This window comes from Euphorbia lathyris, chromosome 7, assembly GCF_963576675.1.
Source record: "Euphorbia lathyris chromosome 7, ddEupLath1.1, whole genome shotgun sequence".
Taxonomy (NCBI): domain Eukaryota; kingdom Viridiplantae; phylum Streptophyta; class Magnoliopsida; order Malpighiales; family Euphorbiaceae; genus Euphorbia; species Euphorbia lathyris.
Genome location: NC_088916.1, coordinates 200477 through 272565, shown reverse-complemented (window position 1 = coordinate 272565; position 72089 = coordinate 200477). Strand labels below are relative to the sequence as shown.

Below are 72089 nucleotides of genomic sequence, written 5' to 3'. Positions count from 1 at the left end.
CTCTAACTCTTTCAAAGTGACCTCAAACATGGTGTTAAAGCTATACTGAGCGATGAATGACTTCGCTAATTCCTTCCAATCCCTCTTTGTTACCATCGGCAATGCATGAAACCATGTGAGGGCAGCCCCCTCTAGATAAGTGTTAAACAGCCCCAGGACTTGATCCTCAGTCAGGATCGTGTGCTTCATCATTACAACATACTGATTCATGTGAGCGGTGGGATCTCCAGTTCCATCGAACTTTTTCATGTCAGGGAGCCGAAATTTCAAAGGCAAAGCTGTTGCCGATAAACAATTCTTCAAGTTATAAAAGTCCTGACTTCCGGAACTTCCTCCGCGCAAGTCCTGCACCTCCTGCGTGATGTGTTGCTTCCACTCCTCTTCCTTAGCTTTCTCCTTTTCCAGCTGTTTTCGGATATAATCCTGATAATCCTCCTCATTCCCAAAGCGAGGGCCATCGTTCACCTCATTCTCAGCACGCTTACTACCACTCTTGTTGTCCTTCAGCGCTAGCTCAGCCAGCTGGGCCAAGATTGCGGCCAGCTGATCATTGATATTGTTCACAGAGTTTTCCAATTCAGCCACTTTTTCGTCGGTCGCAGACATACTGACGGAGGACTGAGTATACCCAGACGAAGATGATTCAGAAGCCACAACTACTGATTCGGAACTGTCTACTCGTAGCTGATCAAACTGTCTGACAAGCCGGTTACTCTCGCGAAACCACAACCGCTTAATGATGACGTCTGCACGAACGGTATCCATTAGTATGTATGCATGATTTTATATGCATGATTCATGGTGTGTGCGTTTATTTTATTTACGGTTATATAAGATAAGAAGAACAAACGTTAGTCTAATTGCACGTATCACAACATCTCTCTTCCATCCTTATTCCTCCACACACTCGTTGGTCCAGGTCTCTTTCCTAGGATTTTGGTTTTGGCCTCACATTGCGGTCCAGGGGACGCGTGATGCCGTCGATTATTACGGAAAAGTAAATCATCCATCATACAATACGGTTCGTTTTGACATATCAACATTCAGTGACTAAGAAATCGACCAAGTTGGATTGTCCTTTCGGAATAACTCGTCTTTTGTCGAGACGCGTTAATTCGGGTTTTGACTCCCTTTGAACGCATCTCAGTTTTTAGACGGGGTACGAATTATTCTTCTAGTCCAATCATTCGTTATCGTCCATGACTCGTTCCCTTTTATTCGCGTGGATTCGTGTCTCGATTTTTGGATTACAACGGGATCTTTTGGATCTATCGAGAGACGTAACCATGCGTTTATTTAGTGATGACATCACTTTTGGATTTTATTTTAGGGAACAGACTCATCGCGTAACGCATTTGTTCTTAGCGTCGAGGATCTGTTTGCTCATTTTAGCTACGTGAAAAGACGGCGAGTCTTATTTTGAGCGCACGGTAATCTTTCAGCTAGCAACAATTCGTTGTTCTTCCTAATCCATGGGATATATCATCTTAGCGTGGTTATAGAAAATCAACGTTTCGTTGAATCGCGTGTTTGTTCGAAGCAAGGATTTCACCGTTCTTTTTCATTTGGGCGCGACTTAAGCAAACACGTACATCGGGCCATATTTCTTGCAGTTTTGGTAACGGTCGAAATGATCGAGTCATTAGTCAAAACCCGCAGTCTCGTCCATATGGCGCGATTACGCGGTTTGGTTTGATTCGGCTTCACGATTTTCAACAGTGCATATACTTGTTCGAGACACGTATTCAATGACATTGGTTTATTTTCTTTAACTACTATTGAGATTGATATATATCGTGGATAAAGAACGATTTCGGTCGTTTGTTTATTTTTTCTTTTATTTTCTTAGTCACCTTAATGGGCACGTCCATTTCTCTTAAGAACGACACAAGGCATAACGTAAGAGCTCGTCTTTTATTCGGAAGGGACGGTCACGTTTGCGAAACTCTTTACGTTACAACGAGGTCATTCGAAACAGAAATGTTCTTTGTTTTCGTTTCGTCATAATTTCGCTTTATCCCAACCTATTTAAAAAATGTGAATAACGGCTACTGTTAATATAGTCTTTTGAATCGAAGTATAACTATCCTTAATATCAAACCGATCCGTACTAATACATGCTTACGTCATAACGTATTTCCTGAACATGTGCCTTTTTCGGGACACGGAAAGGGACCAAGCGAGTCGCACAAGTTCATTCATACGAGATGACTAAGTCGTCTTTAGTTCGAATCGTTTCGATGCTTTGGGGTAGTTTATATATCGGTTTAAGAGTACATATTAACGTATCATTTCATTTTCTTTACATATGTTAGGATTTAGACACGTATCATGGCGATTTGAAAACACGAACTGATTCATTTATCACATCAAAAATAGTAACGGGTAACCCTGTGGAAACTTCTAAGGCTACTATATGCTGACACGGCTGATCGCGGGACCTCACAGGACCACACAAATTCGCCCCTAACGAATGGATGGGGACCCTTTGGCGCCTTACTGTAAGGGGGAACTTACACTAGCCTCTTTCGAGCGACGAATGGACTCTCGCTAGAGGTTTCGCGGAAATTACCCAAAAGGTTTGCAATAATGCACATGAATGCATACGGAAAGAAATAATACGATCCGTCCCTGTTAAAGGCTTAATACACACCTTCCGGAATCAAATTTCTCGCTTCCCCAGTGGAGTCGCCACTTGTTAGACGAGGTACCGCGGCCTAATCTCCCGGGCGGACCGAGGGGTGGACAACCTCATGGCGACGTAAGCGGTGATTGGCGCCGAAAGCAACCAATCGTGGAATCAAGCTGCTCGGCAGGACCGGAGCTCGGAGATATGGAAGAGTCGCCACCCACGAATGGGAAAATGAACACCGATCCCTTGCAGGAGACCGGTGTGGGTTCGGGAAACTTAGGTACGAGTCGAGAAGGCTAGATCCTTTCCGGAGAAAGGCTACTAGGCACCCCGACATCGCCCGGTTATGAACCACCGGCCTCCTACTCAGCATGTTAGGCGATAACGGACTAATCGTATACTTCTTTAAGTTTAAAATTCATTTGAAACCTTTTCTTTCTCTTTTTAGAAACCGTTTTGAGCATATATTATTGAAAAGCCACATTAGTAAAGAATCACCCATTTACATCAGTTCAATATACATACAAAGAGAGGGGGGAAGAAAGAAGTGATTTAGTTACAACGTGATTTACATGTCGTGTTGCGTGTTAATTCTATGCTAACTTATTTCCCCAAAACGAATTTATTTTCATGGTTCGCACCTTAATCGCCGTTGGAACGATTTAGGTGCGCTTTTAAAACCACGTCTGATGAAGTTCACCCGAATCACCGTTGGAACGACTCGAGTGTTTGAAAACGTTGAGATAAAAACCTTTAATAAGAAAACGTGGTTAAACATACAAGTCAATTTTATTTTGTACAAATCTTGAAGAAAACGATTCAAAACTCTATTATTTACAAAGAAAACGATTTTAATTACAATGTCCGCTTAATCCGTCGTTGGAACGGACTAAGATTTTAAAACGTGGTGTTTTGAGAAACGATTTAAAATGTCAAGAAAACTCTATTTATTTACATTAGGAACCTCTAAAAATTCATTAGTTTAAATAATTAAATTGAAAACTCTTTTGTGATTTATTTTCCCCTTTTCCTTAATGGATTCTCTACTAGTCACAATTACAATAATAAACATATTTAAACCAAAATTCACTCCCAAATAAAACCCATTTGAAACATGGACCCATAAGTGGTCCAAAAGGATAAAAAAAATAATATAAGCATATATATACGCATTTAAATAAAAAAGGGAACATGAAAATAAAAGTTAATGAAAAGAGACTATATAATACATATATGAAAATACTAAATATAATACATTTGTACTTTTAAACATGTGAAATGGTAAATAAAATTCATAAATAAGAAAATAACATTTATTACTCAAAATAGCTTTATTTAATAATAACTAACATAGCCCAAATATCCTCAAAACTATATATATACATAACTAATATAATTTTAAATGTCAAAAATACTATATATTTATCCACTAATATCTACTAATTATCTCTCAAAATGCCCAAGTAAATAACATTTAAAATAAAATCTAATATAACTCAAATGAATGAAAAAGAAAATATATATATACATATACTTATGTTTAAAAATAAAATAAAAAAGTGATATACAAACATCTTAAATAAGTATATATACCAAATGGCTAAAAAAATAATTTGAAAATATATATTACATAACTATACATATATGTATAAAGGATTAAAAACTTAAAAGCTAAGAAAGATGGACTAAAATGGTATTTTTTACATTCTGGCAGATTTACCGACGGAAAATCCGTCGGTAAACAGCAATTAGTGACAGAAATGGCAAATTACAGAAGCACTCCAATTATTTCCAGATTTATTCAAAAGCTTTAAATTAAATCTAATTCAATCGTTTTGGATTTCCGAACTACCAAAAATGGATCATAGTCAATAACGGAAATTCCTAAAACGACGTTTTTTATTTTAGAACATTATTTGGAAATCCCTTTTAAATTAAAAACTTATAATTACAACGTTTTTAATACTCGAACTACCTTTTTATCGGATCACGGTTCGTATTGGGATATCAAAACGAGGTTTTTTATTTTAAAACAAAACCAAATTTTATTCAACACGAGACAAAAATTAAATAAATACGCTAATTAAATAAAACTCGATAAAATAAATGAATAACTAAATAAATAAAAACTATAACATAAAAATAAATAGAAGAAGAAAATAAATTAAATAAAATAAAAGAGTCTAGTCCTCGGATAATACCTTAAATTCGGTATCTGACAGTTGAAGCCGATTGATTCCACGAGTCGTGATTTTCCGTTTTTTGTATTTTTTTAGTAAAAATTTAACTTTGGGAAATTCGAAATTTTTGAGAAAAAAAATATTTTTCTAAAAAAAAATCACTTTCTCTCTCTAAAAATGTCTAGAGTGAGAAAGGCTCCAAAAATCCCTCTCTCCAAATGCATGGGGATCCGTGCCTTTTATAGTCAAATGGATCCCTAGAGAAATGGACGACGCCCGAGTAAAATCGGGCATCGCCCAAGAGGGTTGGGCGGCCGCCCAACATTTGGTGGGCGATCGCCCAACAATTGTTGGGCGATCGCCCAACAGCGTTGGGCGCTCGCCCAACGGCCACCGGGACGCGTCTTGGGCCGTCGGACGTGCACGTCCCGTGGCCGTCGAGCGCGCGCCCCCACGCCGTGGCTGCCGGATGTGCATTCCGTGCTGCCGGGCGTACACGCCCAGTGGTCGACGAGAGCGCGCCCCGCGCCTCCGGGCTCGTGCGTTGTTCGGGCGCCGAGCGCGTGCCGTTCGCGGTTGGACTCATGCATTCGACGAACGCCGAGCGCGCACCTCGTGCTGTCGAGCGGGCGTCCGACTGTCGTCGGACGCGCGTTGGCTGCCGCTAGGCGCTTGCACCATGTCGCTGAGCACTCGCAAGCCATCCGATCGACAACAGCGACCCATCGTAACTCTTCCTTCCTTATTATGTATTTATTATTTTTTGTTTTTCAAAATTCCGGAATCAATCGCTTCAACCGTCTTGTTTCCAGGTTTTCGTCACAGGTCCTCCGACTCGGTGTCTACACCCGGCAACGGCGCCAAAAACTTGTTGAGCGATTTCCGCAAGTGCACGGTATATGCTTGTAGTAATAATAGATATCGAACCCACAGGGAACGCTTTTTAACTAAAACTTTATTTAATTCGGTTTAATCACGTGTTTAGGTTTAATAAAAGAAATCGTTTAGTTGATGGAATAGGTTTTGGTAAATTAGGATTAGATAGAAAGATTATATCGAGTTTAGAGAACAATTCCGTTTTGGAATTTTGATTACAAAACAGATACTTCCGTAATCGGAATAAAATAGATTTTATTTTCATAAAGCAAAGTAAACAACTTTAACTTTGTGAGATTATGGACATGTAACAATATAGCGATTTACTCAATTAAATGGCTTCGAACTATAGAAATCCCTCTAGCTTAGAGACGATTCCTACCTTAATCAAACTAGTGTTTTACTTCTGATAAGCCGCGATCAGAGATCATGTCATCCATAAAAACTAAATTTGTTAAGTGTTCAACAAAGTTCTTATATGAATAAGATGGAATATAACGTTTTAATAAAAACACCAATTTATCATTTTGAAAATCATTTTGTCAGAACAACATCAAAATAACAACAGTAAGAATGTATTGAATAAATAAGTATATCATTAATTGAAATGTGAATTTTCACAAGTTAACAGAGAAGTAGAAACTTGGATAGCATGGTAACGAAGACTTTGAGATCCGGATCGTCAATCTTTCTCTCAAACTTCGTAGGCTCGTCAAACCTTAGGCACTTCAGCCGTCAATTCTTCTCGCTGGATCTTTGGAATAGAGACTGGTCTCGTCCACTATCAGAATGAAAACTAAACTAATATTGTGTTTATAACTAATCTAATAACAATTCATGTACAACACGATTGTTTACACAGAAATGAAATCTAACTTTCTGACTCATTTCTGAGTCAGAAACTCAACATAATAACTTTCTTCTCTAATTTCTCTAACTTTTCCAACATAACCAACTCTCATAACCCTTAATCCACACATAGATTTCTTGAAATGGATCACTTATTTATAGTTGGTGAAGGGTTGTAATTGATGGGTCGTGTCCGTTGGTGAATGGTCGCTTTTATCCAAACGAACAGACGCGTTTCTTGGATTTAAACATGTGAAAATTGTGCAGAATTCTTCGCTGTCTCATATGAGATTCTGAAAATCTCAATCGCGACAGAGAGAATTCTCCCTGTCTCTCGAATGCTTTTCGTCCTCCTTGAGCGTCCTTCTGACTGATATGCATTCTTGGTACGTTTTTTTTAGGTTTTTCCTCCATTTTAGCTCTGTTTTCGCTCCTAATTGGATTTTACCAAATATTTAGGTATCTTGCATCAAAAAAGTAAATAAAGACGTAAAAATATTCCAAATGAATATAATTAGCATGATTTCAATGTAAATTTAACGTGTTTATATATGATATTTTAGGTATATTTTGGGTTTAACATCCGGTTACGCCCTGCGTGGTGTCGCTTATGAACCTGTGCGTTTTGTTGATGATATTTACGCATGACGTTCTTGATGTTAGGTCCCGCGCAGAGAAGGATGCCCTGCGTATGAGAATGGACGCCCTGCGTGTTGGAGCTTCTGATCTCGAAACGCCTTGTTGCCAAGTTTTACGCGTGGCGTCTCTGAGGTTACGTCCCGCGTATTGGAGCTTCTGAAGCAGACCTTCTATGGTTGCTTGATATACGCCCCGCGTATTGGAAGACACGCCCTGCGTAGTGCTGGACTTTCTCATCAGTTGGCGGTTAGTTTACAAGTGTATTTTTCATTATTTTCTAGACAAAAATAGAAACTATACCCTAAATTAAACATAAGTTTTCTATATACATAAAAATAAAATTTATTTTATTTTGGGCCAACAGTATCATATGGTAAGTGTTTTTAAAATTATACTGTTTTGCACGCACATGCTAAATACACTATCGTCAACAACCATATGGTTAAATTTGTAACTTATGTATATTATTGTTGAGATAGAAATTGGGAAATGAATTTTGAAGCGCCATGCGTGCGGTGCTATTATTTTTGAGAGATGGTGATTAAAAAATAGACAACGTATGCGATTGCTATTAACTTTCGATTCCATTTAGTAGAGTGTATTCTTGTTTTCTATATATGATTAATATTAAATTCAGATACAATATATTAATTTAGTTATGAGAATAATTTTTAATAATTGAAATCTCAATAATTAATTGAAATAATTTTTGATTTTATATAAAAAATTTGGATTGGAAGCCCCCTTAAATAGATCTGACAATTATATATCGTGTTCGAGTTGTGTTATTTTTGTGTTCATGTTAAAGAGAGTAAACCCAAACCCAACTTAAAAAATTTCGTGTCACAACCGTGTTAACCTGTTCGGATTAGTATCGATTTTGTATCATGTTTTCGGAGTACATGTAATTTCATTATGCATATATATTAATGATAACTTTTAAAAGTAAAGAAAGATATGATAATATTTTTAAATACTTTATGTCATTTTTAGATTAATATGTTAAACGGGTTAAATGCACATTCATCACTGAACTTACATGGTTGTCTCGTACTGATATGATAGCTAGGTGGCGTATACGTGGATATCATTTGTGTTTCAATCAGAGATATGAGTTGACTCATGCTATATGTTACCTATGTCATCATTCCAATGCTTTTTAATCATTGAAATTGTCAGAATAATCTAATTGAGACAAAACTCAAAGTTGAGTGATTTTATAGAGACAAATTGAAATTCAATGACCATTTTGAGACAACCACATAAGTTCAATGACTAATGGTGCATTTAACCCATGTTAATAGTAATTATCGAAAAGTCCGATTATATTGTTGGGGTCATATAATGTGTTTATAACAATTTAGAAGGTTCGAATCATACAACAGTGTTTACCTATACCCTGAATGACCAAATGATCTAGGCTTATTAGAATCCTAGAGTGAAGATTGAAAGCATCCCAATGTCAAAATTTAATAAGCCTAGATCTAACGGTGAATGATCAAATTCATTTGATCATTTATGATCCAGGTGAACGCTACTCTCGAATCATAATGGTAAATGATAATTATATTTTATTATTTTTATTAATAAAGTGATACATAAAAACACACAAAAATATAACAATAATTTTAAATATTCATGTCATTTATATCGTTTTCGGGTTAATATATTAACCATAACCCAACTTAAAAATTTACGTGTCAATCCAAAATGATACATAAGCTAAACACAAACATTAAAATTGTGTGGCGTGTAATCGGATCGTGTGTACTTTTGCACCTCTACCCTAAACAGAAGGTCGTCTCCTCTTCGAACCGTCCTGATTGTTATGTTTTGTTATATAAATATTAGAGATAAGGTACAAAAATAGATCTATTGTTTTTGGAGAAGTACCAGTTTAAGTTTTACGTACAAAATAACACCGTTATTTACTTAATATGTAAAAAAAGTATCAATTTAGACATTAATAACAGAACGTGACATATCATTTACATTACTTCATTAAGTTATGACATGTCAAGTTCCGTTATCAATACCTAAATTAATACCAACCTTAAATCTATATTAGTACTATATTTTGTACGTGGAGCCTAGCATTACATTATCCCTAAATATTAGGGTTAAATCACGGTAATTAATACATTCGTTTCTTTCAAAAAAAATTAAAAAAAACGTCCGAAAGCATTACATCTCTCTCATCATCTCTCACTTCTCTGTACTGCTGCTTCCATAAGAGCGGGCGATCGCCGATCGGTGAAAATGCCGGTGAAGAAAGAACTCTGCAGAAACTTTCAGCGCGGAAGGTATTATCTTCTTCTTCGTCGTCTTCTACTACTTGTGTGGGACTTAATTGAACTGCTGTTTGCTTTTATTGTCATATTTAAACCAATACGAATACTACTCTGTAATGTCGTAAACATGTTTCTTACTCCACCAGCTTATTTCTAGGAATAAACACTTTTCTAGGTCTTACATGGCCCTGTTGCTTACGATACTATAGTTAACAGCTTTGCGCTATGAATTTTTTAGGGTTTTAGTTTTTCTGATTGTATTACCATAACTTGTTCTGCTTATCTGTTACTGGTTTGATTTTTCTGGCTGTAGCTGTCAATATGGTGCGAGGTGCAAATTTCTTCATGTGAATTCACAACAGCAGCCAAGAGCAAATAATAATGCCTTTGGTTTTGGCGTACCGCAGAAGCAGCAGAACCAGTCTTCTAATCCTTTTGGATTTGGTGTTCAATCAAAACCCTCCAATGATTTTTCAAATAATCAGCAGCAATTCAAGGTAACGTTTCTTCCTATTTCACTTCAAACATGTTTTCTTTTACTCTCTGTGTGTTGGTGCAGACTGTAATTTGTGGTTTGAATTCCTTTTTTGGAGCTAATTTTGTAATATTTGGCAGGTACTTCACCACTTACCACTAGGCTATTGGCCCATTGGGCATTTTATTATGTCTGTAGATGACATATAACATTTCTGTTACTTTAGTAATCATAACTTACTTGTGGACTAGCCTTTTGAAAATAAATGGAACCGTTTCTCCCCCATATCCAATCCTGGAACTCCTTCATCAAAACAATCAGAAAACCAGACTCAGGCACCAAATCATAAGTGAGTACTTATCCATAATCACTAGTTTAAATACTTCTGTGCATTCCTTGTTCACTTGAAATAGTTTATTTATCTTCCTCAAGCGTACCTTGATATTTGTGTTGGTATGTGAAGCTGCACAGATCCTAACTCCTGCAAACGTCAGATTGCTGAAGATTATGAGCGGGAGAAACCACTTTGGAAACTTACATGCTATGGTCACTCAAAAGAGTATGTTTCACTGTCTGTCATTTTGATAGTTTTGAGAGATTCTAAGTTGGATCAGATATTTTTCTAGGGGGAATTTAAATTGTTATATGCTTTTGCCAACTTAAATGTCCTTTTCTACCTGATGTACTTTTTTTCAAACAGAAAATAACAAAAGAATTAGAGGGCCTAGTCAGAAGGTTCAGCTGTCCAGTTTATAATCTCGTTTTTGTCATCTTTTGCAAGCTAATTTAATGTGCATCAAACAACTTTTATACTATTGTACTGACTTGTTATGATTATGACACTTTTGATATGTAGTGATATATCACAACTCATTCAGTTGATTTTATTATCATTTTCCTATGTAATTTATTACGCAGTGGTCCTTGTGACATTGTTGGCGATGTTAGTTATGAAGAACTGCGAGCTGCTGCATATGATGATGCTAAACATGGGTTAAGCTTGCAATCAATTGTAAGAAAATGTGGAAATGAAGTTGAATTTTAGTTTTCCATGTTCATAATGCCACTTTTTGTTGTCTTCATATTGTGCTTGCTTTTACTGGTTTCATTTCAAATTCTTAACTTATTGCTTCTGCGGTTACATGATAGGACATTAGGGAGTCCAATGAATTATCTAAAATTAGGAATGCTTGAAATTTAAACATGTTTGTATCTCTATAAAGTTCAAAACTACATAAAATTATCTGTAAGGAATTTTGAGAATAGTTGTTTAGTTTTGTGGTCTTTAAAGTTGGCTTTTGCCAGAGTTCTTGTCTGCATAGCCTTGGTGATTGCCAGTGATTCTGTTATGAAACATGGGTTAAGCTTGGAATCAATTGTAAGAAGATGTGGAAACATGGGTTAAGCTAATTGTGCTTGGTTTTACTGGTTCCATTTCAAATTCTAAACATGGGTTAAGCTTGCAATCTATTGTAAGAAAATGTGGGAACTAAGTTGAATTGAGTTTTCCATGTTCATAATGCCACTTTAACATGTTTCGTTGTCTTCATGCTTGAAATTTAAACATGTTTACATCTCTATAATTTCAAAATTACATAAAATTATCTGTAAGGAATCTTCAGAATAGTTATTAACTGTTGTGGTCTTTAAAGTTGGCTTTTACCAGAGTTCTTGTCTGCATACCCTTGGTGATTGCCAGTGATTCTGTTATGAATCACCGTGCAAAGAGATAAAATTCAGAGTTAATTTTCCTATTATTTAGGCAGAAACGTTTTATTATATTTGTATAGGCAGTATTATCTTATTTAGCCAGTAATTAGTTAGGCAGTAGTATTTTAGGAAAGGATACACTATTAGTTTTCCTAAGAAATTTTTTTCCTAAGTAAGAACTCTTTCTTATTGTAATAATGTCTTCATGTCTCCTATATGAGGCAACAATTAATAAAAGAATCAATCATTAGTCTTCAGTAAAAGTTAGAATTTTAGGGTGATCTCTTACAAAAAACCATTGAGTCTCAAAGAGAGGTCCTTAGAAGTAAGGAAAAACAAGGGAAATCAAGAGAAGTTTTCTGTGAATAGACCTCTGAGAAATCCTATTTGCTGGCCCATAATAGATACAGTGAAGTAGAATGAATGAATGAATGAATAGCAGATTTAAAAAACAGACTTATGGTTAGTGATACCTACATGACTGAGGTTTTATGTATCATCTAGGTTATTAATCCTGGAAGTTGGTTTAGGAGTAGCATACAAATCTATGCAACACTGAGCTTGCTTGTAATGCAATGTGGTTTGAACTCTTGCTCAATTTTAAGGCAGCAGTTACCTTGTGACGGTAGTTATTTCATTATTTTAAACTTAAGCTAGTGCACTTGTTCTTTTTCTTCTCAGTTTCTTTTTAACAATTTAATGTGGTAGGGTGTCATCTGTTTCTTGCTAGGTAGTTGTTCAGTTTCTGTTCATTTCTATTTATCCTTATCCAAAATACTGCAACTTTTGCTTGTCTTCAAGGTGGCTGCTGATTTATTTCCATATATGCCTGTGAAGTAGTATTTTGGATTATCCCGTGATGTGAGTGAGTGATAGAGATGCAAGATTCATTGGTCAGCTTCGGACCTCTTCAATTTGATGTATACTAATTTGAAGATCTCTACTGCCAATCACTTACAAACGGGTGGTGGCGAATGGAGTTATATATATATGTAAGTTTCTTTTATTGCATCCCAACTTAGAAGAAACTGAAGAAACATAAAAAAAATAACTGCCTTAACTTGAATCAGAAATAATGAAATAACTTCTATCCCATGGTACCTGCTGCCTTGCACTAGTAACAGCTGCCCTTCTATTGGTTGAGAAATTCACATTGGTTTAGATATTTGTAAAATTGCTAGAGGTCTGCAATTTAGAGTATAGATTGTTCCCTCAGACCTATTTTCCTACTTCCTGAATTGATTAACATGTAATACTTGACTAGAAGTATGTAAATATACGAGAATTGTTAAGTTACCTATTAAATAAATAAGTTATTCCATGTTTTACTCTATTTGCTTCTGCTGATGTTCTTGTGCACATACCTAATTGTAACCAAGCACATTGTTGTTGTTCATATTTTGACTTGGAACATCCTTATTCCAGATTGAGAGGGAGAGAAATTTATTGAATTCCAAATTGATTGAGTTCGAGAATTTGCTTCGGAATCCCTATGTAGCACCTCAAAAGTCTGTTCGCAGTCATAGCTCATTCCCTGAAGTCACTCCCATTGGAAGGTTGCCTACTGGTCAAACTAATGCCCCACCTGCCGTGTCTAGCTTCAGCCAGTTGGGTGCATCACTTGATAAGAGGTCTAGAATGCTCTTTCATATGTTCTTTTGATTTTTTTCCTTTGCCCTTGTTAGGTTGTTGACTGTTAACTAAGCTTTTGAATCCTGTTCATATTTCCTGTGTTTTTTCTCAGGCCTTCTGCACCATCAGCAAATGTTTTTGGGCAGCCAAACCTCTTCTCAAATACTAGCCAGGCTTCCAATGACTTCGGAATCAGGCAAGGGTTCTAATTTTGTTAGGTCACACTTGTTAAACAAATGTGAATAGTATGTTGATTTCTTGAAATGTTCTTTTGATGCCTTCAGAATAAGGAAAGGATTATAGAAATCTAATTTTTTTTTGCTCACATGTGTGTAGAGTGTTGACAATGCAAAGGAATAAGGATAATAGGATTTTTTTACTCACTGGTGTGTAGAGTATTGATTTCTTGAAATGCTGTTCTTCCTAAGCTAGACTTCCAATGCCTTAGGAACAATGTAAGGAATAAGGACGATAGGATTCTAAATTTGTTTGTGTTAGAGATAACATAAACATCATTCTTGGGCCTCACCTATCAACTTAAACTTTCCGGTTAAATGATTCCTTGACACATATCAGAGCCTTGCAGACCTAGAGATTGAGGGTTCAAATCATGACAACACCGATTACTTTTTGAAATTTCAATACATGTTTAAGTGGCTTGTGTCATACACACTGTTATCAGAATCGTACTATTCGAGTCGAGTCAGCTCCATTTCGAGCTGACTCTATAGGCTGAATCTATACTTATCAGGAATTGGATGTGAATTGGATGACTCCATGGTGAATCGGCCTAATCATTCGATTCCCCCGATTCAGGAATTATGAGAAAAAAAAATCTGCAGTAATTATGTCTTTTAATTATTTAGGAATCAGTAGAGTTCTATTAAAGGAAGGAGAGGATTTTTTTGTTGCATGCTACATCAAAACAACCAATAAGATTATAAATTAAAAGAATAAAAAAAAAAAAAAAAGGGCGGCCCGGTCGCATTACGCGTCCCCGCTGAGCGAGGGTCCGGGGAGGGGTCCCACCACAAGGGTGTATTGGGGGCAAGCCTTCCCTTGCCAATTTAATTAAAACAGATTGCAATTTACAACAATTGCTGTGCCTTCCCAATTCCACATTTCCATACTTCCCGTTCGACTCTTTTGAGAATCAACAGATATTATAATTCCATCGTGGTGCATATGCATCAAACTTTCTTCTTTCTACCGTGGTGGCTGGTGTGTTGGTACATTAAAATTGCATTTCTAGACTAATATTTGATAATATTTTAAATATTATATAATTTTTATAATATTATAAATTTGAACAGAATGTTATGATTCGATTTGATTCACGAGTCACAATTCACAAAATGAGGATTTCGATTCACGAGTCGAATCTCAAGGTGACATTGCTTCAAGCTCAATGGGCTTTTGCATGCGAGGGTGTGTTACAGATAATTTAAATACTGTTTTGGTACCTTACTTAGGGTAAATTATACCTTTGCTACCCAACCTTTAGCTCGTTTCACACTTTGGTACGCCACCTTCATTTTTGCACATAAAATTACCTGAACTTACTGACATACCTATGACCTGATCGTGGCATGTCACCTCTTTACCCACTATACATCCTAAAACATGGACCTCGCTCAACACAGAGACTTTTTATACTCTATTTTGTTCCCCTTTCCTAACTTTCTCTCTTTGCTGATTCCCTCATTCTCTCTCATAAGATAGATATCTTTGCTTGCCGTCTCATTGCCATATAAGTGTGATAGGTTTCTTTGTTTTCATTTTGTAGGTTTGTCTTGGTATTTTTTTAGCTCTTTGCCGAATTCTACTATCAAAGCTGCTTGGTTTACGAAAAAAACCTCCCACTTAGTGACTTATCAGAGTGGCGGTAATGCGAGCCAAATGGACTTCTTCCTAGTAAGGAGTGCTTGGAGAAAGAGTTGTATTGATTGTAAGGTGATCCCTTGTGAGAGTACGACAACTCAACATAGCATAGTGGTGCTTGATTTTCGAAGTAGGAGATGTATAAGAAAACGAATACCACAAGTGGGACTAAGATTAAGTGGTGGAAAAGATATTTGGTCTTGTAACATGGATTTAGATATAGATTCAGTGTGGACTAAGATGGAGCATAGTATAAAGGAAGTAGCGAAGGAAGTTCTAGGGGAATCTAAAGGTAGCATGCCTCCGGGTAAGAACACATCTTGGTGGATCGAAGAAGTACGACAAGCAATAAAGAGTAAGCGAGAATACTATAAAATATTGGGGAAATGCCGGAGTGATGAGAACTACGAAAAGTATAAAGAGGCTAAAAGGGAAGCAAAGAAGGTCATACAAGACCAGAGCAAAGGTGAATGGGATCTGAATCGGGATCTGTATACAAGATTGGATATTAAGGAAGGGGAAAGAGACATATATAGAATTGCCTGTATGAGAGGTAGGAAAGTAGGGGTTACATCTATTAAAAATAAAATGAGGGAAAACCGACTAAGGTGGTTTAGCCATGTAAGACGAAGAGTGCTTGATACGTTAGTTAGAAGGATTGAAGAGTGGCAAAGAGATGCAATGGTGAGGGGTAGGGGAAAGCCTAAGCAAACTTGGAAGAGGGTGATTGAGAGTGATATGAGTTTGTTGGGGATTGAGGAAAATATGGTAGTGGATAGGACGTAGTGGAGGGAGAGAATTTATGTTGCTGACACGACTTGATTTCACGGTTTCGTATGACAGTTTATGTTAGCCGACCCCGAATCATTTTGGGATTAAGGTTTTGTTGTTGTTGTTTGTTTCCGTAGTTGTAGCTAGCAGCATGCGGGTGTATGAATAAGAGTATGAAGATAATGATAAATTTGCGAAGGAAGGATATGAACAGAATGAAGAAGGCGAGGAGTTGGAATATTAGCAAAGGTCAACTGCAAAAAATATCTTGAATTAAGAGCATGAATTAAATAATGAATTAGGAAGAAATTTGAGAATGAATGTGGTTCTGCTGTTTCCAAATCCCAAGAGATGAAGAAGGAACCTTTCGACAATTATGGATAATTTTGCAAATCCAAGAACCATTACCTGCAAACCAAAGTGCTTAAGCTCGCTTGGTGATTCGTGAATGGTTTTTTACCACATACAGACAAAGATATAGGATAGTACTACTCAAGTTCTCAAGCTCTTCAAGTTAATCACATTTCGTCTACAGTGGTTCTCCGATGCAACATTAATTATTTATGGATTTTTGCTAGATCTATATCTGGGTTTTTTGTTGGATCTATTTCTGAATTTTTGCTAGGTTTTTAATAGATCAATTTTTTGTTTTTGTTTTTTTTTTATTTGATTTTTGCTGGATCAATTTTGTCTTTTTGCTGGATTGAAAGGAAAGCAACAATGTTTCTGATATTAAATTATAGAAGGAAAACAATGAAGAACATCGAAGCAGAGAAAAAAAAAGCTGTGACAAAAATTGAGAGAAATTGAGGAAGGAGAAAGAAAATTGGAAAGAGTAACAAGGGTATTTTCAATATCAATGGGACTCATAAAAAGCTATTATTTAGATCAACTTGTGCCACATCATGTTTTGTAGTACTTTACCTTTGATAGCAGATCATAGGTACCAGAATAATCATTCACTACTAAGTTCATGTACTTTTATGTGCAAAAATGAAGGTGAGGTACCAAAGTGTAAAACGGGCTAAAGGTTGGATACTACAGGTGTAATTTACCCGCCTTAATTGTCAGTTTAAGCTTTTGTTCGATAGTTTGCTCCCACTTGTTGAACAATTGTGTATAGTGTATTGATTTCTTGAAATATTGTTCCGAAGCTCATTCATAGGCTTTAATTGACTTGAGTAACTTTTCTTTCAGGCCCTCTGTACCGTTAAATAATTCCTTCGGACAACAAAATGGATTCTCTAATTCAGGCCAAACTACAAGTGCATTTGCGATAAGCAATTTCAGCCCCTCAAATGCTGGTGAGAATTTTGTATTTTGTTTTTGCACTATTCATGTGCTTGCATTTCTATAGTGTTGATCATCAGTATTATGATCAATCAGCTACCAATTTTCTTAACACGGTTTGCCTCCAATTTAACAGGTTTCGGCAACAGCAATGCTTTTAGCTTTCCAAGTAATTCTTCTTCAGCCATGTCAACACAAATCACCAATTCGTTTGCTGCCCCATCTCTTATCACTGCCAACACGTCTAATTCATCTCCTAATCCAGTTGGGATGGCAAATACACAGGTTCAGTCAGTGTAAGTATAATGGCCTGTTTGGTTCTGCTGTTACTGTTGCTGATTGATTAATTAATATTTGATAAATTATGATTAACGTTTGCTTTTTTAGTATACAAAATAACTAATATAGACATGTTTTAAATCAAATAAGAAATAAAATATATGAAGACAAAAATCAATAAAAACAGATACAATAGAAAAATGTATGCCCAGAATAGAGACTCGGTAAAATTAGTTTGGAGGGATGAGATTTCTTTTCATTAAAAATCAATACACTAAAATAAAGTAGCACTAGTACTATCAACACATTAGTTTGCACTTTGCCGGAGTCGAAAACAAAAGAAAACGATAGAAGGCAGCTGATTCCCTCTAAAAAAGCAATCAGGAGATATTTTCTATTTTTAACCACATACATATATCTCCTGTTAGGTTAGGAAACAAACAGCAAACAGGAGGTAGAAAATGTGGAAACAATCACCCTCTAAAGAAGGCTGCACCATAACCCAATTGGTAGAAGTTCATCTTTTAAGTTGACTAGAAGTTGTGAGATCAAAAGTTGTTATCTGACTAGATTATTCGCTTAGATTTTCAATTTAATACATTTAGACATCGAGTTAAATGCGCAGTTGGTCAGTGAACTTACATGGTTGTCTCAAAATGACCACTCAACTTCAATCTGTCTCAATAAAATGACTCAACTTTGAGTTTTGTCTCAATTAGGTCACTCCAGCGATTCAGTGATTAAAAGAGATCGAAATGATGACATGAGTGACACATCAGCATGAGTCAACTCAGCTATATGATAGAAACGACACATGACATCCATTTATGCGCCACCTGACAGCCACATGTCGGTTATTTTTATGGAAAAAAGCAAAATTTAGTTTTTTTTTCATAAAAATAACTGACATGTGGCTGTCAAGTGTCGTTTCAGCTAGACATCCTGAGTTAACTCATGCTCACGTGTCGTTTCAGCTACACATCCTGAGTTAACTCATGCTCACGTGTCATTCATGACATTATTCCGATGCATTTTAACCATTGAAATCGCCGGAATGACCTAATTGAGACAAAACTCAAAGTTGAGTGATTTTATTGAGAGAAATTGAAGTTGAGTGACCATTTTGAGACAACCATGTAAGTTCACAGTGACTAAAGATGTATTTAACCCTTTAGACATCTAATAGGAATCTGCATTCTCTGGTTTCCATGAGGGAAAAAATTTGATAATCTCCAGTTGCGTATTTCTGTTTACAAAAATGCATCCACTGCCATTCTTCTTGATTAGGGGATTTTATTGAAAACACCGGGTCCCATTAGGATTGCGCCATGTGATGCCCCCATGGCATTTTGCGCTCAATGGCCCAATCCCAAAGGGGGATATGTTTGCAACATCTGGTGCCTGCAAACGCCGAGTGTTCAAAACACTCCCATCGGGATTGCGCCATGTGATGCCCTATGGCATTTTGCCGCAGATGGCCCAATCCCAGGCTTAATACATCATTTGCCCTTTGAACTTGTCCAAAAAGCTTGATTAACCTCCTGAACTTTCAAAGTGTTCCCATAGCTTCCTCAACTTGCATAAAATGTTCAGTTATCCCCGTGAACTTGCGCGAAATGTAATCAATTAATCATTCGGTTGCAAAAAAGTAAGTTATATGCGGAAGATGTATTCCACGCATCTTAGAATGTTATTGCATAATTAAAAAATAGATTAATTTATTACATTTTACGTAAGTTCAGGGGACTAACTGAACATTTTATGCAAGTTGAAGGGGCTATCGGGACACTTTAAAAGTTCAGGGACCAATCAAACTTTTTGGACAAGTTCAGGGGTAAATGATGTATTAAGCCCCCAATCCCAATTGGGATGTTTGCAACATCCGGTGCCTGCAATAAGGTCTTGACTAGTGGATTTTATTGCAAACACCGAGTGTTTACAACACTCCCATTGGGATCGCGCCATGTGGCGTCCTATGGCATTTTGCGGGTGTTTGCAATAAGGTCTCTTTGACTAGACCAATATATGGGGCATTCCACCAGATATTCATTGTAGCCTTATTTGTTCCTTTTCTATTATATCTATAAAATTGTTATGTTCTTGCAGAAATGACATGCAAGAAAGAGCAACCGTTTCCGTGGATCCCGGTATCTGGTTAAAAGAAAACTGGGTTGCTGGAGAGGTAAATATTCTTTCTTGGATGCTTTTCTTTTAACTGGACAGGCTATTAGATCGGGGTTTCAATAGTTTTTTTAAGCACGTCGAATGCACATTAAGGCCCCGTTTGTTTGTCGGAAAATAAGGGTTTTGGAAAATTTTGGGTAAGGGAAATTTTTTTGTTGAAAAAATAAAATATATTCCGTTGTTTGTCTACAACATTGGAAAACGAAAAGAAGTGAGTGGGTGGTTGTTTTTAGAAAGGTAAGAAATGGACTATATGTTTCCAAAAAAGAGAAACACTTCATATATTTTTCCGTTGACTTACCTAAAATTTTCAGCCGACTTATTTTCCTAAACAAACACTGGACAGTCAGGAAAATATTTTCCGGCAAACGAACGGGGCATAAGAAACAGAAATTTGCAATCGGTTGAGATTTTCATAATCAATTGTATTTGCAGATAAATTTTCCATGCAATTTTTTATGGGGTAAATTCCAAAAAAGAAAAAAAAAACCTTGTGGTAACACAAATTGTCAAACGCATACCTGTAGTTTTTTTTTTGTGACCAAGAGACGACTGAGATTTCTTGCTTTGCTAAAAACGAGGATCCTTTAGTTTGACACTCCAAAATTGACCGGTCCTCCCTTTGTCGAGAAAAAAACACATATCTGACAATATTTTGAGGTCGTTATCGGCCAAATTTGTCAAAGTCAATAAAAAATGGAAATTTTGCAAACGAAAGGGTTCGTGTATAACAAAAAAAAAAACCATAACTACCGATCTGCAAAAACCGTGAAACCATAAGGGCTTTACTTGAAATTAACCCTATTTATAAATGTCCCTATAGTTTTTATATTTACACGTTTTCCCATGTGTCCGTTTCTTATGTTTCTCGGTGTCTGTTTCCGTGCAACATAGATGAATAGTAGTTTGATGATTCGAGTTTCTTTGTGAACACCAGATTCCGGAGGAGGCACCTCCAGTTGAATATGTTTGACATCTATTCACATACTGGGATGGCGAATGAACAAGTTGTACTTCTTGCGAGATTGATAAATGCACAAGCACTTCATACTCATAAGTCTTCCTGCATACTTCTGATGAGAAATCTGTAACTGTTTTTCTGGTTTCGAGTTTGGAGCTATCGGCATAAAGGCGAATCAGAGCGAGTTCAACAGCTATTTATGGCGGCATTGATTTATCTCGTTCGTAGTTTCTTTTCCGGAATAGCATTTTTTCATGATTTTCTGTGCATAGTGTGATTAGTCATGTTTGTTTATCGGATAAAATATTATGTAGAAATTCTTTTTATTAATTTTTCGGTGTTTGTTTAGTAAAATAAATAGAACGGAAAATTTTCGCTTAGTCAACAAGAAAACATTTTCGTAAACCTTTTAGAATTATCAACTCCATTTCTTCCTATCCTTTTAAAAATAACCATTCATTAATTTTTTCCGTTTTTTGGTGTTATACTGAAAAATATTTTATTTTCCAACAAAATATTTTTCATTACCCAGTATGGTATAGTATTTTTCGACAATCAAATGGACCTAGGTGTTCTTATGCACCTACACAGTATAGCCGCTAGAATAGAGAGATTGAATGTGAGGTTCTTTTTGGTACTAATTTTAGTTAGGTTTCGTTTGTTTGTCTGAAAATATTGTCTGTAACTGTTTTTCTGGTTTCAAGTTCGGAGCTATCGGCATAAAGGCGAATCTGAGCGAGTTCAACAACTATTTATGGCGGCATTGGGCTTTTATCTCGTTCATAGTTTCTCTTTCGGAATAGCAATTTTTCATGATATTTCTATGCATAGTGTGATTAGTCAACAAGAAAATATATTAATAAATTTACGAAACATTTTCGTGAACCTTTAAGAACTATTTACTCCATTTATTCTTATCCTTTTACAAGCAACCACTCATTACTTTTTTCCGTTTTTCGGTGTTGTAGTTAAATATTAAAAATTATTTTATTTTCCAACAATATTTTTCATTACCCGACATTCTTCAAAGTTATTTTTGGACAATCAAACAAACCTAGGTGTTATTATGTACCTACGTAGTATAACTGCTAGAGTAGAGAGGTTGAATTTGTTTGTCTGTAACTGAACGGAAAATTTTAGGCTAGTCAACAAGAAAATAAAAAAATATATGAATAGATTTAGTGAAACATTTTTGTAAACACTATTTACTCCATTTATTCCTTTCCTTTTAAAAACAACCGCCTATTATTTTTTTCGTTTTTCGGTGTTGTAGTTAAATACTGAAAATTATTATTTTCCAACAATATTTTTCATTACCCGATATTCTTCAAAGCTATTTTTGGACAATCAGACAGACCTAGGTGTTATTATGTACCTACGCAGTATAGCGGCTGGAATAGAGAGATTGAATCTAAGGTTCTTATTGGTACCAATTTGTAGTTAGGCTTTGTTTGTTTGTCTGAAATATTGTTTGTAACTGTTTTTCTGGTTTCGAGTTCGGAGCTATTGGCATAAAGGCAAATCAGAGCGAGTTCAACAACTATTTATGGCGGCATTGAGCTTTTATCTCGTTCATAGTTTCTTTTTCGGAATAGCAATTTTTCATGATATTTTGTGCATAGTATGATTAGTTATGTTTGTATATCGGAAAATATTATGTAGAAATTCTTTTATTAATTTTTCGGTGTTTGTTTGTTTAGTAAAATAAAAACATTACACCTATTTTGGTCCCCAAACTAGACATTCAAAGTCAATTAGGACCCTAAATATCAATATCATCAATTAAGTCCCTAAACTAAACAAAAATCATCAATTGAGTCTCTATCATATCTAAAAAAAAAACTGTGAATATTTGATATAGACTAATAATCTCTGTGTTGGTTCACAATAAGTTTGGGGAAAAGGGTCTAAAATTGTTCAACCAAATGATATTCGATGAGGTCTCAATTGATGATTTTTGTTTAGAATGGAGACTCAATTGATGATTTTTTGTTAGTTCAGTGACCTAATTGATAATTTTTATAGTTTGAGGCCTTAATTGACTTTAAAACCTTAGTTTAGGGAGCCAAATAGGTACTATGCCTAAAATAAATAGAACACGAAAATTTAGGTTAGTAAACAAGAAAATATGTAAAGAAATTGAGTAAACCATTTTCGTAAACCTTTTAGAACCATCCACTCTATTTCTTCCTATCCTTTTAAAAACAACCATTCACGCTTTTTGGTGTTGTAGTTAAATACTGAAAAGTATTTTATTTTCCAACGAAATAATTTTCTTTACCTAATATTTTTCAAAGTATGGTATGGCATAGTATTTTTCGACAAAACGGACATAGGTGTAATAATGTACCTCCTCAGTGTAGCTGCTAGAATATAGAGATTGAATTTGAGGTTCTTATTGGTACCACTTTGTAGTTAGGTTTTCGTTTGTTTGTCTGAAAATAGTTTTTCGTTTGTTTTGAAAAATATTAGGCAAGAAAATTGGGGTAAATTACATCAATCGTATCTGAACTATATTGTAGTTCACACTTTGATACTTGAATTACATTTTGTCTCAAAAATATACTCGAACTGGACATATAATGAAGTGACATTGTTTAACTAGGTCTTTAATTTAAATGGGGACCATATAAGTTGTAAATACAATTTTACCCTCTTTCTATCCTCCATTTCCATTTCCAATTTTATCCTTCTCTCCTCCTGCTTCATTTATCATTCCCAATGGACTACAAAACCCTTCGAGGCCATTTCTGTTTCTGAAATTGAAGCTCTTGGTATTTCCTCGACCTGCCTGGTCACATGGCCGACCCAACTGCCTGATGTATTAAGACATGCCATGTCTATCCAATTTCATGTTTTGGTTACTTTTTTAAGAGCTAAAGTTCAGATTTTGATATGTGGGTTAGGTCTATTCAGTGTTGATATCTTTGAATTGTATGCTTTTTGGTTCCTTGTATCTTGATCCAATATTGAGTTAGAGCTTTTGGTTCCTTGTATCTTGATCCGATATCGAGTTTCTCGGCTCTTTAGGAATTCTCTGTTTTGAATATTGTTCTATCAGTATCGACTTAATGCTAACCCACTCACGTAAGCGGACATGGATTTTGTCCCGAAGAGAGAGAGTGAGAATGAAAGAGATGAAAGAGAGGGTGAGAGAGAGAATGAAAGAAACTAAGAGAGAGAAAGTGAAAATGAAGGAGATGAAAGAGAGGTAAAAAGGTTTATGATTCTGGATTTTGTGTTTTCAGAGGAAGAAAACAAAATCAAGCTTGGTTTCAATAATTCTTGGGTCTAAACCTGTTCATGGAAGAATGTGGTACATTAAATAAATTTTTTTGCTGTTACTGAACATGTAACGACCCGGTCCGGAGTGGGTGGCGCCGGGGTAAGAAGGTCTGAGCAAGGAGCGGCCCTAAGGGATGGCGATGGGGGCAGGAATGAACTGAATCCCACATCGGAAATGGAGAGGGAGTGAATGAGGCTTATTAGTAAGACGTGAATCCAATACATGCAGACGCGTTTTAAAGCCGTGAGGCCCAATGTGTTGGAATTGGGCCAGAGCGGACAATATCTACATGGTATTGGATCAGGGTGTTACAATTGGTATCAGAGCCGACTCTCCACGTACGATGTTGAATCCAATACATGCAGACGCTTTTTAAAGTCGTGAGGCCCAATGTGTTGGAATTGGATCAGGGTGTTACAGAACAAAGGATGAACTGATCCATATTCTTTTTATTCACCAACCCATTTTCCTAATAATTGAAGAAGATGTCACAAATTTGAAGAGAAAAGAGAGAAATAGAAGAGAGTGAAATCGGAGAGAGATAGAAAGAGAGAAATAGGGAATATTTTTTGAAATTGATTAAAGGGTAGGTTATTGGGGTGTATGGTGGGTCTCAAAACATTAATTAAAAGTGGTCAAACTCGGATTGACTGTTCAGTGACCGGTTAAAAGTATTAAATTGTCCAGTTACCATTACTTGAGGTATATTTTTGAGACAAAATGTAATTCAGGTACCAAAGTGTGAATTAGGGTATAGTTCAGGTACCATTAACGTAATTTACTCAAGAAAATTGTGTTGAAAAATAAATTATTTTTTGATATATAGTTGCAACACCGAAAAACGCTAAATGGTGGATGTGTACTATTTTCAAATGAGTAAAAATGAATGTAGTAGGGTTTCAAAAGCGTAGAAAAATGTATTTTTTAAAAAGAGTATAATATTTTCTTCACTTTCTTCATAATTTTTTTTGCCGTTGACTAATCTAAAATTTTTCGTTTATGTATTTAACGCAATTTTACTTTAATTCAAGGCTTAATATATCATTTGTCCCGTGAACTTTCAAAGTGTCTCACTAGCCCATCAATTTGCATAAAATGTTCAATTAGCCCTCTGAACTTGCACAAAACATAATCAATTGATCACTCGGTTGTAAAAAAAAAGTAAGTTAAATGCGGAATATATATATTGCACGCGTCTTAAAAAATTAAAATGACCATGATCGGGGTATACAGTTCTAATATTAGAAGACAATTTTTATAGTTAAACAAGTAATAACTTTTTTTTAATTTATTTTTTAAGTACATAATAACCTTATAAGATGCGTAAAATATGTCTTCCGCATTTAACTTACTTTTTAGCAGCTGAGTGATCAAATGATTATATTTTACGCAAGTCAAGGGGCTAACAAAACATTTTATGCAAGTTGAGGGGGCTATCGAGACACTTTAAAAGTTCAGAGGACCAATCAACCTTTTTAAACAAGTTTAGAGCTAGATTGACTAGGTGGTATATGGTTGAATTCGTGACAACCTCATTTATTTATTTAATTGCATTACATGATAATATGAAGTGAACCATAAACTAAAAATCGAATGCCCAATAAAATGAAAAGTGAATCTGGCTGAATAATATTAACAAATCGAACTAAACCGGACAATTCATCTGGTTCGGTTGGATTTTGATTTCAATATATACCATAGTTAAAATAACATATAGATTAATAGATATAATATAAAGTTTAATTAATTTGGTTTAATATAAATTATTCACGGAATTAATCGGGTTCTTTTTTTTTCAAAAGTTATCGCTAGCAGCTGTTGAGGCTGTAAATCACAAGGATGGCACCTACAGCACACCGAAATAAAAAAAAAAAAATCTATCTCCTAATATTTTTAAAAGAAAAGGAAAAGAGTACTTGAAAATTAAAAATCACGAAAACAAAATTGTTCCTTTCCAGAATAATCATTTGAAATAAAGGAATTACAAAAAAAAAAAAAAATAGGATGAGAATATGTGAGCACGGATTTTCATCCAGTTTCTATGATGAATTCAATTATACTTTAGTGGTTGATTTGATGAAACGAGTCAAAATCCGAGTTTCCACTAAAGTTTCATCCTCGGAATCCATCCTGAAATCAATTTGAATATTTTATCCATTTTATTTTGAGGAGATATCACTTCATATCTCGGTTGTATATTTTTATTGATTTTTTAAAATTTTCTGGATTTAACACTGCGTTTTTCTCCACGGACGTGAGAGGCAAGGGGCTCGAAATCTTTTTAATCATTTTTCAAAAAATCAAGTTACCAACTCTTCTAATTCATCATAAAAAAAAATGAATTTACAATTTATTTTCTAAATTTTTCGGTCTCCATGGCTCTATTTCCCATCCATTGTTCTATTTTTAGTTGAAATAGAACCGACTCCGGAGCGAATCCAGTATGGGGGTACTGGGGGCAGTTTCCCCCACTGATATTTGTATTTTTTTTAAAAATCCAGGTATTAATTTTGAAGTTTTAGAGCTTTGCCCCTCTTCATCAATGGAGGTTTAGGGTTTACTACTTCTATAATTGAGGATGAAGAATGGTTTTAAATTTAATATTTTCTTTTTATTTTTTTAATTATGTTTTAAAGCAAAACGACGCCGTTTTATTTAATTAGAACTACGTCCATTTATTTACAATAAAAATAAAAATTAAATATTTAAATGTAAAACTAAATAGGTCCTAATACGGCTCGTCCTTTTCTGCAGAGCTCTGGGGTATTCTGTCAGGAATTAAACTGGCCATTCGCATGGGTATTAAGAGGCTTTTGGTGGAATCTGATAATTTGATGGCTATCAACAGGATCTCTGATTGCCAGGCCCTTTGCATGAGCAGCCGGAATCTTATCAAAGCTATTTTGAGGCTCCGTCCTGCCTTTGAAGTTCTTAGTTTCTCCCATATTTTCAGGGAGCAAAACCGCGTGGCGGATCGCTTGGCTGCTGCTGGGCATGGGGGGATGTTAGGTGTTTCTACCATTTCTGTTCCTCCTTCTTTTCTCTTGTCTACTCTTCTTGAGGATAGGGTTGGGGTCAACCTTCCTAGACTGATCCTGGGTTAGGTTTTTTGTTTTGTTTGTTTTCCTTTCCCTTCCTACCAAAAAAAAAAAAAAAAATAGGTCCTAATACAAACCATCGGTCTCTCTTACTCTCTTTAATCTCTTTAGTTATTCTTCCTCAATTCCTCTTTCTTCTTAAGCCTAAATTGAAATCCCTAATCCTAACTAAGATTAAATCAAAATCGGCAGCCAATCCCTCCGTAGTTGGATCGTTGGTCCGACACTCCATCTCCGATCTTTGCCTTTCTGCTTTGGTAATTTTTTGCTCTTACTTGAATTTTGATTTGATATTTTTGCTACTATTTTATTTGAACTTGAGTTTTGATCTCTGGTTTTCTATAATTATTATTTTTTGGATAAAAATTATTTTAGTGTATTGTTTGCCCCCATGGGAAAGAAATCCCGGATTCGCTCCTGAACCGACAGACTAGAAAAATTATCATATCGATGCACGACTAGAAATTTAAATATAATATAATAAATATAAATATAAATAAACAATATATATATATATATATATATATATATATATATATATATATATATATATATATACTGAAACTTATTAATTTGTGCTTGGTATTTTTGTAATAAAATATTCAAATTTATAAATAGAAAAACAATAATTTTTTATGCTGGAAAATAATAATTACATGGAAAAGTTTGAAAAGAAAAGAAAGGGACAAAGGCTATTCTGTCCCACTTGTTTGAATGAGAAGAGAAGAAGCAATCTATTGTATGTATCTTAATCCAATAAATCAATCTCATAAAAAAAAAAATTATATATATATATATATATAAATATCCAAACGTTTATAGTCATGAGTAATTTTATCTCTAACTTTGTCGAGTTGGGTAAATTTTAGATATTATTATAAAATACAGATATTTTATTCTGCGCCAATTGTATATTAGTTTGTTTTAAAAAAAATATTTCATATTTTCTCTGATTTAATAATAGAATTGGAGATTAATATTTATAAATTCAGCGAAATGTTTTGAATTTTGTTTATCCAACTCGTACAATAGATATTATATTTTTTTAATTTTTTAAAAGTTTTTTCACGTCTAGTCATACGTTTATGATATGTTACTAATGAGTGATAAAATGATTCAATTATGAAGTGTAGATGACAAGATTCATGATCAAGAAGACAGTTTGATGAATTATTTCTCAAATTGGCCCAATTTGACAACACTAGGGGTAAAATTGCTCTTGGTTACCAACTTTAGAGGTAAAATTGTATCATTTTAAATATTATGGGTAAAATTGCTCTTAGCCGTAAACGTTAGGGGTAGTTTTGCACCTTATCCCTAAAATATAAAATCAAGAGTTTAATATTTTGAAAAAAATATATAAAAAATAAATCATGTAGTTTGACCGACTTGCAAGACAATCCTCGTGGTTTAAAAGTTTGCAAACTACAAATTCGCAAAGTACAGACCCATGTTTATAAACTTTTAAACCACTTGGACTGCCTTTACAACTCGTTCAAACCACAAAGTTTATTTTTGGGATAAGATGTAAAAATACTTCTAATGTTTACAGACATGAACAATTTTACCCTTAATATCTAAAATCATGCAATTTTATCCCTAACTTTAATAGTTAAGAGCAATTTTACCCCTAATGTTGGCAAAGTGGATCAATTTGAAACATTATTATAAGATACATGTATTTTATTCTTTATTCTGTATCAATTGCACGTAAGTTGATTCTATAAAAAAATTCATATTTTTTATAATTTAATAATAGAATTGAAATTAATATTTTTAAATTTAAGCAAAATATTTGAATTTTTTTCCAACTCTACAAAATATAGTATTTTTTAAAAAAGAATTTCACGTTTTTAATCATATGTTTGTGATCTGTTACTAATGAGTGATAAAATGATGCACACGTGAAGTGTAGATGACGGCAAATTATTAGAAGCATCTGGTTCTCAATGTCAAACGGATGACCTTCTATACATATTTTACCATATTTAATATGGACTCACACATATTATAAGAGGTACTATTATTTTAACTATTAAACGGGTCACAGTACACGTGTTCAAATGTAAATTGGGGATCCTCCAAGTGAAATAAAAGACTAACGGGACGTTTGGTATTCTATTGGGATGAGGATAAAGATAAAGGTTGGAATATGAATAAGGATAAATGGTTGGGACAAGGATAAAAATATGATAGTCGAAAATTACTATTCAATGTTTGGTATGTGGGATATGGATATGGATAAAATAATACATTTTACTATTTTAACTTTATTTAAAATACATAACATTAATTTGAGAGGTAAGATGGAGTTTTTCATCCTATTAAAATCGAAGGAGCTTATCCCACCTCCTTATACCACCCCGGGGATAAGAGACTTATCCATCATCTGTCTCACTATTCTATCTCCCAAACAAATACGAGATAATTTATTTCGTGTTTTTTTATCCCTTTTCTACCTCCTATATCTTTTCTAACAAATACCCCGTAAATGCTTCATATAAGAACTCGTAGATGACAAGATTTATAACCGAAAAGACAATTAATTGAATAATTTGTCCAATTAATCCATATTGTTAATATTAGAGATTAAATTACTTTTAACTGTCAACATTAAATTAAAATTACATTATTTTAGATATTAGAATGCGTATTTTCTCAGAATTTTGTACTGGGATCGGTTGGGATGTGGGAAATGGTAAGACGATCAGCTTCTGGCATGATAAGTGGATTGGTGACAAACCTCTGTTAGAGGTTTGTAGCTCTCTTCCGCCTGTTAGTTTTTGCAACTGGAAGATTGCGGATGTGGTTGATTCTGAAGGTGATTGGATTTGGTCTAAATTTGAGGCTTTCTTTAGCTTGGAGACTCTCCTTAGAATTAGAGGAGTTAAAATTAGTAACATGGAAGAGGATATGGATAATTATTGTTGGGCTTCTACCAACAGCGGTGCTTATACTTGTAAGTCAGCCTTTGAAGCTTTTAGCAACGGTGATGAAGAGCCTCATTCTGCTATTTGGAAGTTGATTTGGTCATTAAAAGTTCCATACGGAGTTAGAAGTTTCTTATGGCTTGGGATCAAGAACAGGCTTCTTACTAATTCAGATAGGAAAAGACGCCATTTGGTGGAGTCGGGAGATTGTAGCAGATGTAGAGGGCATGAAGAAACTATTTGTCATGCTCTGAGTGACTGTGAGAAAAGTAGAGGTATTTGGAGGAAAATTCTCCCCAGTAATATGATTGATATGTTCTTCTCTTATTCTAATCTGAAATGGTTTGAGGATGGGGTCAGTGGGAAATTGCTTTCTAATCTAGACCATGGAGAAATCTTCTTTTCAATTGTCTGTCACCAAATCTGGATTGGAGGAATAAGGAGATTTTTGAATCTGTTTCTATTAATATCCCTGACTTGGTGGACTTTTTTGCTAAAAAGGTCTACCAGGTTATTAATAGTTTTTTGGAAGATTCTTTTGATCGTTATGTTCAAAGGAAGTCTACTCACTTTCTTTGCTGGAGAAGACCTCGAGAAGGGTTGATAAAGCTCAATACAGATGGATCTTGTCTTGCTAATGGTAATATTGCTGCTGGTGGAGTCTTGAGAGATGATGGGGGTGCTTGGATTTCTGGGTTCTCGCATAATCTTGGCATAGGGTCTTCCTTCTTAGCCGAGTTGTGGGGTATTTATTCTGGTCTTGCACTGGCCAGCAGTATGGAGATTGTTAATCTGAGTGTTGAATCTGATAATCAGGAAGCTATCAGGTTAATTTCTAGCAATTTAGCTATTGGGATGAAAGGCAAGAATCTTATTAAAGGGATCAAGAGGCTCTGCCTTTCCTTTGCTTCTATCACTTTCTGTCATATCTTTAGAGAGCAGAACAGGGTGGCGGATCGTCTGGCGGCTGCAGGTCATGAAGGAAGTTTGGGAGTCACTAATTATCCTTCTTCTCCGGCCTTTCTCTCCTCGATCCTTCTGGAGGATATGGTGGGGGTTAGCTTTTCCAGGTTAATCCCTTTTGTTTTCTTTTTCCTACCAAAAAAAAGAATGCGTATTTTTTCGTCTTATCCTTTTATTTTTATACATTTTCCTAATATTTTTTAAATAAAAAATCAATGATTAGTGATGTTTCTGCCTAACAGAAATCTGATCTGGCATTAAATTAAAGAGACCATAATTTATTTATTATTATTAATAATAATAATAATATTTTCCACTACGCGTTTTCTAAATTCTTTTTCTTTTTTCTTTTACAAAATTTAAACACATAAAGATTCTCCATTCACACATTTGAAAAGGGTTAAAGATAGTACCGACAGTTTATATGTGGGACCCATCTCCCTTCTGTCATCTTTTATTTTAAATAATAATTATTATTATTATTTTTAATTTCATTAAATAATGTTACCTTTTATGTCCAACACCTTATAGGTGTTAACCGAATGTCTTTGTCTTTTTTCAAAAGGGGATGCTGATAAGGTTGAGTGGACTTTTCGCAAATTGGGATAAGATGTAAAAATACTTCTAATATTTATATACAAGAAGGGGCGGATGTAGAGGGATCAAAAGGGCATTTACCCCTACATCTTATTAAAAAAAAGTTTTAAATTAAAAATAAGGGTTAAAGTGCAAAAATACCCCTAATGTTTTAGGTCAGGAGCAATTTTATCCCTAACGTCTAAAATGGTACAATTTTATCCCTAATGTTGGAAGTCAAGAGCAATTTTACTTCTAACATTGATAAATTGGGTCAATTTGAGAAATAATTCATCAAACTCTCTTCTCGGTCATGAATAATAGTGTATGAAATTGATCCAATTTATCAACATTAGGGGTAAAATTGGTGCAAAATTACAAAATTGATATGCAATTGGTGCAAAATAAAGAAAAAAATGATTGTATTTTATAATAGTGTCTGAAATTGATCTAATTTATCAACGTTAGGGATAAAATAACTCTTGGCTACAAACATTAGGGGTAAAATTGCACCATTTTAGATGTTAGGGGTAAAATTGCACCTGACCCAAAACGTTAGGGATATTTGATGCGTAACAACCCGAGAATCCCGGAAATGGATGATTACGAGTCGAAAACATTATAATTTACGTTTTTTATCAAAAAAAAAATCATGAAAATAATACATGACAGTTGAACGATTTTACATTATTCGTCACCAAAAATTGAACCATTTTGCATTTTTTGTCATAAAAAATTGAACAATTTTATATTTTTTGTCTAAAATTTTTTTACGTAGAATTTTGCCCCCCGCTCTCTCAAATCCTGTATTCGCCACTGTATACAAGAGAAAATTTATTTTTAACGTCTAAAATAATATAATTTTACACTTAATATTAGTAACTAAGAGCAATTTTATCTCTAATATTGACAAGTGAGTCAATTGGAGAAATTATTCATCAAATTTGTCTTCTCGGTGATAAAACTTATCATCTACACTTCACATGTTCGTCATTTTATCACTCATTAATAACATATCATTAAACGTGAATTTTTTTAAAATTTTTTTCTAAATATATTGTATTTTGTAGGAGTTGGATAAAAAAAATTCCAACATTTCACCGAATTTAAAAATATTAATATTTATTTCTATTATTAAATCATAAAAAAGATGAAATATTTTTTTAGAATCAACTTACGTGTAATTGGTGCAAAATAATAAAAAAATATTTATGTTTTTTTTTTGTAGGGAAATATTTATGTTTTATAATAATGTATGAAATTGATCCAACTTGCCAACAATAAGGGTAAAATTGTTTCTGTCTATAAACGTTAGGAGTATTTTTTCCACCATCCCTTTCACCAGAACATTTAATCACCAGTTTTATGGGCTTGTCCATAAAAGTAGATTGATTTCTTAAACATTGCAAGTGTCTCACCAACTCATTGAACTTGATTATTTCGTATCACGAACTCCCTGAACTTGTCCATAAAAGTAGATTAGCTCTCTCAACTTTATAAGTATCTCACTAACCCCTCCTAAACTTGCTTATTCTGTAACAACCAGATACAAGAACTTGCTTGTTCCGAGTCCTAACGTACGTAAAAAGCTTTAATTGAGAGATGACATACTTAAAGAGTGCATGACGAGCCGTAAAAAATTAAAAACAAAAATTATAAGATTATGATGTATTTTTTTAAAATTAGAAATTAAAACATATAAATAGACATATAAAAGTACATTTTCGACTGATGTCGTAATGTCGAATCACCACGTCTTAGAGACCTGTAAAATAGAACATTGTCAGATAGGGAGCCGGTGACCGATGAACCCTCTCCGAAGCTTAAGCCAATATGTGAATAAAGGACTAAAGGTGGAAACTACTAATTTTAGTATATAGAATAATGTGTACCTTTCTCCTTATATTAAGCCTCTATTTATAGTAATTCGGGCTTCAACTCATGTACACGTATCTGCCTCATATTAGTCCAGAACCTAAATTACATCCTTAATTGAGCTTAGCATGTTTATAAAGTCTGAAACCTTATTTCACAACTGAACCCTTTTGGGGACCCTAGATAGGCCGGTCCAAAGGATAAGTTATGGGTTTTACGGAGGCCCATTTGATACTATTTACCATATCATCAACTTTCTCCATAGGTAACAGCTTTTTCGAGCTCAATTTAAACTTATAGTATGTTCGTGTCTTTAGAGGTGTTAGAATCAATATCAATAGAAAGAAATTGGAAATCAATGGAACTCGTCATGTTTTGACTTTTCTCCATAGGTAACAGTTTTTTCGAGCTCAATTTAAAATTATAGTATGTTTGTGTGTCTTTATAGGTATTAGAGTCAATATCAATGAAAAGAAATGCTTTGAAAATCAATGGAACTTGTCATGTTAATAAGGTGAAAATCAATGGAACTTGTCATGTTTTGAAAGCTTGCATTGAGTTCTGGATAATAAATTGAAGTATCTAAGTGTATTTTAGATATACGGAAAAATATCTAGCTGGTAGCATGTGTTGAAATAGAACTAGAAATATAAATGTTCCTCTCCAAACACCTAGTTTTGTAAATTTCTTAGGATAAGGTGAAAAATACCACTAATATTTAGATCCATGATTAATTTTATCCATAACGTTTAAAATGATGCAACTTTACCCTTAATGTTGGTAACCAATAGTAACTTTACTCACAACATTGGCAAGTTCGGTCAATTTTTATGAGAAATTAATAGAAATACATGGTTCTCTATGTCAAACGGAGGACATTCCATACATATTTTACCACGTGTAACATTAATCCACAATTATTATAAGAGCCCCTACTATTTTAATTATTAAATGAAATAACAATAAACGTGTTCAAATGTGAATTACGGATCATCCAAGTGACATGGAATACCATATGCTTAATATAAGAATTCCAATTTCACACATTATTATAAAACGCAAATATTTTATTCTTTATTTAGCACAAATTGCGGATCAATTTGTTTTAAAAAAAAGATTTCATATTTTATATAAATTGAAAATTAATATTTATAAATTCGATGAAATATTTTAATTTTTTTCAAACTCATACAAAAGATAATATGTTTAACGTCCAATCATATGGTCATGACGTGTTACTAACAAGAGATAAAATGACTCACATGTAAAGCGTAGATGATAAGATTCATGACCGAGAAGACAGTTTGATCAATTATTTCTCAAATTGATGCAAATTGACAATATTAGGGGTAATTTTGCTCACCATAAGTATTTTTTGCAACTTATCCTATATTTTTTTTTTGTAAAATAAAGAGATAACGTATCAAAATAGATCTAAGATTTTTGAAAAAGTATCAATTTAGGCTCCACGTATAAAATATCACCAATACGGGCTTAACATTTAAAAAAGAGTACTAATTTAAGTTTCAATAATGGAACGTGACACATCATTCATAATGACGTGTTACTAGTGAGTGATAAAATGACTCGCATGTGAAGAGTAGATCATAAGATTCATGACAAAAAACAGTTTGATGAATTATTTCTCATATTGGCGTAACTTGACAATATTAGAGGTAAAGTTGCTCTTCACTGCCAATATTAAGAGTAAAATTGCACCATTTTAAAAGTTAGTGGTAAAGTTGCTTCTGACCGTAAACATTAGGAGTATTTTTACACCTTATCCTATTTTTTTTATAAAATAAAGAGATGATGTACTAAGATAGGCCTACGGTTTTTTAGGAAATATCAATTTACACTTCACGTACAAAATATCACCAATATAGTTTTAACGTTTAAAAAAGTATTAATTTATGTCTCAATAACGGAACGTGGCACATCATTCACAGTAACGTGTTACTAACGAGTGATAAAATGACTCACATGTGAAGGGTAGATCATAAGATTCATAACCAAAAAAACAGTTTGACGAATTATTTTTCAAATTGACACAACTTAATGTTAGGGGTAAATTTGCTCTTCATTGCCAACATCAGGAGTAAATTGCACTATTTTAAACGTTAGTGGTAAAATTACTTCTAGCCGTAAATATCAAGAGTATTTTTACACCTTATCTTTTTTTTTGTTAAATAAAGAGATAATGTACCAAGATAGGCATACGGTTTTTAAGAAAATATCAATTTAGGCTCAACATACAAAATATCACTAATATAGACTTAACGTTTAAAAAGAGTACTAATTTAAGTCTCAATAACGGAACGTGACATATCATTCATAATAATGTGTTATTAGAGCATCTCCAAGAGACTCTTAATGAGGTGAAGAGAGACTCTTTATGAGCTCTCTAAAAATAATATAAATAATTGACTCTTAGTAATTTAAGAGTGGTTAAGATATATAATCTCCAACAATGCTCTTTATATTCACTCCTTATTTATTAGTTTATTATTAAGATTATTCTTTATTGTTACATTACCAATAGTGTGAGGAGAGAGACACATCAATAATAAATTATTAATAAAAAATGAAGTTAGGAGGCACTAAGAGGTGAAGAGAGACTCTTTATTAATAGAGAGGATGGAGAGACTTTTAGTGATTTGAGGAGCCACTAAGAAACTGTTGGAAATTGAATTTTCATTCTCCCTCCTCAAATTTTAACTTAAGAGCCAATTTAAGAGGTGAAGAGATTGGCTCTTAAGTTAAAATTTGAGGAGGGAGAATGAAAATTCATCTCCAACAGTCTCTTAGTGGCTCCTCAAATCACTAAGAGCCTCTCCATCCTCTCTATTAATAGAGAGCCTCTCTCCACCTCTTAGTGCCTCCAAACTTCATTTTTTATTAATAATTTATTATTGATGAGTCTCTCTCCTCACACTATTGGTAATGTAACAATAAATAATAATCTTAATAATAAACTAATAAATAAGGAGTGAATATAAAGAGCATTGTTGGAGATTATATATCTTAACCACTCTTAAATTACTAAGAGTCAATTATTTATATTATTTTTAGAGATCTTACTAAGAGTCTCTTAGAGATGCTCTAAGAGACTGTTGGAGATGCTCTTAATGAGTGATAAAATGACTTACATGTGAAGTATAGACAACAAAATTCTTGATCTAAAAAAATAGTTTGATAAATTATTTTACAAATTAATACAACTTGATAATATTATGAGTAAATTTGTTCTTGACCGTCAATATTAAAAATAAAATTACACAATTATAAACGTTACTAATAAAATTGCCTCGAACCGGGTATTTTACAACCTTATCCCAAAATTCTTTATAAAATAAGGTTTTCAAGGAACAAAAAAGTTGACAACTAATTGTTAAGTGTCATCCATCAATTAACCTAATCAATCAATACCAACCTTACATTACATCACTCCAAAATTCAAATAATTAATTAACTAATAAAAAATAAAAAATAAGAAAAAACAAAAATAAATATAAATATAAAACAAACATTGGAGACACAATTCAGTATTCCGATATGACTATTATTTTCTTCATGTGACTCTCTCTCTCTCTCTCTTTCCATTTCTCAATGTCTTCTTCTTCTTCCTTCTTCTTCTTCATTTTTCTTCAGATCTCTGCTGCTATTCAGGTAGATCCAACTCTCAAATTCGAAAATCCGCGTCTTCGTCAAGCTTACATTGCTCTACAATCATGGAAACAAGCTATTTTTTCTGATCCTTTTAACATCACAGCAGACTGGAATGGCGCTAAGGTTTGTTCTTACACTGGAGTTTTCTGTGCTCCTTCTCCTAGTAATTCTAAGCTAAGAGTTGTCGCAGGAATTGATCTTAATCATGCTGATATTGCCGGTTTTCTTCCATCGGAACTCGGTCTTTTAACAGATCTAGCTCTGTTCCATATCAACTCGAATCGCTTTTGCGGCATTGTTCCGAACAGTTTTCGGAAGCTAAAGCTGCTTCATGAGCTTGATTTGAGTAATAATCGGTTCGTCGGTGGTTTTCCGAGAGTTGTTCTGTATCTACCGTCGTTGAAATATTTGGATCTTAGATTCAATGAGTTTGAAGGCTCTGTACCTTCGAAAATCTTTGATAAACAGCTTGATGCGTTGTTTTTGAATGATAACAGGTTTCGATTTGGTATTCCGGAGAATCTCGGGAACTCTCCGGTTTCTGTGCTTGTTCTTGCGAATAATAATCTCGGAGGTTGTTTTCCGGGGAGTATAGGGAAAATGGGGAAAACGTTGAATGAAATTATTCTGATGAATGGTAATTTGAGTGGTTGTTTGTCTTCTGAGATTGGAAAGTTGAAGGAATTAACTGTTTTTGATGTGAGTTTTAATAATCTTCGAGGGTTTTTGCCGTCTTCTATTGGAAGTATGAAGAAACTTGAGCAACTTAATGTTGCACATAATGGATTTACCGGTGTTATTCCGGCGAGTATTTGTCAGTTGCCGAGTTTGCAGAATTTTACTTATTCTTTCAATTATTTCTCCGGTGAGGCTCCGAGCTGTGCTGCTGTTGCTGTTTCTAATGGTACTAAGAATTGTATTCCGGGAAGGTCTGATCAGAGATCTGTTGAAGAATGTTCTTCTTCAGCTGCACGTCCTGTTGATTGTAGCAAGATTAGAAGTGGTGGGAGGTCCTGTGGCGGCGGCGGAGGAGGTGGTGGTTCTTCATTATCTCCACCACCACCGACTTCCAAGACTTCACCGACTACTAGATCACACCCTCCACCACCGCCACCACCGCCTCCACTATCATCGCCACCTCCCCCACCCCCACCACCTCCTCCACCACCACCTCCACCACCCCCACCACCTCCTCCACCACCACAACTTTCATCCCCACCTCCACCACCACCACCTCCACCGCCACTTTTATCCCCACCTCCTCCACCACCACCACCACCACCTCCACCGCCACCACCACCACCACCACCACCACCTCCTCCACCTCCACCACCACCTCCTCCACCTCCACCACCACTTTCATCCCCACCTCCACCACCACCACCTCCACCGCCACTTTTATCCCCACCTCCTCCACCACCACCGCCACCACCACCCTCATCGCCACCTCCACCTCCACCTTCATCACCACCTCCACCGCCACCGATTGAGTACCACTCACCTCCACCAATTGAGTATCACTCCCCTCCGCCACCTCCACCGATTGAGTACCACTCCCCTCCACCTCCGATTGAGTACTACTCCCCTCCACCTCCGATTGAGTACTACTCCCCTCCACCTCCGTCGCCACCACCACCTCCAGCGATGACACCTCCGCCACCAAGTGGATGCACGATTCCAGAACCGCCGCCTCCAAAACAACAATGGCATTATCCACCACCATCACATAATAATCACCACAGTCCCCCTCCTCCACCACCGGCTGAGTACTCGTACTCTTCCCCACCACCACCACCATCTCCGTCTCCGCCGCCACCACCCGTAGATAACAGTCCACTCCCACCAATTATAGGAGTATCATATGCATCGCCTCCTCCTCCAACAATTCCATACTATTAAAGACATTATTTGCTTCAGATTTAATTCACCGTTGTAGAGAAAAGTGAGTATTCTTTTGCTGCTGATGAAAAACTGGATGAGTGTTTTTTGTCAAATAAATATTTATTTTCATTTTTATGATTTTTCATTAATATGTAGCAATAAATAATGTTTATATTCTTGGTAAATAAAAGTTTAGGGAAGCATAAATAATGTTTATATAGTTGTATTATATATGTTTACTAACCTACTATTTTGTATTCTTATTTTATTTATGTTGACCTCTCATATACAAACAAATGTTATAAAAATTTCATTTTTGCAACATTAAATTCATCCATTTTTTAATTTGATTTCTTTTATAACCATTTTTTTTATCACATTTCATAATAATAGTCACGGAAAGAATATGTGAATGACAAGTTAGATAAATCTTTTTATACGGATTAAAAGTAAAAGGCTTAATACATTAGTTGTTTAAAGTTTAATTGGTCATTTGAGCTTAAATTGTATTTGATTAATTTTCTAAACTTATTTAAAGTATCGTTATTAAGTTTCTAAAAGCTGGGTTCTTCTTTTTCTGCGGAGCTCTGGGCTATTCTTACTGGAATCAATCTTGCTAAAAGGCTGGGTGTTAAGAGGCTCTCTGTGGAGTCTGATAATTTGGAAGCAATCAAAATGATTTCTGAGAATCATTCTATGGGTCTTAACAGTCGCAACCTCATCAAAGCTATTATAAGGCTTTGCTCCTCCTTTGAGTTCGTAGAGTTCAGACACATTTTTAGAGAGCAGAATCGTGTTGCTGATCGCTTGGCGGCGGCGGGCCATGAAGGGACGTTAGGTGTTACTACCCTTCCTGTTTCCCCTAGTTTCATCTCTCATCTTCTCTTAGAAGATAGGATTGGGGTTAGCTTCCCTAGGCTAATTCCTGGGTAGTTTGTTGTTATTCATTTTTCTTTTCCTTTTCTACCAAAAAAAAAAAAAAAATTAAGTTTCTAAAAGCAATGTTATTAAAATCGAATTGGACATCAAACCGGATTAGTAATTGGGTTACGGGTTATTTGGTCGGATCGGATGGTTCGGATTGTTCGAACCGGATGATATAATAAATAAATAAATAATATTTATATATTAAATATATATAATTAATTTAAAATTATTTTTATACATTATATATATTCAAAATAAATTATAAACAATTTTTGGTTTGTTATTTTTTTTTTGTTAATTTGAATCTTAAATATATAACGAATAAATAAAGTTCAGAATAAATTGAATATATCAACGTATTTTATGTCATGAAATCTTTTTAAAAATATATTATAACGTATTCTATACCATAAAATCTTTTTAAAAATATATTATAAACTCAAAACGGACAACTGATGAATGAGAAATTGATGCTCAAAGTTAACGACTTGAAATGGTTTGAAAGAAGATAAATGGAAATTAAGCATTCACATCTCACATGAAAAGAAATGAGAAACTTAACTAGTTTATAAGTAAATGGTTTACAAGTCTTTAACCAATTACTAGGGAAAAAACTCTTTCACCTATAGAGGTGCAATCGATTAACCATCGGGTTAGAGACGCGCACACACAATATGGGCGACGCGAATGCCACACCGAAACAAGGTCCCTTAACTTATTAATCCATTTTTTTAATTTCAAATTTTTTCTAACAGCCCGCCTTGTATTCAATCTCTGCCCAAATAATTTATCTACAGCACGCCTTGTATTGATCCTGCCCAAATTTTTTGCCTCAAAAAATTTCCCACCCCGCCTATTTGTTAGAGACTTGGGGTCACACCGGTTCCCGGCCGGACCGCCGGATCCTGGTCCAATCCTGAGTCTCTGCGATTTGTTGAATGATCAACAAACGGACAGGCTCGGACCGGCTTCTTCACCGGTTCCCGGTTCGACCAATCGGACTGATCGGTCCGGTCCGAGTCTGATACATTGCCTAAAAATATCTCCAATGCAAGCAATCTTCAAAGTTGTCAAACTTTAACACATTATTTTAAAATATATTATTTTATTTTATCTCTTATCCAAATCACATTGGGTAACTTAAAAAAAAAGGATTAAAAACATCTCCAATAGAGGGTGCCCAAAAGAGTATCAATTGATGTGGCATTGAGTTTGACAACTTTTAAAATGTGTCTACTATTGGAATGATGGTGGATGCCAAGAAATTTGCAAAAATGTTGTCGATTTTTGGCAACCTTTTGCCAAACTTTTTTTAATATAAAAAATGATTTACTTGAATACTATCGGTGCACCTTTTTGATGACTCTCTCTCTCATTTCACTATTGATTAACAATATTTATAATTAAATAAATTATATATTAAGTAATGATTTGCAGGGTCATTGTAGCAACTTTTAAAGTTGCTTACTATTGGGGCATTTTAATTAAAAGTTGTCAAGAGTGATGTGGATTATTAAATTAATAAAATATTATATTTTAGTATAATGTGTTAAGTTTTGGCACTCTTTTAAGCAACCTATATTGGAGATGCTCTAATACTAAGCAACTTTAAAAGTTGTCACTATGATATCACAAATCATTATTTTATATATAATTTATTTTAATAATAAATATTGTCATAATATTTCACCAACAGTAGACAACTAAATCACTTTTTTATATTACAAAAAGAAAAAGTAAGGGTGTAAAGAGGTGTCAAAAATTGACAACATTGTCATAATCATTTAAACAACATTTGTTACTCCAATGCAAGACACTCTTTCAAGCACCTTCCATGTCATCAAGCACCATTCCAAGCACCTTGCATTGGAGATGCTTTAAATATACAAAAACGCCATAAAAATGTACAAAACAAAAAATTAATTTGTTTTTGAAACTTAGAATCACGAATTAATCTTTTAGTTTTGAAGTTTTGCATTTTTTTTTAAAGATTTAGACAAATTGTAATGTATATCAGTTTAAGCAAGTTCAAAAGGCAAATTGGTTACTCTAAACAAGTTTAAAGGATTAAAAGGTTACTTTAAACAAATTCAACTGACCAATATGTTATTTTAAGCAAGTTAAGAGGACTAAAGATAGACCATGTAAATTTAGAGGCCAATCAAGTTTTTGGATAAGTTCAGAAAGCTTTTGATGTGTTAAGCTAAAGTAAAAACATGAGATGTTACCATACCTAACTTTTTTTTTTGGTCAAAAAAAGATCTAGATCCATCTTATGTCATGTTTATAACGAGTTTATATGTGAATTGCTACTAACAGAATGCTTGTATCAAGAATTACAAAAACTCGTTACGAATAGTTTGCTCAAATCAAAACGGTTGAAGTTCTTGTAAAAAGCTTATTTTAACCTAAATAAGCTTTCTTGTAACAAGCTTACAGAGTGGGATGTGCTGGTTGTTTTCAGCTTTCAGAGCGGTCCGCCTATAGTCGTGGAATTGCTTTTGGAGTCCTTGCATAGCTGGATCAACAACAAGTTTGGTTTTAATTCTTCAATAGTAAACTTAGGTGCATCATGGATCTCAGGGAGCCATTGAAATGGATCAGTCCTCTTCCTTATTATTTCTACATCCTTTGCCAATACACTGTTTTAGGGAACAGTTTCGCAATGCGATTGTCTCGGAGGGGTAGGTTGTCCATCATTTACCGTTTTCTCTGTGTCAAAATGACCCCAAATGTCATCTTCGTACATCTATTCCTCCGAACGATAAACCGGATTTGAGCTAATATCATCTAAACCAGGATTGGATGGAATATTGAACTCAGTGATCTTTTCTTTTCCTAGCCGATGAGTTCGGCGTTCAACGGTTGTGTCTACTTCAAGGGTTGTTTCCAATTCAGCTGTGGTATTGGCATCACAACTTGAATGAATAACATTCTCTATCTTCATGGCTCGCGGTTGGATTGTTCGTGATTCAAAATAAACATGTAGTGGGATAACATCGCTTGGATTCATCCGACAATAATCTAAAAAACACTCAACATCACTTAAATCAACAATCGGAACTACTACCCCAAGTACTTTGTTTGGACCGTAAGTTATCTGCATAGTCATACGCAGGTCAAATGATGTTGGATCAACACGAGCAGAAGTGTATACTCTCTCTTGAAGCATTTCCAAGCTGATTTCCAATGACATCCGAAGCAATTTCTTTTCACCCCCTCATATGTCATGGCTTTTCTAATGGTTTTCCACCGGCCATTCCACATATTCACACATAATAAATGGTCGGCTGACATGCTTCTACCAATAATAAACAAGGAAACCAAAAAATAGTGTGTCAAAGAATGAAATACCATACGCTTCGCAGAATTCGCACATACATAATATATGCGGATTATGTGAATTCCGCGAAGTGTGCGAATTCGCGTCATCCCCAAATGTATACATATCCTTCCATACTTCGCAGGTTACGATTTCGCGAAGCAAAATCGTAATCTGCGAAATACGCGTGCTCCCGAAAAAAACTTAAAGTACAGATTTTACGAATTTCTAACTTCAAAAACACAACCTCAACAAGTTAAAAGGGATTTAAATATGTGAAACTAACATAACACTTACATGACAAGGCTTGGGTGTGGATTGAGGTGTTCAAATGAAGGATCTCAATGAAAATAAGAGAGGGAGAGAGCTGTAGAGAATGGAGAGAGCGAGCAGAGGATATAGAAGGTATAGTGGATAGTTTGTTATATATATGAAGGGTATTATGGATATTTCAAAATGAATCAGTCTATGTATGTAAGTTGGTTGCTACTGGGTCTAAAAATGTAAATGGGCCTCCCATTTCGCCCAATTTTGTTTTCGGAAATCAATTGTTACTTTTTGATAGAAGTGGTAATTTTGAGTTATCGTGTTAAAATCGTATTATATTATTTATATGTTTGATATGATTATATATATAAATAAATAAAAAATGATAATTGTATCAGTCTTATAGTGTCAAATGGATCATTTCTATATAGTATGTTATTGTATCTCTACATTTTTTATTAAGTCATTTATTGAATTGAATTAAGCTAATTGCACAAAATCTGAACTCTATCTATGAAGCTACTTAGATATGTAAATGACCAAGTGAGCATCTCTATGTTCAACTTGATAAAAATTCGATCATATTTAGTTCGATTTAAAAATGAGTCGTGCTTGAGTACAATTTTGAGACTCAATTCATAAACAAGCTGAGTTTCAGTATGACGAAACTCATCCTGAAAGCTGGCAAGTAGGCTCAGTTATATTCGTGAACAAACTCGGTTATAATGTTCATGAACAGGCTTATGAGTAAGCTCGATTTGATTTTTTTAATAATAGTATTTCTTGGGTGATTGAGGGACTAACTTAAAATCATTGACGAGTTAGAATAATTATGTTTTTTTTTTATGTATTAAACATCTCAACTTGATATTATTACATATCATATTAGGTGAGCTCGTTCGCAAACTGTTAGCGAGCAACTTTATTTGTTCACTAGTTTTTTTTTTTTTGTTAGCTTGCTTATGAACATAACTAATAAGTTGTTTGCGAGCAAATTTCATAAACATAATTAACGAACTGCTCGCAAAGCTCATGATCAAAATAAATGATTTGCTCACGAACAGATAATTCTTGGATCAATCGAGCTCGTACAGAATTTTGAGCTCAAAGCTTGGCTTGAGGTCGTTAATTTTATATCGAGTCGAATATAAATAAGCCAAAGCTCGATTCGGCTCCATTACATGCCTAATTGAGAATTTTAACTATTTGCTATAGTAGTATATCTAAAAACTTGATTAAATAAGAAAGTCGCATCAAGACTACAATGTTAAAAAAAAATTATAAAGAAATTCAATTTTAAAAAATGATTTATAATTATAATTGATAAATAATAATTTAAATTATATTAAATTAAATAAATTGTTATTTTTAATATATTTTAAGGATTATAATTTATAAACTAAAAGTAATTTTTCTTAAGGATTGTTATTTTTCAGGATTTAGAAGTTATCAACTAAGAGTTTATAATTTTTAAATTAGAATATAACACTATATTGTATTTGTGATATATAGAAAATAATGACGTATTGAGAATTAATTTTTCTACTATGATTTAGTTTCAATTTTATAACTAATTATGTTTTCCCCTTTAAAAAAAATAGAATTAAAGAGATGTGTCCAAATTTTGCGATGAAGCTCGGCCTAAGTAACTAATTAAGTTTGGTGATATGACTTAGTTGTAATTTTGTAGTTAATTATGATATTCATGTAATTGACCCTTTTTATAATTTAATTTTGGGCTGGGCCTAGGTCTGAGTTTTTGGACAAATATCTGTAATTTAAATTTGGGCTGGACTTGGGTCTAAATTTAAAGGGTCCAATACATGAATATCATAATTATCTATACTATAGGGTTAAGGTGTAAAAATACCCCTAATGTTTTGGGTTAGGAGCAATTTTAGCCCTAACGTCTAAAATGGTGCAATTTTACCCCTAACGTTTGTAGCCAAGAGCAATTTTACCCCTAACGTTGATAAATTGGGTCAATTTCAGAAATAATTCATCAAACTGTCTTCTCGGTAATGAATCTTATCATCTACACTTCACATGTGCGTCATTTTATCAATAACAAATCATAAACATATGTTGGGATGTGGAAAAAAATAAAAAAATATACTATCTTTTGTACGAATTAGACAAAAAAATTCAAAAAATTCACCGAATTTATAAATATTAATCTCAAATTCTATTATTAAATTACAAAAGACATGAAATCATTTTCTTAGAATGAATTGATATGCAATTGGTGCAAAATAATGAACAAAAATATCTGTGTTTTGTAATAGTGTCGGAAATTGACTCAAATTACCAACGTTAAGGGTACAATTGCTCTTGGCTACAAACGTTAGGGGCAAAATTGCACCATTTTAGACGTTAGGGGTAAAATTACTCATGATCCAAAACGTTAGGGGTATTTTTGCACCTTAACCCTTATCTATATATATATATATGAACAGTACCAATTTCATAATTTTTCCAATTTCTTCCAATTATGCCCTTAACATTTGCTTCCTTTTATACCCTTTATCCCTATCTTACCCTCTTCTATTTTCTATTCCTCATTTTCCAATTTTACCATCAACAATCATGATAACCTCCTCTCATTTCTCTCAGCTTGTGGCACCAACCTAACTAGGAACAAAACGACGACGTATCTTTGGAAGCCTTTCCTCTCCTCATTAATAAATTATCCATCTTACATGCTTTTATATTCATTTTCTTTTTATATACTATATAAATAGTTGCTGGCTTTTTTTTTTTCTTTTATGTTATTTCAAAGTCTAATTTATACCTTTCTACATCCTATTTATGCCTCAAGAATCAGGTGGAATATATAAACATAAAAATATTCATTAGCTTCTACCCTTATTATATAAAGCTTGGAGCACTTAAATTATAATATTATATTAACAATAGCGTTCACGTGCTTCTATTTAACAAAATAAATTTAGTTATTCACTGTTAGATCTAGACTTTTAAAATCTAAAGTGAAAATTCTTACTATTCTAAGGTTTAGATTTAATAATCTAGACTTATTAAAATTCTAGGGTTAAGATTCTAAAGACTTGAGTGTTGTTTGATAAAACTTAAAATTAAATGCTGAAAAAATAATTACTGAATTTTAAGTGTTGAGAATTATAAGTGCCGAAAGTATTAAATGATGTAACTGTTATAAAAAAAAATTAGTTGATAATATTTAACTTAAAATGTTAAGTTAAATATTTTAACTTATCAAAATAAATAATTTTTAACTTAATTTACTATTTTAAGTGAGTCCTGTTTATTGGATGGGAGGATTGCGACTGGTGGGGTCTTGAGAGACGTTGATGGTACTTGGGTGTCTGGCTTTGCTCAGAACCTAGGTGTTGGTTCCGCCTTTACCGCTGAGCTCTGGGGAATCTTCACTGGGCTTAATCTCGCCAAGAGTCTGAGGGTGAAGAATCTTGTCGTGGAAACTGATAACCTTGAAGCTATCAAGGTTATCTCTGAGAACAAAGCTCCTTATTTGAGCAGCCAAAATTTAGTAAAAGGGATCAAAAGGTTAGGTCCTTCCTTCGACACCATCAACTTCGGTCATATCTACAGGGAGCAGAACATGGTTGCTGACCGCCTTGCTGCTGAAGGCCATGTGAGGATGTTAGGTGTCTCCAATTTCTCGTCACCCCCGGACTTCCTCTTTTCTATGCTTTCTGATGATCGTATTGGGGTTAGCTTTCCCAGGCTAATCCCGGGTTAGCTTTTGCTGCTTTTTTTTTTTTTCTTTCTTTCCTTTTCCTACCAAAAAAATAAAAAAAAATCATTATAAAAAACACTTAAATTAAATAAGTGCTTAATATTTTGATTTAAGTGATTTTTTTAAAGTATTAATGATTAAGTAGGTTATCAAATAAGGTCTTAGATGTAACAAGTCTGAATTTAATTGTAAATGATCAAATTCATTTATTTGATCATTCAGGATCAATGTGAACACCGCGGATACTATTAGTAGTCTAATTTTACATAAATTCATTATACAGTAAAACCTCTATATAGGAATACTCTATATAAGAATAACCTCCAATTTGTTATAAAAAATTTCGGTCCCAATTTGGGCCGGTTATAAATAAGAATAACCTCCCAAATGTTAATTGTTATACATAATCCAAGTCCCACCTTTAGAAACTATACCTCTATATAGGAATAATTATGTAAATAATGTATATATGTATTAAGGATTTAAACAAAATTTATTAAAAAATTTAAAAATTATTGAGATTAAATATGAGTTGGCACACAAATTCCAACTTTAACTATAAATTCTTACCATTTTCCCATAAAACTCTTTTCTTTATATATTGGAAACTAAACTCAAAACTCTTCCAATTCTTTAGGTATTGGAAATAAAACTCGTAGACTTGATATGCTAAACATTAATTTGTTTTATTAATCTATTCTATTGTACATTGTGTATATAAAAACTAAATCAATGTGTCAAACAACATTGCATAATTACTTTTTGAATAATAAAAATTAGAGAGTTCTTATTGTTGTTAAATTTATAAACTTTAAATGTTGATTTTTTTTTGGGTACCAAACTCAATATAAGAATAACCTCCCAATTGTTATACAAATTGTCCGGTCCCAAACGTATTCCTATATAGAGGTTTTACTGTAATTTTACAAATGGAATGGGAAAAATAGTCATTATTATTACTACCTCAGTCCTATGATCTTATTACAATTTTTCTACTTTAAATATTTTCTCAATCCTGCCCCAATCTCTCAACCAAGAACAAAATTCTAAATATAACATAACAATTAAGAAACAAAAAGAATAAATTGAACTTTTGTCTCTGTCCTCTTCTTGTTAGAGTTCTTGGCTTTCTACCTAACCCTCTGCTCGCCGGAGTCGATTTTCCTCCGGTGAACAAAGCACCACCACCAAATCGTCAAGATCTTTCGCCTCCTTTTTCATTGTGTGTGGCTGTGCGCGCCGTTTACTTACCCTCAAGAATGGAGGAAGATCTTTTGCAGCTATCGCTGCTTGATACGGAACAACGAGACTCGTTGGATTTCTCCGGCGGCACTGTAGCGGGGGATGACAGAAACAAAGGTATGTCTCTTATTGGGCGTTTTCTTACTGCTAGACAAATCAATGTGATTGCAATGAAATCAAGATTGGCTGATTTGTGGCAACCTGGTAGAGGAATAGCAATATCTGAACTGAGTAATAATCTGTTTGTATTCGAATTTTTCCATACATTTGATCGGGATCGGGTGTTGTCCGGAGGGCCGTGGTCTTTTGACAACCATCTATTAGTTCTTCACGAATGGCAAATGGGAAAAGCATCAGAGGAGATAAGACTAGACTGGATTGATTTCTGGGTTCAGGTTTATGAGCTCCCAGTGGGAATGATGGCTGAAAGTATTGGAAAGCAAATAGGAAATTCGATTGGAAGTTTCCTAGAATACGACTTCACAAATAATACGGGGATGCGCAGACAATACATGAGAATCAAAGTTCGGATTGATACAAAGATTCCGTTGATAAGGGTTAAGAAAATAAAGAGATCTGAAACAGAGTGGTCTTATCTAACTTTCAAGTACGAACGCCTAACAAATTTCTGCTATCTTTACGGGTTAATGGGACATACTGAAAGAACCTGTGAAATTAATTTTCGTGTGCCAGCGGTTGATCTGAAACGTGAATGGGGGGAGTGGCTTAAGGCACCAATGCGGCGAGGAGGGGGCCAATCTAATTCAAAGTGGCTAAGGGAACCGAGTAGCAACGTCGCAAGGGTGGAGCTGACTAGTGGTCACGGAAGCAATTTTCACAATCCAAATTTCCAGGGAACTGTTTTCAAACGCACGGGGTCAGAAGCACTACACGTGAAGCTGATCAGATTAGGGAAACAGATTCAACCAGTGATCCAAAATTCTCAAAACAGGGAGGACATGGAGATTGAACATAGTAGAGACGAAGATGAGGAATTACAACTACAAGATGACCGGAAAAGAAGAAGAGAGGGGCAGGAGGATGATGTTTTGAGTATTGGGAAGGATTTTAAGAAAGAACTAGAAAATGAAAAACAGGTGACAGGCTTTTTAAATGAGAGTACTTCTTCTCTCCAAAAGGATCAAGTGCTCTCATCGAATATTGAATCGGCGAGGCCTGAGGTTCAGGCCCGCCGGATCCAATGAGTTGCCTCAGTTGGAACTGTCGGGGCTTGGGAAACCCCCGGGCAGTTCGGGCACTGAATGGGCTGATTAGAGCTCATAATCCCAATGTGGTATTTTTGATGGAGACGTTAGTTCAGAAGAAGAGAGTAGATAACTTGAGGAAGAAATTCAACTTTCAGAATATGTTTTCAGTTGATTGTTCTGGGAGAAGCGGAGGTTTGGCGATTTTGTGGAAGTCTAACTGGGATATGGATGTGGTGAGTTATTCTGACCACCATATCGAGATGGAAGTGAAAGATTCTGAGAGAGGCAGTTGGAGACTGATAGGTTTCTATGGCTTCGCGGATAGGAACAGACATGCTGATTCTTGGGCTCTTTTAGCTTCGACCGCATCTGTGTCCATTTTACCTACCTTGTATATAGGTGATTTTAATTGCATCCTTCGGAGTGAGGAGAAGAAGGGTGGTAACGTGTATCCCCAGTATCTTATGAGAAAGTTTGCGGATGCTATTGAGAGTGCTGGCCTAAGCGAAGTGCAGATGCAAGGCGCTTATTTCACATGGGAGCGAAGTAGAGGCACATCAGCTTGGATTCGAGAAAGATTGGACCGGGGCTTGGCGACGGCTAGGTGGTTTGTCCGTTTTCCAAGTGCGCGTTTATCTATCCTTGTGTCTAGTTACTCGGACCATACACCATTGTTACTTGAATTAGAAAGCAGACAGTATCCGGTTTTGCATAAGCGTTTTAGGTTCGAACAGGCATGGCTCTGCGAAGCGGGGTTTACCGACTTAGTAAGGGGTCAGTGGGCTACTGGAGGGGCTGATTCGGTTTTAACTAAACTTTCATCTTGTTCAGAAGCTATGGCAATATGGGGTCGTAATCTCAAAGCACGGTTTACAGGAAGAATTCAGAAGTGTGAGAAGCAGTTGAGAAAGTTGCGGGATCTAACGAACAGTGTGTCAGTAAAAAAATATGAAGCGGTTCGAAGAAATTTAGATCATTGGCTCGAAATGGAAGAAAAATATTAGAAGCAACGTGCGAAGAAATTTTGGTTGGAAGATGGTGACAGAAACACAAGTTTTTTCCATGCTTCTGTCAGGTGTCGGAACGTTAGAAATCATATTTCCTCACTGATCAGCGATGAAGGGATCGAAACAGAGGATACAATTGAAATCGAGGAGATTGTAAGAAGCTACTTTACTAAACTGTTTCAACCACCGGAAGATATTGATTATCAGACAGTGAATACTCTCCCGCGTCTGATCACGGAGGAAATGAACAACGTGTTAACTGCCCCTTTCTTATTTGAGGAATTTACTGCTGCGATTTTCTCCATGAAACCAAATAAATCACCAGGGCCGGATGGTTTGAATCCTGGTTTTTTCCAGCATTTTTGGCCTTTCATAGGCCAAGAGATTTTCCAGGCTTGCAAGGGATGGCTTGAGCGTAAGGAATTTCCTGCAAATCTAAATGATTCAATTATTGTGCTTGTTCCAAAGTGTGAAAATCCAAAGCTGATGACTGAATTAAGGCCCATTGCTTTATGCAATGTTCTTTATAAGATTATGGCAAAAGTTCTGGCAAATAGACTCAAGGTATGCTTACCAAACGTTATTTCTGAAAGTCAGTCAGCATTCATCCCAGGGAGGTCTCTTGTTGATAATGTCATTATTGCATTTGAATCCCTTCATTACATAAAAAGGAAAAACAGAGGTAGAAGTGGTGAAGTTGCGCTCAAAATTGACATCAGTAAGGCATATGACAGGGTCGATTGGGGGTTTCTCAAAGCAGTTATGAAGCAGATGGGTTTCCAGGACGATTGGATTGAGCTGATGATGCTTTGTGTGACCACGGTATCATATTCTGCCTCTGTGAATGGATCTCTTAGCAATCCAATTAAGCCGGGGAGAGGATTGAGGCAAGGGGTCCCGTTATCTCCCTATCTTTTTATACTGTGTGTGGAGGTTCTATCACAGCTTATATAGAAAGCAGAAGCAAATGGGGAGATAAAAGGCTGTCGGATCTGTAGAGGTGCACCCAGAGTATCACACTTATTATTCGCAGATGATAGTTTTCTATTTTTCGGGGCTGAATTAAATGAGACTCGGAAGATGGTGGAAATATTGGAAGAATATGAGAAGGCATCTGGAAAAGCAATAAACCTTTCCAAATCGGGAATCTTCTTTAGTCCGAATGTCGGAAGAGATATTCGAAATGCTATATGTAACAAACTTCAAGTCTATTCTGCTTTAGATACCGGACGGTATCTAGGCTTACCTTCCCTCATTGGTAAGTCTAAAAAATCCATCTTTGGTTTTATTAAAGACAGAATGAGAAAGAAATTCAACTCATGGAGCATGAAGTTCCTATCATCTGCTGGAAAGGGTGTTTTATTACGGTCAATTGCACAAGCTCTTCCAACTTTTTGCATGAGTGTGTTTCTATTACCCAAGTCGACTTGTGAAGAGTTGGAAAGGATGATGAACTCGTACTGGTGGGGTACGAAAGAAAATGGGAATAAAAATATTCACTGGTGTAGGTGGCAGAAGCTAAGCACAGCAAAGGAAAAGGGTGGCTTAGGGTATAAAGATTTACAGGAGTACAATATGTCTCTTCTTGGTAAGCATTGGAAGCTTTTAAATCAGCCTGATACGTTAGTGAGTCGCATCCTTAAGGCAAGGTATTTTCCTTATGATAATTTTCTAAATGCTAGTCTTGGTGCCAATCCCAACTATATATGGCGTAGCATTTGGAACACTATCGAAATGCTGAAAAAGGGTTTGAGATGGCGTGTTGGGGCTGGTGATAATATCGGAATCTGGTCTGATCCGTGGTTAATACGTGATGAGGACTTTCAGGTAAGGTCGGAGACTGTGGAAGGAATGGAGGAGGCGAAGGTTTGCGATCTTTGGGTAACAGGTAGCAAAGTATGGGATATGGGTAAGGTCCAGCATTGTTTTAATAGGGAGGAAGCGGATTTGATATTAAACATGAGCATCCCGGCGACAAATATTGATGATAGAATGATTTGGCATTTCACTAAAAATGGCTTATATTCGTCAAAATTAGGCTATCATATTATGCAGAATGTTAGAATTGATCAAGAAGTGAGGTATGACTGGAAACGTTTGTGGAAATTGGATCTCCCCCAAAAATATTGTTGTTCCTATGGAGATTGGGTAATAATTGGCTCCCCACGAAGTATCGGTTATTCGAAAAGTATATTGATTTACCCCTCAATTGCAGTTTTTGTAATGCAGAAATTGAATTCGGATGGCACCTTTTTGCAGAGTGTCCGTTTGCAAAGGACTGTTGGCGTGCTGCTGAACTGAATTTACCGGAGGGAGAGTGGAATAGAATTGACGAATGGCTATTCGAAGTAATTAGAACCGAAACAACAGATACGGTTTGCAGGGTGGCGGTGACGCTGTGGTCAATTTGGGGACAGAGATACCAGAAGTTATGGAATCAGAAAGCTGACACGGCAGGTCAGGTTATTTCGAAGGCCCTTGCGTTCTTGAATGAATGGCGGGCTGTCTGTTTAAGAACAGGCAGAGGAGGGGTAATTGATTCTGTGAGAAGACGGAACCATGAACGATGGAAGAGGCCTGCTGTGGGATCGATTAAATGTAACCTTGATGCTGCGATTTTTACGGCTGCAGGTCGGAGTGGTTCGGGGGCAATAATCCGGAACAACGAAGGTGAAGGTATAAGTTGGATGAGTTCTTGGGTGGACGGTATATACAGTCCAAAGATGGCGGAAGCGTTTGCTCTCCGGAACTCGATTCAATGGGTGCTATCGATGAATTTATCACGAGTTATCTTTGAAGTGGATGCGAAAGAAATTGCAAATGCTTTCAACTCTAACATTACTGATATTTCTGAGTTTGGCACTATTATACAAGAATGTCGTAGTTTAATCTCCCAAATTCCTGAGGTTAGTGTAGTCTTTACACCTAGATTAGCGAATAGTGCGGCCCATGCCATTGCACGGTTTGCTTGTTCCAATGCTAGTCTATTTTCTTGTTCTGTTATTCCAGATTGGTTAGCAGTCATTCTTTGTAAGGATCAATTTTTTTCAAGTAATGAATAAGTGATTTTCTTTTCAAAAAAAAAAAAAAAAGAACAAAATTCTATTTAAAAAATTTTAATTTTGAGTTGACTGCTTTTTTTTTTTATATAAGTAAATGTTGGGTTATAGGCTAAGATCGGAATGCAAAGATCCCAACTAGGTTGGTATCTTCACAAAATCAATAAAAAACCCAGACCCGAATTTTATTAAAATGAGGAAAAAGTACAGGAGAAAAATTAAGAGAAACGAAATTGTTATAAGCAATACATATCATCAGAAATAAATCTACTGCAAAAAGCTGGTGCAGAATTCCACAAAACAATATGATCTATTGTGACGCCAAATTTAGCCAATGCATCAGCCGTTCTATTTCCTTCGCGAAAAATATGAGTAACATTTAGATCCATAGAAGAACAATGTTGAAGACAAGCAATCCAATGCTATCGCAACACCCATGGAACAACTAGAGAGCGCTTCCTAAGAAAATTTACCACATAAACAGAGTCACATTCCACCCATAATTTGTGCCATCCTTTTTCCTAAGCAGTCTGAATAGCAAAAATAACGGCTTTCAATTCGGAAATATGCGCAGAAGGGGTATCCATTGGAAACGCAAAACAACCCCGAGCAATCCTCGAGTAGTGCGAAACACCCCCCATGCACCCCCCATTCCTGTATTAATGTTTGCAGAACCATCTGTGTTAACTTTGAGCCATCCCGGTGGAGGACGAACCCAAGTAACACTAACTATATTAGGAGCTCGAGGGGGTCTAAGGGGAATGTGTAATTGCCTAAGAACACGAAGCTCGTCAACATTGTTTTTCATATGACCTTTATTACCAATACCGCCTTCGCGAATCATAATCCAAAGCCTACGAAGCACAAGATTGTTGGATTGTTGGATTTTTAAGTTCGGATATTGATTTGGTTAAATAGGCGTTTAATGGAAAAAAAAACCTTTATATTTTTAGTTACTCTTATATATAACAAGTGGTTAAACTACAAATCAATTTAGTAAAATTGTCAAAAAAAAAAAAAAAAAAAAATCCGCAGCGAAGCAAGGATATCTTTCTAGTTAAGTATAAAATTACAACTAGGTTATATTACCAAATTTAATTCTTAATATATCATTATTCTCTCTATATATTATGGTTTTACACCATAATTTAAAAATTTTAGATCTCAATTCATAAATCATAAATCATATAAAATATATTCTGGACTTCTAATTTATAAATTCTAATCCTTAAAACATATTAAAAGTACTGATTTTACAAGTTTGACATAATCCAAAATTATGACTTGATATAGTTGTAAATAGTTTTTAAAAGATGAATTTCTATGTAATTTTCTGTAAGTTAAATTTGGAAAATTTACATGAAAATACACTTTTGAAAAACAATCTATCTTTAATTATATCAAGTTATACTTTTCATTATATCAAACTAATAAAAATCATTATTTTTAATATGTTTTAAGAAGTGAATTGTTAAATACCGCCCCTTTTTACTAGTTACTGCCCATATTTCGACATTTTTACCCTTCTCATAATTTTGATTAAAAACTAAAAATTCTCTCTCCAAATCACAAACCCAAACAATAATAATTGAAATTATGAAAATAACTAATGTATGACAACTTAAACCACAAAAATGGATGATTACAAATTGTAAACGTTAAAATTTAGGTTTTTTAGTCAAAAAAATCGTGAAAATAATGCATATTTTTTATGACGATTTTGCATTTTTCGTCAGAAAAAGTGAATTTTTTTGCATTTTCGTCACAAAAAATGGATAAATTTATCGTTTTCGTCGCTAAAAATGAAAAAATGGACTAGGCAGATCCACCACCCGTCCAGCCCATTGGTTGGGTGGGTGGTGGATCCGCCCAGCCCATTGGGTGGGCGGGATTCGCCTAGCCAAATTTCGCTTTTTTTTTAAATTCAAATTTGTCAGTTTTCATTTTTTTTGTGAAAAGGGTAAAATTGTCCAAATGGAGGCGGTGATAAGTAATTTGGAGGCGATAAATAGCAACACCCTTTAAGAATTAGAGTTTCTAAATTATGGTGTAGGATATATGGTTTAAGGTTTAGGATTTATAAATTGGAGTTTAAATTTTTTTTAAATTATGGTGTAAAAATATACTTTATTTATTATAAATAGAATATAATGACATATTCAGAATTAAGTTTGATAACCTAATTAAATTGTAATTTTATAGTTAATTATGATATTCATGTAGGAAGTTGAGGTTCTCGAATGACTAATGTAGTAGGAATATGAATTATTTTAGAATATATATTGAAGAGGAAGGCCAAAATAAATAAATAAATATGATATTATGATTTCTGGATAAATTGGAGACTCCTAAGTATTGATTATGATCTTTCTATTTCACAAAGTCCAAGTTTTTTTTGGACAAAACACTTTAATTTAATTTTGGGATGGGCTGGGCTGGATCTCAGCCTAATCTTTTCTGGACAAAACTCTTCAATTTAATTTTGGGCTGGACTGGGCCTGAGTTTCGGCTTATTACATGTAAGTAAATTACATCACCAAAACTGATTCTAAAATATATATGTCAATTTTTTTATGTATCACAAATGGTTTTATACCCTAATTTAAAAATTCTAAACCCCTATTTATAAATTCTTAACTCTAAAAAATATATCCTAGATGTATAATTTATAAACTTTAGTTCTTAAAATATATTAAAAATAATGATTTATTTAATTCGACATAATTCAAATTATTACTTAAAATAGTTATAAATAATTATTTAAATATGAATTTCTTAGTAAATTTCTCAAGAATAAACCAGTTCACCAAACTTAAAAGTCCAACCTATAATAAGCATTTAGTAAAGAAAATAGCCTAAATCAGCTAATAGTTTATTCGAGGCGTGAATACCATATTAGAAACCTTTAAATTTTTCAAAAACTTTCGCAATTATCCTAATAGGGAGCAATTTAGAGCAATTAAAAAACTAACTTTGCTAATTGCCCAAAATTCGAGGTTTGACTTTGCTAATTAACTAAACCACAAATATTATTTAACCGAAAAATCGACTCATATATCCTTTAATTATAAATTTCACAAGGTACAGAATCCCGATTTATAAACTTTTAAACTACGGGAACTAGGGTTTGGCACAGTTCGGTCCAAGTCGGGGATTCATAAATCTCCAGTATTGGATTGAAATTCGGAGATTAATAAAAGGAAATCTCCAGGATTGGATTGAAAGAATAAATCTCCAGAATTGAATTGCCCCAAAATTTCAGTCCAGTCCAGTTTGGGGATTCAGAGATTCGGTTCCGGTCCGATCCAATATAATTTTTCGGTGATTTGGATAAATATCTAATAGTTTAAGTCCTAAAAAATAAATTAAAAATTTAATTTACAAGATAATAAAATATAAAATTTTATTATCTTACATAACTTGAAATAAATGATATTTTTTTAGGAAGTAAACAACATTCATTAAAAGTTAAAGTAGACAACAATGCTAAAAAACCCACAAAATCAAAGTATTAAAAGTTACGGTAGACAATAAGGCTAAAAAAAACCATAAAATCAAAGTTACAAAATAACAAATCCATAAAAACAAACAACCTTTAATTTAAAAAAGACAACACTTCATTAGCAAGATCTCTCTAATCGTCATCCCAATTTGTAATTGAATCTTCTTAACACAACAAATTCATTGTTTTCCAAAGCAAATGCAGTAAAAGCCAAACATCAACCTAAACATATAAAATTTATCATATTAGTGAATCAACAAATGTTAAATTAATTAGCTTTCACTTCAATAAAATTAATCAACACACTAGCAAAAAGTAAAGGGAAAAAAATATGCTTACCAAAGTGCATTTGATTCGGTTAAAAAAACTTTAGATATCCAATTGAAATATGGATAAAAGAGATGATGCAATTTCAGGATCAGAACTAATTTCTACAAATTAAATAACATTTATATAGTTAGTATTCATAAACATTTAATTAAAATAAAACTATGAAATATAATTGCTAAGTAAATATTACCTTCTTCAATAGCTTCAAGATCTTCAACTTCTTCTTCATGCTTGAAAGCTTGAGTTGAAGTTTTCAACCAATCTTGACAACAAATCAAAACTGCAGCTGTAGCAGGAGTTAAAGAACTCCTAAATTGATCCAAAGTTCTACCACTTGTGCTAAACGTAGATTCAGAAGCCACAGTTGAGCATTGAATTGCAAAAACATCTATGACAACTTTGGATAAAGCAGGATATCGCATAGTATTAACCTTCCACCACAATAGAAGGTCAAACTCAATTATATATTTTTCAGGTGCCTTATTGACATATCTTTCCCACACAAAATGGTATCTCTTAAGAGGATTTTCATGATATTTATTGTAATCTCTATTCTTTTCTTCAGTGATATTTAACAATCACTTAAAGAACAAGATGTCATTGACAATTATGAATTCTTAACAAGTGATCAACAATCTGCTTTTAATAGAGAAGTTGTCCACTTTCTAATTATTCACAGAAGATTTGGATGATCAAATTTCTTTGATTATTGGTTATCTGACTAAGGGCGGATGGGGTAGGCAAAGTCTATAGGTTCAATTCATCAATGTCGGTATCTCAGTCACAGATTTATGTTGTCCTCCCTTAGCAGATTAAGCAAAGCCTTATTAGCTATAAGACCCCATAATACCCAATTGGACAAGAGGTGATAAGATGGGAAAGGTGGGAGTGGCTGTCTAGAAAATTTTCCATGGCTGAAAAACCAGGTGAAGAAAATTTTCCTAATTGATTTTCCATGAGAGGAAGCTTCTGTGAATTAATTAAGAACTATATCTAATACCCTAACATATAAAACTTCAAATATAACACAGAACAAATAAAACTTCAAATCTAGACAATGTACACAACACAGAGTTTAGAAATTGAAATATAAAAGTTCAGAGTTTAGCCAACTTACCAGAGTTTAGATCGGTAAAAGGTGGAGGTGGCGCTATGCGAGGTGGTAGCAGCGGTGTGCGAGGTGGTAGCGGCGATGGAGTGCAGTGGAGGAGATAGAACCCTAGAAAAAAATCGAAGCAGATATGGGTAAAAGAAGCACCGCGATTCTATTTTATAAAATGTTTAAAAAATTTAATATTTAAAACTTCTAATATTTCTTACTTAATTAAATGTTTAATAAGAAGTAGAATTGGTTCAGATGGTTAAGGTGATTAACAATGTTCCATTTGGTTAGGTGTTCGATTCTCCATGTCTATATTTTAGATAAATATTTTTTATTTCATTTTATAAACGGGAATTAATCGGGATAATTTTTATGACTATATAATAATGTTATACCTTATTAATAAATTCTAAATTTATATTATTGTAATTAGTTTACCAAACCTTACAAAATATATAACTATATATTATATAATATTACTCTTTATATAAAGTTAATGTATGAAATATAAATTTATTATTGCTAAACTTTCTGTTATTTCAGTTCGGTCCAATCCAATCCAATCCGGTTATCGGCCCGGTCCTGGATAAATTTTGGTCCAATTCTTTGACGAAAAGTCAACGATCCGGTCCAATTCCGGAGTTTTTTCCTCGGATATTCAGTCCGGTCCAGTATCTCCAGGATCCGCACCGGGAACTCGATCAAACCATATAATTTATTTTTGTACTTTTTTCTAAAAATAATATTTATTATATATTTGGATCCTATCCCTTACAGTCCATTTCACCTAATTTAGAAATGCAGCCTATAATGGGCTTTCGGTAAAGAAAATAGACCCAAGGCAGCAAATAAAACAGATCTGTAATTAATAGTTGATTCGACGTATGAAACTTTCAAAATTCTAAAAAACTTTATTATTTTGAAAATAACAATTTCATTAATACTAATCTATTCCAATCGAAGGAGAACAAACCTTTAGATAGATAAAAGAAGTTTTAAAAACACCTAATACATCACCAGCTCTCTGAACTTGTCCATAATAGTAAATCAAGTTTATAAGTGTCTCACCAGCTCTCTAAACTTACTTATTTCATATCACCAGCTCCCTAAACTTGTCCATAAAAATTGGTTAGCTCCCTGAACTTTGCAAGTGCCTTACCAGCTCCCTAAACATGCTTATTCCGTAACAACTAAATACAAAAACCATAATATTAACTCGGATTAAGGTGCAAAAATACCCTAACGTTTTGGTTCAAGAGTAATTATACCTCTAACGTCTAAAATGGTGCAATTTACCCCTAACATTGGAAGTCAAATGCAATTTTACCCCTAACATTGATAAATTAGGTTAATTTGAGAAATAATTCATCAAACTGTCTTCTCGGTCATGAATCTTATCATTTACACTTCACATGTACGTCATTTTATCAGTAACAAATCACAAACATATGTTGGAATTGAAACAAAATAAAAAAATATACTGACTTTTGTACGAATTGGACAAAAAAAATTCAAAAAATTCACCAAATTTATAAATTTGCTCTTGGCTACTAACGTTATGAGTATTTTTGCACCTTAATCCGAATTAGTATTATGATTTTTGTATTTAGTTGTTACGGAATAAGCAAGTTTAGGGAGCAAGTGTTTGCAAAGTTCAGGGAGCTAATAAATTTTTATGGGCAAGTTTAGGGAGCTGGTGATACGAAATAAGCAAGTTTAGAGAGCTGGTGAGACACTTGCAAAGTCCAGGGAGCCAATCTACTATTATGGACAAGTTCAGGGAGCTGGTGATGTATTAGGCCTTTTAAAAACAATTGAACTCCTAATTAGAAGTGGAAACATAAATCCTAATAGCCGAATCCGAAAGATAAAAGGACAAATTAAAGAACACCTTAAAACATAAAATTGCAAAAATAAGATCCTTAGAGGCCGAATTTAGCAACTTCAGAGATCATTTCGATTCCATTAGTAATGAGGATTCGGACAGTATTAGCATCTTTCTCCAAATAGATATCTTGTTATAATTGGAAACTTATCCCGTTGTTTTTCATCTTTTCCACCATCAATGCTACAATGTGTTGTTCTTCTAGTCTGAGTTCCACTTGCAGCACATAGACGTCTTCCAAAGGACTATAGAATAACAAAAGAGCAAACGAGTTTCAGAATAATAAAACAAATATGATATGTTTTAGAGTTGTCCATTATTAGTGCCTCGATTATAGATAAAAAAAAATCTCCAATAAGTAGTCGTGTCAAATCAAATAATCATGTTTTGTGATCTATATATTGATTATCAGTGCCTCAATTATAGATACAAAAAGCTCAATTAAAAAGTAGAGGTGTCATAATCGTGTTTTCTGATCTATATATTCTACATGAGTGTATATGCGATATAAATGCAATAAATGAGTAGTTTCAGGCGGATTGTCTCCGGAAAAGACGAAAGTTGAAATTAGTAAGGATAGTATTTAGATGAACATCTAGGATAGTATTTATGCAATTAGTAAGTATAGTAAAGAAACTATATAAAGCACCAAAATGGAAAAATTTAGGAATAAGAAGAGTACATGAAATCAGTCATAACAGTTACAGACAGATCAGTGATTCACTAAGCGGGGTTGCTTATCGTGATTTCGTACATAAAATGCCAAGACTTTAATAGTAGTCTAAATGAAGTCAAATGTTTTCCTGTCAGTATATCAGAAAAACGGGTTAAATGCACCATTGGTCACTGAACTTACATGGTTATCTCAAAATTGTCACTCAACTTCAATTTGTCTCAATAAAATCACTCAACTTTGATTTTTGTCTCAATTAGGTCACTCTGGCGATTTCAGTGATTAAAAAGCATCGAAATGATAACGTAGGTGACATGTATGCGTGAGTCAACTCAGATCTCTGACCGAAACAACATATGACATCCACGTGTCGGTTATTTTAATGGAAAAAAAACTAAATTTTGTTTTTTCCATGAAAATAACCTACATGTGATAGCCATGTGACGTATACGTGGATGTCATGTGTCGTTTTGGTCAGGGATTTGAGTTGACTCATGCTGACATGTCACCTACGTTATAATTTCGATGCTTTTTAATCACTGAAATCGTCACTCTGACAAAACTCAAAGTTGAGTGATTTTATTGAGATAAATTGAAATTGAGTGACCATTTTGAGACAACCATGTGAATTCAGTGACTAATGGTGCATTTAACCCCAGAAAAACAAATCATCCCTTAAACCTCTAAACGGATCAACAAAAGAATAACTAACAATAGACTAAGCTAAGAACTATAAATATAACAAGGAATTATCAGTGAAAATAGGAAGTTTCGATTTTCACTTCAGTGAATCGCAAGGTGCATACCCTTCAGAATAATTAACCATAGACTAAGAACTCTAGATACTATTGTTAGACAATGCAAGATTAATAAAAAAAATTATGTCTACGAATATGTATGTTTCTTTAGCTTGAATATTTGGACACTATTTCTAAAACATGACTTTCCTAAAATAGTCTTGAAACGACAACAGACACGGACACAAGCAGACACGCTACTAAAGGAGAGTGTCCTTGCAACATTGATGCTAATCAATGGAGAATGTGATTGATTGATGATTCAAAAGGCTTAATACATCAAAAAGCTTGATTGACCCCTGAACTTTCAAAGTGTCTCGATAGCCCCCTGAACTTGCATAAAATGTTCAGTTAGCCCCTTGAACTTGCACAAAATGTAATCAATTGATCACTCGGTTGCAAAAAAAGTAAGTTAAATGTGAAAGATGTATTGCACGAGTCTTAAAAAAAGTAAAATGACCGAAATCGAGCTATACGGTTCTTAGATTAGAGAAGACAAGTTGTATAGTTCAACAAGCAATAACTTCCTTTTTAATCTATTTTTGAATTATGTAATAACATTCTAAGGTGCGTGGAATACATCTTCCGCATTTAACTTACTTTTTTGCGACCGAGTGACCAATTGATTACATTTTACGCAAGTTCAGGGGGGCTAACTAAACATTTTATGCAAGTTCAAGAGGCTATCGAAACACTTTGAAAGCTTTTTGGACAAGTTCAGGAGGCAAATGATGTATTAAGCCTAAAAAAAAAATTATGTTGAGGAATATGTATGTTTTTTTTTTTTTTTTTGAATCAAATATGTATGTTTATTTAGCTTGAATATTTGGACACAGGAAACAGATACTTGGAAACGCTATTTCTAAAACATGACCTTCATAAAATAGCCTTGAAACGACAATGAATAGGGACACAAAACGCTACTAAAAGGGAGTATCCGTGCAACATAGATACTAATCAATTGAGCCTGTGAGAACTTCAAAAATGAGACTAAACTGAAATGAAATTGCAGCACAAAAGAGAGATAAATCAATTATACAAAAAGCATTATGCAGCACATTATAAAATCAACAAAAGATCGGAAGGAAACAATAAATTAGCAAAGCATCCCACATCTGAAGTAAACTCCACAGAGCATTCATTATGAAAAGTATAACAGTATAAGGATCAGAAAATAGCCTTGAAACCATAACAGACACGGACACTGGAAACGCTATTTCATTGACAACGGAAGTTAATACAACATGGACACGGACACGAACAAGAATTCTGTTCTTCATATTTTGGTAACATAATGGGTTAAGGCGCAAAAATACCCCTAACGTTTTAGGCCAGGAGCAATTTTACCCCTCACGTCGAAAATGGTGCAATTTTAGCCCTAATGTTGGAAGCCAAAAGCAATTTTATCCCTAAAGTTGATAAATTGGATCAATTGCAGACACTGTTATAAAACATAGATATTTTTGTTCCTTATTCTACACAAATTGCATAACAATTCGTTCTAACAAGAATTCCACATCTGAAGTAAACTCCACAGAGCATTCATTATGAAAAGTATAACAACAGTATAAGGATCAGAAAATAGCCATGAAACCATAACAGACACACTGGAAACGCTATTTCACTGACAACGGAAGTTAATACAACACGGACACGGACACGAACAAGAATTCTGTTCTTCATATTTTGGTAACATAATGGGTTAAGGTGCAAAAATATCCCTAATGTTTTTAGGCCAAGAGCAATTTTACCCCTCACGTCGAAAATGGTGCAATTTTAGCCTAATGTTGGAAGCCAAAAGCAATTTTACCCCTAAAGTTGATCAATTGGGCCAGTTGCAGACACTGTTATAAAACACAAATATTTTTGTTCCTTATTCTACACCAATTACATAACAATTCGTTCTAAAAAAAAGATTTCATATTTTTTATAATTTAATAATAGAATTGGAGATGAATATTTATAAATTCAGTGGATTTTTTGAATTTTTTTTGTCTAATTCGTACAAAAAGACAGTATATTTTTTTCACATCCCAACATATGTTTGTGATTTGTTAATGATAAAATGACGCACGTGTGAAGTGTAGATGACAAGATTTATGACCGAGAAGACAATTTGATGAATTATTTCTCAAATTGACCCAACTTATCAACGTTAGAGGTAAAATTGCTCTTAGCTTCCAAAGTTAGGGGTAAAATTATTCCTGATCCAAAACGTTAGGGGTATTTTTGCACCTTAACCCTAACATAATAATTAAGCATAGAGTAAGCTAAGAAGTATAGATAGTAGTTAGACAAGTTTACCTTTCTTTCCTCATAAATCCAAGATGTCATATAAGCTTTAGGATGTTTTGAATCTTGCACCTTAAGATTTTAATCCGCCTAGATCTAACGGTGAATTACCAAATTTACGTGATCATCAGGGTCCATGTTAACGCAGCTGCTCATTATATTTTCTATCAAGATCCTGACTGTGGACTTTGGCGAACTTTTCATCACTTTTGTCAAGTCTCCTGCTCTGGTGCCTCCTCATTGGAGAAATATTGTGAAGTTTCCTGTTCAGGTGTCTCCTCTTTTCATCACTTTTATGAAGTCCCCTATTCTGGTGCCTCTTCTCTTGAGAAACATCGTGAAGTCTCCTGTTTGGATGCCTCCTCTCTTGAGAAACACTGCGGAGTCTCCTCTTCTGGTGCCTCATCCTACCTTCCCAAATAGGACTTCTATGTCTCTTCTTGACAACATTAGCCCTTTTAGGGCTCTTACAGTCTGATTCAAGTAGCTTAGCAGATGAAGATTGTTTACTTAAAATTGGCTTAATACTCTCTCAGCCCCCTCAAGTTGGCCCAATACTGCAACTGACTCTGTACTTACACTTTTAACAAGTAACCACTCCAACTTGCTTATTTCGAACAAATAACCCCTCAAATAGGTTATTTCGGGAGTTTTTTTTACCATTTACGTAATGTATCACTAGATTAGTTAGATGTAGCAACCGATAATTTGAAATCTTTTGTTTCTGATGTAATATTATGTTGGATGTTTTTTTGGGTTTAGGGGTTATTTGTTCTAAATAAGCAACTTAAGGAGTTATTTGTTCCAATTGAACAATTTGAGGGGTTATTTGTTCCAATAAACAAGTTGAGGGGGTTACTTATTAAAAGTGTAAGTACGGGGTCAGTTGCAGTATTGGGCCAACTTGAAGGGGTTGGGAGGATATTAAGCCCTTAAAATTCTATCAGATAATGCTTCTTGGGATGACTCTGACTCGCTTTCAGGACATCCATATGATACTTCTATGGACACGCTAAATTGACTAGGATATCCATCTGATACTTCTTCCTCCACCTTCTCCACAGTTTTAGTTTGAGCATTCACCTTATGATTTTTGTCAGGATTATCAAGAGCAAGATTCATTTTATTAGACTCTGAGACTGCCATGGTAAACCTATTCACATAATATTTCATCAACTGTCTCAACAGAAAATTCTGGAAAAATAAATAAGAATATACTTATATATAATGAACCAGTATAGAATAGAGTGCAAACCTTAGCAAGAAAAGCCTTGAAAATATTCATGGAATCGTTTCAATTTGGTGATTTGTAAGTTACTCCCTGTTATAAGAGACATAGAACATTACATTAGGAAACAGTTTTTAACTTAGGAAAGCTACTATTTAGAAAAAAAAAAAACTAAATAAGATTAGGATAACAAGCGACTATTTAGAAAATAAGACTAGGGGCCGTTTGTATTAGCTATTCCTGTTTGCTGCTGCTGTTAGCTGGTTGCTGTTACTGATAGGAATTTAATATTAGTTGTTTTTTCTGCAAAAAGCAGCTGTTTCGGAATTTTACCAAACACTTTCTATCTGAAAGACAACAAGCGACTATTTAGAAATTTCCATTTTAAGGGTAGGCATAGGTCCTTCCTTGGAATTTTCCTAAAATAAAATACTATTATAATAATAATATTTTCTAAATAATTATGATAAGGTAAATAATAGGAAAATAATGTTAATTTGATTTCTTTCCATAACATCAAAGTGAGAAGTTCAGATAATGTATTAATTAAACAAATAAGAAAAGCAAAAAAAAATATAATTAAACCTCTTAACTTTATATGTTTTAAATATTAATTAAGCCACTGCTAATTATTTTTCTGTATTGAGCCTTTGATCAGTGATTTCGTTATGGATTCGACCCTTATTTAAATTTTCCATCAAGTTTGGATAAGACGTGTTGCTAGGACAATTTGGTCTGTTGACATGGACAAATAAAAACAAGAGTTTCTTGACTAGAAGATGTAGAAAGTATAAAGTAAAAAGATTTACAGACCTAAACTGTGATGTGTTTGATTTTTTCTTAAACCAGCATTATCACTTGCCCCTTTCATTTATGAGATGGTAAAGAGATAACATGCATTAGGATAAAGGATTTATAGTTTTTTTTTTTTTTTTTATGTATGTTGCACGGAAACGGAAACGGATACATAAACTGAAACGGAAACGATATTGGGAAACGTGTAAATATTAAAAATATAGAGGCATATTTATAAATATTAAAAATATAATACTACATTAAATAAGAACAAGATTGAAGAACAAGATGAAGAAAGTCCAAACTCAATCAATTTTCAAGAGACAAGGATTATGTGAGAAAGAAATATGGATAAATTCTTTAAATTGAAGGATACAAGGAAGTAATTATCTATCAAATAGAAAGTTTCAATTTTTCTATCTTAGATTGAGCAGCAAAATAGAAAGTTTGAATTTCCAAAAATTTTAATCGAAATAGGTAGGGAAAAACCTTTAAAAACTGAGAGACGCGTTTCATATTTTTGGTAATTACGGAAACGTGCCCGGAAACGTTTCATATCAGTTTCCGAGAGTTTCCGTTTCCCACATCTGCCGGAAACGGGGAAACACGTGTCATGAAGAGTTTCCATGCATTATAGTTTTTTATTAACCTCGGGATAAACTCTATTTAAAATCATTTAAAATCACTAAAAAACAGTTCAATTTGGCGGTTAAACCGGTAACGCATAAACCCGATCATAGGTTTACGGGTTAAAGCAGTCTAGGCTTCATACTTTTATCTTTAAAGAGCCTTCATATCTTTTAAGGAAATTAAATTTAATATTTGTGTTAATTACATTAATTTAGTGTTACATCATTTTCTTAAGGAAATTAGCAATTAATAAATTGTATTAATGACAAGATTAGTCTTCCATCATCTTTTAAGGAAATTAAATTAATACTAAATTTTATTAATGACATAATTACTAATTAATCATTACTTAGTTTTTATTAATTAATCTCCTATATTTACTTTAATTATTTTTTGGTATTATACTTTAATTGTTTTTCTTTTATTAAAAAAATATTATTATAAGTAGTAGCATATTTTTTTTATTAATATTACCCCTTCTTTTTTTTCTTAAGGTTTTTTTATCAAGACCAATGCAACATTAATTACACTATTAAAATGACTAATTTACCCTTAATAGTTATGTCCTAAATTTATATTTTATATGCAAAAATTCTTTCTGTTCTTAAATTTTATGGCTTAATTAAATGCGGAAGATGTATTCCACGTATCTTAAAATATTATTACATAATTTAAAAATAGATTAAAAAAGAAGTTATTACTTATTCAACTATAAAACTTGTCTTCGCTAATATTAAAATCGTATACCTCCAATCTTGGTCGTTTTACTTTTTTTAAGACGTGCATCTTTCGCATTTAACTTACTTTTTGCAACCGAGTGATCAATTGTTTACATTTTGCGCAAGTTTAAGGGGACTAATCGAACATTTTATGCAAGTTGAGGGGGCTATCAGGAAGATCCAGCCCGAAATTCAAATCTTTTGTTCTCGGGAAATAGAGTAAAGCGTATTACGGAAAAGTAAAGAAGGCATTCGTCTACTTAGTTAGAGTCTGCCAGCTCGTATTTCCAAGCTATGGTTCTTCCAATCAATCTTTGTGAGAAGCCTCTGTTCCTATAGTTGGTTTAGGGTAGGGACAAGAGAAGAAGGAATGGTACCACTGGCACTGATTTGGATTCCTATTGGTTTGTCTCCAAGCGGGATTAGTTAGACCCGGACGGTCAAGGCTTGACCATGATAGTAAGCGTAGCAGATCCCATTGCCAAGGACTGATCGGAAGCATCTGAGCACACCGAGGTTGGTTGTTTAGTTTTGTTCTTTCTTTCTCTGAGTAATGCCCTAAGGTTTGATGCATGGGGTAACTAACCTATAAAATGGTCTTTATATTCATGAGACTTATACCGTATATTACCTACGAATTAACAAAGGAGCCTTCTTCAACTGAAATAGAAATTTCATAAGAATCTCAAGAGGTTTCCTTTCCTTATCACAATCACAATTACTTATAGCTTATAGAAAGAGTAGTTTTCATGTTCCGGTCGATACCGAAGAAGAGGTTGAACACTAATACCTTGCATATTCAACTAATGCTCTCTCATTTTCATCGGCTTCATAGAAGGGAAATCTAGCCACCATTCCGTTCATTCCCACTCATGTCGTTGATACGTAAGTGGGATCTCGAGAACCATCTATCCGTCCCTCCTGGAGAAAAGCCCATGAGGAAGCATCTGTCCAAGATCTTATTTTCTTTCAAAGCTAAGCCTTCACTCTGCCATACCAACTATTGGTCAAGCTTAATTACTCCCCCTACGAGCTATTGCGTTCCTGCGGTCGAGTAACTGCGTACCTTTCAATCTCATAACTTGCCTACCTCTCTGCTAAGGCACTTTGGCCCATTGAATTGCATTGCCCGTGCATTCGAAATCTCAAGAAAAAGAAAGTTTTCGTTCATTGAATTTGACCGTGTTCTTCTCGTGAAATGAAATTCAATGAGCTGATCCAAGTAATTGCTTATATGAGGTACTTATGTCCCCGGGTAACGAAGTTCCCCCCGTAGTACTACCTTTGGGCGAGCCAGATCTTTCTTCTCTCGTTTTCACCAGTCGAGCTGCTTCCTCCTTGCTCTCAAGTACCTAGTAGTACCGGTCAAGTACCTAGTAGTACCGGGCGAGCTACTTCTTTCCCTCTGTACCTTTAGCCTTTAGTTTTTCTCCCAACTAAAAGCAGCCTGTAAAACAACTAAAAAGCAAGTTCGTACCCCCGCAGTCTCGCAACCTCGTCCCTCTCCGAGCTAGTCCTTTCCCGGTCTTTCATCCTTGAACCGCTCCGTGGGCAGAAAGTCTTTCCGGTGAACTAGACCTTATGATGCCATCTCCATCCCCCCTTTCCTTAAGGAGCAAACCTCGTTCCCATCCCTCTCCTTCTTGTCGACTAAATCCCTCACCCGGTAAAGAAAGTTAAAGGCTGGATGGCTCGAATACTCACGTTTGGAGCAATATTTGGCTTGAAGAGGGGAAGCTTGATTGATCTATTCGGAGAAAAATTGATCTACGATTCTGGCTCATCCGAAACCGGGGATCAGTATACGGAATGTAGGAACCAGAGTTGCATCGTATAAAGGAGAACTTTAACAAGGTCCCGATCATGGTCAAACTTACCCTTCGTTTCCCTTTTTGGGAAAGTAAGTACTTCTGAAAGTTCAGGGGGCAATCAAGTTTTTTGGACAAGTTCAGGGGGCAAATGATGTATTAAGCTTTAATAAAATGATGATGTGACATATATATTGTGGGTATGAACCATTGAAAATGCTCTAAGAAGGTGGGAATAAGATCCAAATTCAAGAGGTTGGGCGAGCCATTAGCAATTTAAAAAGGGATAAGATTCAAATTTTACCACAATATTCTTATGCATGATCAATTTTATCCTACCTAGTAGAAATTTGAATAAATTGGCTTAATTTTATTTGACTGTCACACAACAACAACAACAAAGCCTTAGTCCCGAAATGATTCGGGGTCGGCTAACATAACACATAACACATTCCAAAAATTATCGATGTATTTTGTCAGGTCCTTTGTAACTATGTTAATAAGGTAATAAATATTTTAGGCAATTTTGGACATTTTGGATAAATTGAAACATTTTCGTACATTTTAAGTAGTTAGTTTGTAACTGTGATTAATGTAGACGTAATTTTTTACATTTTGGACATTTTGGATAAATTGCACCCATGGTTACTAAACTTTAAACTTTATAACATAAAAGTCGTATTTATTATTGACTATGTATTATGACCTTTGACTCCTATTTTAGTTTAAACCACTACTTGACCCTTTACCTATCCAAAATTTTATCATTTGGCCCGTAACTATTATTTGGTCACATTTTACCCCCGACTTATCCCAATTGGTGCAATTTCATCTAATTTGGATAGAGACTTAACACAATTGTTATCCTATTGACACAAGACGATATTTTGACACTTAGAATTGATAAGTTTTAGTTTAGGGATTTCTTCTTTTTTCTTTTTTCTTTTTTAATCTAATTAATTATTTTCATATAAGAAAATCTATATGATAAATAAACTTTAAGACGTGGAATGTGTGACATGTCACGTGTCAAGTCCATGTACTTGGACGCAAAAGATGCCAAAAGAAGTCGCAATGAACTAAAATCGAAATAGTTCATTCTTTAGATTAAATACGGAATCATGTAAGTTAATAATTAAGCTAACATTATAGGAAAGACTCGTTTATTATAAGTTAGTTAATATAAGATACCTTGTATATCAGTATACGACATCAGTTAGTATATTAAATTGGGTTAATTCCAAAGAAATTCATATGGTTACATTATTTTGTAGATGGAAGATTGCGGTATTTTTTTTTTTTTTTGTCAAAACGGACATTTGCAAATCGAGGACTTTGGAGTTAACATTGTAAATTTAACGACCTCAAAATGAAATTTTCAAGAATTTAATGATATTTAAACAACTTGAAATTTTTTATTTTAAGGTCACTAACAGCCAAATTTAACAATATCAACCCCAAAATCCTCGATTTATAAATGTCAACAAACATAGTATTTGTTTTGACAAAAAAAAAAAAAATAACACACACCACATTCCTCAATTAATCTGCAAAAAAGTGTAACCACATAAATTTGAAGTGAACTTCTGAATTTAATCAACTTAAATTGTATTCTTAAAAGTAAAAAATACAAAATCATCTTCATTCATCTTTTATTTTTCATTTTACTTTTTTTAATAGTTGGATATATATGTATTAAAAATTTAGATAAAAACTGAAAAAATAATTACTTATTACCTTTTAAAATAATCAAATGATTAAATAAATAAATATCAAAACACATGATTGAACTCCTGAATTTTTAAGATTTTAACAATTGAACTTTTAATCTTTAATTTTGATACATATTGAGTCATTCACTAACGGTTTCGCTATGAAACTGCAACAGTGTTTATATGAACCTTAATGTCTAAATAAATTTAATCATTATTAAATCTAAGCCTTAGGATAAAAAAAAAAAAAAAAAAAAAAATTCTAAACCTTAGGATAATTTGAATCTCCATCATAAGATTCTAATAAGTCTGACCTAACTATGAATTGCCAAATACTATATGATCATTAAAATCAATGTGATCAAAAGCTTAATTTAAAAAAATAAATGATCATAGGTACTGTTTTATTTATTTTTACATTATTAATTTTTGATAAATAATTTATTAGTCTTTTTATAAACATGTTTATTGATTGTTAATCGCAAGTACGAGAGCATGATATAATTTCTCCTTTTATTGGATCAGTATTTTAATGCCTTATATATATTTTTACAGTGACAATTGAGACACCTATGAGCCCGAGTTTGTGTTTGGTTGAATATATTATTATTTTGGTTATACCTATATATTTAAGGATCATTTGGCTTACATGTTGTTTGTTGTTTGCTGTTACGGTTTGTTATTAGAAAAACAGTGATTCACTACCGTTGGAAAAAACTATTTTTCATGTATAAAAGACAAACAACAGTTCTCTAACTAAACATTTAAACCTCTAATTTTTAATTTGAACTGAGACACCTATGAGCTCGAGTTTGTGTTTGGTTGAATATATTATTATTTTGGTTATACCTATATATTTAAGGATCATTTGGCTTACCTGTTGTTTGTTGTTACGATTTGCTATTAGAAAAACAGCAATTCAC

General features: G+C 34.2%; 2 protein-coding genes across 2 annotated transcripts; both read left to right on the top strand.

Moving 5' to 3' along the window:
• The first annotated feature begins 9331 nt into the window (after positions 1-9331).
• Positions 9332-21030, top strand: LOC136200671 (zinc finger CCCH domain-containing protein 16). Its single transcript, XM_065991095.1, has 11 exons — positions 9332-9479; positions 9781-9964; positions 10194-10291; positions 10406-10501; positions 10861-10954; positions 13078-13283; positions 13397-13480; positions 17134-17240; positions 17363-17522; positions 19612-19687; positions 20627-21030. The coding sequence occupies exons 1-11, from the start codon at positions 9436-9438 to the stop codon at positions 20660-20662; spliced, it is 1185 nt and encodes a 394-aa protein (XP_065847167.1). The 5' UTR covers positions 9332-9435; the 3' UTR covers positions 20663-21030.
• A 15895-nt stretch (positions 21031-36925) lies between these two features.
• On the top strand, positions 36926-39144 carry LOC136235390 (leucine-rich repeat extensin-like protein 3). Its single transcript, XM_066025038.1, has one exon. It carries the CDS (start codon positions 36988-36990, stop codon positions 38944-38946), a length of 1959 nt encoding a protein of 652 aa, XP_065881110.1. The 5' UTR covers positions 36926-36987; the 3' UTR covers positions 38947-39144.
• Positions 39145-72089: the final 32945 nt, after the last annotated feature.

Excerpts from the sequence above, each read along its gene's own strand:
- LOC136200671 (XM_065991095.1), top strand. The coding sequence starts at position 9,436 with ATGCCGGTGAAGAAAGAACTCTGCAGAAACTTTCAGCGCGGAAG. Across the intron at positions 10,292-10,405 it reads ACTCAGGCACCAAATCATAA|CTGCACAGATCCTAACTCCT; the intron begins GTGAGTACTTAT and ends TGGTATGTGAAG. Across the intron at positions 19,688-20,626 it reads AAAACTGGGTTGCTGGAGAG|ATTCCGGAGGAGGCACCTCC; the intron begins GTAAATATTCTT and ends TGTGAACACCAG.
- LOC136235390 (XM_066025038.1), top strand. The coding sequence starts at position 36,988 with ATGTCTTCTTCTTCTTCCTTCTTCTTCTTCATTTTTCTTCAGATCTCT.